This window comes from Callorhinus ursinus, unplaced genomic scaffold, assembly GCF_003265705.2.
Source record: "Callorhinus ursinus isolate GAN/ISIS: 27379988/994484 unplaced genomic scaffold, GSC_fseal_2.0 scaffold100, whole genome shotgun sequence".
NCBI lineage: Eukaryota > Metazoa > Chordata > Mammalia > Carnivora > Otariidae > Callorhinus > Callorhinus ursinus.
The window spans coordinates 64,335-127,826 of record NW_027397162.1 but is presented as its reverse complement, the minus strand read 5'-3'; the positions used below and the strand labels follow the sequence as shown (position 1 = coordinate 127,826).

Below are 63,492 nucleotides of genomic sequence, written 5' to 3'. Positions count from 1 at the left end.
TCCGCACCTGTGCTCCTGTGCCCTGTTGCACCTGCAGCCCTCTGCACCTGCAGCCCTCCGCACTTGCAACCCTCCACACCTGTGCTCCTGCGCCCCTCTGCACCTGCAGCCCTCTGAACCTGTGCTCCATTGCCCTATTGCACCTGCGCCCTCCTGCACCTGCACTCCTCTGCACCTCCGGCCCTCCGCACCTGATCCAGAGCCAGGCCGTGATGAGTACATGAGTGAATAAAGCTACTCTCCAAGCCTGCATTCTTTCTCCCATTGACTAGAATCCCCTCCCCTTTTAAACAAATATTTAGAATAATAGACATTCCTTGAGCACTGAGCATGTACGAGGCGCGGAGCTAATTTCTTTACCTATTTTCATCCACCTAATCCTCACAACTCCAGGACGTGGTACTGTATTATCCCCATTTTTAAGATAAGAGAATGAGGGCACAGAGTTCACGTCACTTGCCTAAGGTCACACAGATCCTAAGTAGCCAAGCCAAGATTCGAACCCAGGCAGTCTGGCCCTGGAGCCTATGCTCTTAACCATCATGGTATCGATGTATACCTCAGTGGAAACAGAGATCCCCAGGTGGCCACCCAACTGGCAAGTGAAAGGGCCGCTTCCAACATTCATAGCATCCCTTCGTTCATCCCTTCACATAACACACGAACACTCCGAGTGTGCTGTATGGCCACAAGAATGCTGTGTGAACACCACCACCACTCATGGACAGTCAGGAGCACACAGCCATAAGGGGCTGGCTGTGTGGCTCTCTGGTGTTGGGGCTCCTTCATGTGCTGGGTGGACTCTGGCTTGTCAGCTCGCCTGAGGTGGCTTTTCTCAGAGGACTGGGGTGACTCGGCACTGCTCTACTATCTTGCATCGTCCTGAGGCTAGCCTGGGCGTAGCCTCACTCGTGGGGGCGGGAGAGGCACGAGACAGAAGGCAGTGCTGATTGCACAAGCATTTCTGAAGCTTCTGCTTCTATCACACTTGGCCGACACCCCACTGGCCACAGCAAGTTCCATGGCCAAGCGAAGATTCGGAACAGGAGCGCACCGCGCAGCCACGTAGCAAAGGGTGTGGATATGGGGCAGGGTGAAGGAGCCCAGGCCTTATTTGCAAGCTGACACAACACAGGACTCTGAACACAGCCCAAACTTCTGTCGGCTTTCCACCTACTGTCCTGGGCCAAGTGAAGGACCAGGCCCTGGGTGAATACCAACGGGGCTTTGGGTTTCAGGAACCTGTGATCTTCAGGGATGTGGCCATGTACTTCACCCAGAAGGAGTGGCAGCTGCTGGAGCCTGCTCAGAAGGACCTGTACAGAGAGGTGATGCTGGAGAACTATGGGAACCTGGCCTCCTTGGGTAAGGACAGCGCCCCCACAGTTCAGAAGCCTTGGATGAGCTCTGCCCTAGGACTGGTCTCGGCGCACTAAGGTTTGGTGGTATTGGCTTCCCTCTAAACCTGCGTCTGCTTTTGCGGTCTCGGGACAGCCGCGAGCAGCCTCGGAGGCACCGGCGTTGTAATTCACTCGCAACCGAAATGGTCGCATGGTCGGCCCTGGGTGTTCCGTCCTAAAGTCTGACTTTTGCTCTGACTGGAGCTGGCTTCGGTCACGTGAGCACAGCTAAACCACTCGCAGTGGCCAATGCAACAGGAAGAGGCTGATGGGCTGTCGTGCTCTTTGAGGGTGGGCTCTGCTCTCTGGGGACCACGGGGCTACCCCCCCATAGAACTTTGTGCTGGTGTGATGGGGAGGGGGAGGCTGGCGAGGCAGTTGCCCGATGCTCCCTCTGGAGGTCCTTTGTATCATTGCGCTATTGTCATTTAGAATGAGAAATATATATTTGGTCTCCCTCCTGTTTCTAGCACAGAACTCCTAAAACCTTTTGAATTTCTGAACTGGTGAGAGGAATAAAGGTGTCTTTCGCTATGTTAATGAGGTGCCTTTGGGATAACGCCTCAGGATGAGGGCTGGTTACCAGGGAAGCCAACATTCAGTCTCACGCCCCTGACCTCCGGAGAGGGGAGAGGGACTGGAGGCTGAATCAGTCACCAATGGCCAATGATTTAATCAATTTGTCTCTGTAATTAAGCCTCCACAAAACCCCCGAAGGACAGAGCTTCCAGGATGGTGAGCAAGTGGAGATCTGTGTGGCGTCAGAGGGCATGGACGTCCCACACGCTTTCTCCACACCTGGCCCTACACATCTCTTCCATCTCCTGTTCCTGAGTTATATTCTTTTATAACAAACCGGTGATCTAGTGAATAAGGCGTTTCTCTGAGTTCCGTGAGGTGCTCTAGCAAATTCATCAAACCCAAGAAGGGGGTCGGTTGCAACCTCCAATCCATAGCCTGACAGTCAGAGGGACAGGTGACAACTTGGATTTGTGATTGGTGTCTGAATTTGGGGGGGGTGTCAGTCTTGTGGGAACCTGTGGGATGCAACCCTACCTCCAGGTAGTGTCAGAATTGAGTTGAATTGTAGGACCCCAGCTGTGTTGGAGAGAATTGCTTGGTGTGTGTGTGTGTGTGTGTGTGTGTGTGTGTGTGTGTGTGTAGGAAACCCACACTCTGGGATTGGGAACAGAACATAAACACACTTCTTCTTTCTGTGCAAACTCTTGGTCTGGAATGGGGGTCTGGGAGGCATCCAGCACTTCTTTCCTTCTCTGGAGCAGGGTATCGGCTCTTCAAACCCAAGCTGATCACCAGGTTAGAGCAAGGAGACGAGCCCTGTGTCAAGGAGAGAGATGTCCCTCGAGACCCCCAGCAAGGCGGTGCTGGGATCAGCGAGAGCTGCATCTCCACAGGTGAGTAGGAGGAGACGCCATGGCAGTCTCCACGAGAAATTCTCCCCAAAGGCGCAGCACGCTGAGGCGTGTAAGGAGAAGGGAGAAGCCTGCAGGGCATGTTTCCTTCCAGGAACACTTTTCCATTACTCTCGCCTCTTGGGATCTCATTCCTGCACTCCTTCCTTCACCACAGCCTCCGTATCAGACTCAGGCTGCCATCAACTGACACCCTAACTCAGGGCCTTTGCACTGGCTGCTGCCTCTGCCCTCAGTCCCCTCCCCAGGGTTTTTCCCTGATTGCTTCAGCGAGCATCTGTTCACTTTCCTCCTTGTATGCATGTGTCGATGTCTTTGTTGTTAAAAAGATGTTCACAGCAGTTCTTTGGTGCAGGCTGGTCAGCACTGGACATAAATCCTTAAGATTATCACCCCTGGGTAGCCCTCTGTTGACTTGGAAAAACAACAGCATGTTTCTGGGGCAGCAAAACTATCCCCCATCAGCATCTGAATCTCAAGAATATAGGAGAATAGAGAGAGAGTTTTTCCTTTAAGATAATACATGGAATTAAGGGGCCCCTGGGTGGCTCAGTCAGTTAAGCAACTGACTCTTGGTTTCACTCAGGTCATGATCTCCGGTCCTGGGATCAAGCCCCATGCTGAACGCAGAGTCTGCTTAGAGTTTCTCTCTCCTTCCCCCTCTGCCCCTCCCCACCGTGTGCTCTCGAGCACTCTCTCTCTCTAAAATAAATAAATAAAACTTTAAAAATAAAGATAATACATGGATTTAATAAGAATCCCAAATAGAGGGGCTCCTGGGTGGCTCAATTGGTTAAGCTTCTGCCTTCGGCTGGGGTCATGATCCCAGGGTCTTGGGATCGAGGCCCATATCTGGCTCCCTGCTCAGCCGGGAGTCTGCTTCTCCCTCTGCCACTCCCCCTGCTTGTGCTCTCTCTGTCAAATAAATAAATAAAATCTTAAAAAAAAAAACCACCCAAGGAGTAACCAGGTGTTTTCATTAAAATAACAATAATAGTAAGCCTCTTTCTCATTCCAGCTTTTATTTCCCCAGTTTCAATTTTTTTAAAGATTTTATTTATTCATTTGACAGAGAGAGAGCACAAGCAGGGGGGCGGCAGAGGGAGAGGGAGAAGCAGACTCCCCGCTGAGCAGGGGATGTTCATAGCAGCTCAATTACTAATGGTCCCAAAGAGGGAACTCCCTAAATGTGTATCAACAATAAAAAAGTTAAACACATTGTGGTATAGTCACACTATGGGACCCTATAAGCAATGCAAATGAATGACTTGCGACTGCATGCAACAATCCAGATGAATCTCATAGACAGAACAGTTTAGTGAAAGAAACCAGACACCAAAGGGTGCATGCTATAAGGTTGCATTTATATAATGTACAAAAGGGGCCAAAGCCAATCTATGCTACTGGATGTCAGGGTCTCAATTTCCAAGAGGAAGAGGGTCATTGGAGGGAATGGACTGAGGGCTGGGGTCGAGGAGGGTGGCTCTAGGGTTCTGTTTCTCGATCTTAATCTTTGCGCTGGACAGGTGAATGAGTTCACCTTGTGAATTCTCTCTTTTCCCCTAGCTAGACTCACAAAAATATGTTATTCCACTTATTTACAGAGAGAATCACATCATTTTAGTGATAAGGGAACATTAAGAACTAACCATGCTTCTGGGGTAACGCATGGCCGCTGACTCGCACGGGGTTCACGGACTATAAATGATAGCTTATAAAATAGTTACATTTAGTACAGAACATTCGGTATCACTTTTCCCTTCAATCTATAGATCAGCTCTTGATTTATTTCTGGAACATTTCATTACTCATCTCTAAGTAATTATTAATAGAGGATTTTTTTTTTCTATTTTCTGTGCCGACTCATTTCTGCATTGATTCTTTTTCCTACTTTATTTCCATTTCATTTGAACTGGCTGTCTTTTCTTTTTCCATCCTTATTAGGATAGAGTTGTGTGAGCTTATTGTGATATAATGCTGTGTAGGCTTAAGGTGCGTAACATGATAATTTGATCCATGTATATATAATGAAATGATTATGGCAATAAAGTTAGAGAACACCTTCATCCCCTCACATAATTACCTTTTTTTTTTTTTTTTGGTGGCATGATGTGAATTCTAATCACACCATGCACTTATGATTTGTATGCTTTTTTTGTATGTATTTTATACTGAGACAAAACATTTTCAACCAAAGATAAAGACAATGGCACTAAAAAAAAAGAGAGAGAGATTTACATTCTGAATCCCTTTCAGACAAGAAGACATGGCTTGTGCCGAAGACCACATTTCCAAAGCCAGGCACCTCTACGAGGCCATCCCTGGGGAAGGCAAAGGAAATGGCCCAAAGGGGCGCTAGGACGGAAAGGACTTTGGAAACCGAGGACAGGCCCCTGAGGAGCAAGCAAAAAGCTGGCCCCAGGCTGGCCGCGGACTCGTGCAAAAAAATCCTCCCTAGAAAGAAAAAGCATGAATCCACGGCCATGACGAGATGCCTGGGTCGTCCACCACCACCAACGACATCCCAGAGCACCCCTCGAGGAAAGAAGACCCTGAAAAGAGATATTAATGGAAAAACACAGGCGCCAGGCTTCCCAAGGCATGGTCGTCCAAGAATCCAAAGGGGGAAGGCACACTTTAAATGTAAAGAATGTGGGAAAACCTTCAACCAGACCCTCCACCTCATTGAGCATGAGCGGATCCACACGGGAGAGAAGCCCCACAAATGCGACGAGTGTGGGAAGTCCTTCCGGCACAGCTCCTACTTTTTCACTCACTATAGGATTCACACCGGAGAGCGGCCCTACAAGTGTAAGGAGTGTGGGAAAGCCTTCAACAGCAGCTCCACACTGAGCAGCCACCACAGGACCCACACGGGGGAGAAGCCCTTCAAATGTGAGGAGTGTGGGAAAACCTTCAAGCAGAGCACGAAGCTCACTCGTCACCGGAGGGTGCACACTGGGGAGAAGCCCTACCAGTGCAGTGAGTGTGAGAAATCCTTTGGCCGCAGCTCCTCCCTGACGGAGCACAAGAGAATTCACACAGGAGAGAAGCCGTACCACTGCAAAGTGTGTGGGAAAGCCTTCAGATGCAACTCTCACCTTTTCGAGCACCATCGGATTCATCAGGAGGAGAAGTCCTACCAGTGTGAGCAGTGTGGAAAGTACTTCCGGAATAGCTCCCACCTGTCGGAACACAGGAGGGTTCACCAGCTGGGGCCCCCGGAGCAATGCCGGGAGTGTGGGAGAACCTTCCGGCGCAGGGCGGCCCTTCTCAAGCATCAGAAAAGCCACACAGAGAATCATACTTACCAGTGTGAGGGATGCGGGAAGGCCTTGCGGTGTAAGTCAAGCATTCAGAGACACCAGAGGATGCATGCTGGTCAGAAGCCTTACGTGTGCTCTGAGTGTGGGAAAGCTTTCACCGACAGCTCTACCCTTACCAATCACCGCAAAATCCATGCCACAGGGAAACTGCACGCATGCCCCAAATGTGGGAGGGCCTTCAAGCAGCTCTCGTCCCTGGTGCTCCACCAGAAAGTGCATGCTAGAAAGGGACAGTGAGCTCCCTGTGTGAGGGAGCCCTCAGCCAGGACCCACGCCTTCGTAATCCCCAGAGAAGTCACAATGACAGATGCAAACTGTGTGAGTGGAGATTCCCTGCGCCTCTCATCAGAGGTTCCCTAGCCGACCAGGGGTCCTCATTCAGGGGACAGCTCTACGTGGCCCCCACCTGAGATGTTTGGGGAGTGGCTGGGGATATTTTCGGTTGTCCCAACCTGTTGGGGCCACTGGCAGTAATGGATAGAGGCCATTAATCCTCTGAACCCTATGATGCGCCAGACACCTCCATCTACAAGGACTGTTCCGGCCCCAAATATCAGTAGTGGCACTACGAGTAATTAAATTTGAGAAGGAATTCAGGAATAGTTTTCTGCGTGGTCCACTACAGTAACCACTAAACGGTGTGTGGCTATTAACATTTAAATGAACCAAACATAAATAAAAGGTATAATGTTTTCTCAGCTGCACCCAGCCACGATTCAGTGGCCAAACTCGCCGGCGGGTGCTGAATCGAACAGCACAGATAGAGAACATACCCATTGTTGCGGAAGGTTCTGGTTGGGCCCTGGCTTGGATCTTTTATCAAAATTATCATGCAGCATCGCCGCCAGGAAAGCGAGTGTGGGGTTCAACTATCCAGGAAGGAAGACAGCACAGCCAAATGTAGCGCTCCATGAATGGCTTTTGAGACTATGTTGGCCCCCACGGATGGTTCTGTGGGCACTCTGATGTCTCGGGACTGGCCAGCATCCTGCTCACAGGACATCTCCTTCTGTCTGGAGCAGAACAGCCAATAGATCGCTGAAAATGCTGCACCTCACCTGCCACGCGTGGTGTTGAGCACTTTACACAGCCTCCTGGAATTCTCTCTGGAGTCCTATAAAATAGGAACAGATATCATCCCATGTTGTAGCTGAGAAAATGAGGCTCAGGAGAGCTTTTTTTTTTTTTTTTAAAGATTATTTCATATTTTGCACATGAATCAAGATAGTCCTGCTATTTTTATATTCCATGCTTTCGAATTCATATCATTTGAATTTTCACAAAATGTATCTTTAAAAAAAAGTATAGGTGTTTACATTTCTGTTCAGACTGCCCTTTTGGGCAGAGAGCAGCTTGGCTTTACCTATGGCAGGAGCAGGCACAGAGGAGACTCTGGATCAGGGGTGGGCAAACGAGGACCAACCCAGCCTGTGGCCTGTTTTTGTAAATAAAGTGTTATTGGCATGCAGCCACGTATTGTCTATGACTGCTTCCATGCAAAGCCAAGTAATTACAACAGAGACCGGATGGTCCATAAAGCCTAAAATATTTGCTCTGAGACCCTTGGCAAAAAAGTTGACTGATCCCTGCTCTGAATAGCTGACAAATTGAAATGAATGAGGGTGAAGTGTGGGAGTGGTTAGCAAAGGAAGAGAGATAAACCCTCCAACTTTTGTGACTATGACTCGGAGTGTAAAAGATATTCTGTATTGCAGTACAGCCCATGTGTGTGTATTTTCTATGTGTGTGTGAACGTATGTTTGTGCATACGTGAAGGATAAGTTTAAAGCAACACTGTTTACCCTTATTGTATGCACACACCAATTCCCTTTCACTTAAAAAGTCCTGGTCACAACCTTCTAAATCGATTTCACCAACCAACATGGGGTGCAACCCCCAGCTTGAAAAGCCCTGACTTGGTGACGGGACAATGTAACATATTGCCTCCTTTTTGAGAGGTCAGATGTCTCAGGCCTCCAAGCGGGTCAGTGGTTGGCATCACTGTTGGAGAATTTATCAGAAAGCCGAAAGTAGAGAGTGCCACCATGTTCAGGGTGTGGCTTTGTGCTTGCTCCCAGAGCAACTTGGCAGATAGGCAGACCCAGGTTCTCTAGATTGCTTTCATGACCCCCAGAGCATTTCCTTCCGAGCACTAGGAGATAGACTAAGGGTGAGGATGGAGGATCTCCAAGAACTCTGCTGGGGCTTTAAGAGGGAGCCGTCTGGGGCACCTGGGTGGCTCAGTTGGTTAAGTGTCTGCCTTAAGCTCAGGTCCTGATCCCAGATCCCAGCATCTTGGGATTGAGCCCCAGGTTGGGCTCTCTGCTCAGTGGGGAATCTGCTTCTCCCACTTCCTCTGCCCCTCCCCCTGCTTGTGCTTACACACACACACACACACACACACACACACACACACTCTCAGATAAATAAATAAAATCTTAAAAAAAAAAAGAGGGACCCATCTTTGGCCGTGTGGCTGCATCCTCTTGGAAATTATCTCAGGAGTAGGGCTGGGTGGTTTGGGAAGGAGTACCTGTGGCAGATGCTCATTCTTGGGGTTCTTCTTGTCTGTGAGACATTTGTGGAGGTGGGAGGAGTTGAGGAGATCCCTCCAGGATGAGGGAAGAATGTGAACATACCCACTACATTCCTGGTTGCAAATAACAGGAACCCAACTCACACTAGCTTAAATGAAACCAACATCAATAAAAGGAATGTATTGGCTCACACACCAGGGAAGCTTCCTTGCTCGAAGTTATCTTTAACTTTAGGGATTGGAATGGAGAACTTGGTGCAGACAGGACCCCATGGCACATCCCTCATCTCTGGTCCTCTCTGCAAATCTTTGCCTTGTCCTTCTTTCAGCAAACAGGAGTATTCTCTACCAACCCGGAAGCACAGCTACCAGAGGTCCCAGAGGCCCACCCTAGGGGAGAGAGAGTGTGTCTTTCCCCCACAGACTCTGAATCAATATCAGTAAGGCTGCAATAGATTGGTGGAGGGATTAGGAGAACTATTCGATTTATCAGTTTTTTCTTGGGGTGATTATAGTAAGGATGTGTCACTTTTGAAGAGGACTTTAAAAAGGAAGAATAAACAATCCCTCTGGCTGGAGGGGGAGAGTGAATACAGGTATGGAGACACCTCACCAAAGCTAGAGGTAATGGTGACCTCTGTGTGTGTGTGTGTGTGTGTGTGTGTGTGTGTGTCCAGTATGTGGCTGAGCAGGTGGATGTGTTCCTGCACATTCCTGGATGTCTGTGGGTCTTCATTCTTACAAGTAGGCCCGAGGGCGTGATTCTGAACGTTTGATAGAGTGCTGTTGTGTTTGCGAATGCCTGAGAGGGTCGCCCTGTGCTGGGGTCACCGTGTGTGCAATGATAGTGCAGGGCCAGCCCTGCACGCAAGCACCCCTGGTCGGGTAGCAGCGGGACCCTCGCCAGAGCGCAGCTAGCAGGCATGAGGGCTGCGACCTTGGCATCCCCTCCCTGGGCAGGGATTGGTCTGTTTCTGGAAGGCCCATGCCAGGCCCCGGGGCTGGAGTCCTGGGGAAGGGTTGGGGGAAAGCCCCTCTATGTTGGTGCCCTAGAAGACCCCAGGCGCCCGGACAGGGCTCCAGGGAAAGTGGGGGCCAGAGAGGAGGTGGGGGAAGAAGCCTCCTGCCCCTCCACCTGTGAACACAGTCACATTGTCAGCAGCACCAGGACAGCCCATGTCCTTCTCTGGCCCTGCTTGAATCACTTGCCCTGGGAGCGCAAATGGGGGCGGTGGGGGTGGGGAGTGTCCCTGAGCTTTGTGAGAGCACGTTCTTTTCACACACTCTTTGTCTGGGGTTAGTCTCTGGGCCTGTGTGTGGTGAGGGGGCCCTAGGCAGGCAACCAGAGAGGCTCTGAGCCCGCCTGCCCCGCCCCTGCCCAGCGGGAAAGCAGGAGCCAAGTCAGACTGGGGACTGGGACCTGGAAAGACAGTCTGTGGTTGCTGCCCTGCTCTGAAGGGACCCACGCGCTGTGCTCTAGGGCTGGGGTGCTGATCTGGGGCTGGCCCGGTGGCAGCGAGTTCCGGATGAGGATCAGGATCCGGATAGGAATCAGGATTGATCAGGATCCCCAGCCTCTTCGGGAAGCACAGAGGGGTCTTGGTGGAAGAAGCGGAGGCCCCGCAGAGCAGGAATCCTGCTCTCGGGGTCGCAGGGGCTCCACCCAGCTGCCTAGGAGCACCTGCCATGGGTGTGGGCGGCATGGAGCCCCGCAGAGGACCACAGACTCATCCCGAGGATTGCTGGCACTTTCCAGGCCACTTCCCAGCTGCCGGCCACTCTGAATTGCGTGGATTCCTCCTGCCACCTGCAGGAGAGGAGACCGGAGGGGACACACAACACTGGGACCAGCCCAGAGCAGACGGCTGGGGGCACCCTGCATGCTACTGTGGCAGGGGAGGAAGGGCACACCGGGGGGGATTCAAGACACGGGACAGGTCACTTAGGAGTCAGGGCAACAAGTTATGGACTTGGCTGCTGGGGCACAGGAGGAGTTTAGGGGAGAGTCCCGAGGGAGGTTTGCGGGGGTGGGGGTGGGGGTTGGTGACTGGAGCGCCAGCCTGGGCGGGGGCGGGGGTGGAATGCTGCTCTTGGGGGCGTCCACGGAGGACACATGTGAAGACTCGAGGAGGAGCAAGTCACCAGCAAACCAGCCTTGGAACCTCCAGTGAGTGCGTGAGCGCGCCCTGCCTGGTGTGGGGGCTGGGAGACAGCGCAGGGTGCACAGCTAGAAGGGCGCACGGGGGTGCGGGGGTGCGGGGGGGGCGTGGTGGGGAGAGGCCCTGAGTGAGAGCCCATGGGCCCCGTCCCTGGAGAGAGAGCAGGGCGTCTGCGAGTCCTGGAGGGGGACCTGGAGATTCGGGATGGGCGTCCGCAGACGCGCGTGTCTCCATGTGTGTGAGCCTGTGTGCGCCAGAGGGCTGCCGAGCATGTGCATGTGTGACTGCACACGTGTGTGTGCACTTGCCCGAGGGTGTCTGTTTTCCCAGTAGGCTTCCCAGGCAGGAAGAGAGGGTCAGAGTTTTGGAAAGTAGGCCAATAGGAGGGTGCAGGTCTGTGCGTCTGCGCATGCGCCAGGCTCTTGGGACTCAGTTGGCGTCTGGGAGTCATGGTGCGTCTGGCGCTCCTGCCTGCGCCCGGCCCCCATAGCCCAGCCACCCGTGATCCACGGATCCAGGCGCCTGTGCCCCTGTTGCTCCAGAGCATGACGTCTGTGGCCCGCGGACCTCCCCTAGCAACTGAGCTTGGCCTTTCCCTGGAAGGCCCGGCCCAGGCCCAGCAGCTGGGCTTGTGGTGGAAGTTACTTGGGTGTTTGGGGGTATGCGGCGGGGACGGGTTGGGGGTGTGTGTGTGTGGGTGGGGGGGAGGGCGGAGGGGAGACCTCTCTGTGACCCCGGGGGCAGGGCCAGTGAGGCAGGGCAGCAGGGGGCCAGAGAGAAGGTGGAGGGGGAGGCCCCCCGACCCTCAGCCCCTAATAACAATAAAACTGTAGGCAGCGTTATCAACTGCCCAAACTCTGTCTCAGGCTGCTTTAATGAATGAACGCGAGCGTCCTGTGTCATTATATCCTGGGCTCACACTCGGTCTCCTGCACCATTTTCATCTCTTGGATGTGTGCCTGCACGTGTGGGGCGTGGGGGTGGGGGGAGAGGGGAGAGGTGTGCCTGGGGCCCCTTCGTTGGTGATGTCTTCATCCAGCCAGGTCTCCTGGGTGAGCCCTCCTGGGCCCTGAAATCCAGGGCGCAGAGCAGAGCGGAGCACACCCAGGGGCGGGGGCCTGGTACCTAAATCAGCCCCTGCCACTCCCAGAGGGCCGATGGCACTGCTAATGGGGGAGGGGGCTCTGCCGCAGGGAGCTGGGGCTGCAGGACCTTGGCAGAAGGGTCCCGGGAGATCGGCAGGGACGGTGTCCCCTTCCGGCTTGGGGACAAGAGGCAGTGCTGGGGTGAAGCTAAGACCAGTGTGCACGCGGGCCTCAGAGTCCAGCCCAGGGCCCAGGTGTCGCCTCTGCGGGTGGGCAGCCCTTCTCTGAACACCTGCGAACAGCTGAACGACTCCAGCTCCCGTGCTTTCTCGGGCCAAGTGCCGCAGAGCAGACCGCAGGGGACAGAGGACGATGGGGCCGGCCCGCAAGAGGACAGGCCTGAGGGTCTGGGGACCTGGGGACAGGTGCGGAGGCCTTGAAGAGGCGGGAGGGTCAGGCCACGGCTCACGGCCGTCTGATGGTTGGAGGTGGAGGGTCTTCGGGGGCCTCCGGGGCTGTGGAGAGGTCAACTGCGCATCAGGGGAGACAGTGGCCCACGCGGCCAGCTGGGACACAGGAGAACGAATCTGGAGGCTCCCGGAGTCAGAATGGGGCAGGGGGTGGGAAGGGGGGCGTCTCCGGGGCCGGGGGGGGGCCCCCAGGAACACCGCTCCCCAGGGGGCCTCGGACAGAGGGGGGGGGGGGGGGGGGGTAGGGGACTCCTGAGATGGACGCGTCTGAGCACTCGCCGTGGAGAAGGGCGCGTGCAGACCGGCTCTGGAGCCTCCAGCGATTGTGTGTGTGCGCATGCTCGGCTGGGGATGGGGGCTGGGAGCCTGTGGGGGTGTGTGCATCCTGGAAGGGACCCCTGGCGGGGGTGGGTCCACCCGTGGCGCTGAGCGTGAGCCCTGGGTGTCATCCAGAGGGCGTGTGCGTGTCCGCGGGGTGACTTGGAGTGTCCAAGCTGTGTTTCTGCAGATGTGCGCGTCCCCGGGTGTGTGCGCATGCGTGACTGTGCCTGCCTGTGCGAGGAGGGGTCCCGTGCTCCCAGAGAGACCTGCTGGCCTGAGTGTGTGTGCGCGTGTCTCGGAGTTCACTGCAGAGTGCGTCTGCAGACGTGTTTGTGGCTGATGTGTGGGTGTCTCACGGTTGAACTGATATATTTTTGCCTGGTGTGCAGAATGTGTGGGTGTATGTGGCCATTATCTCCATTTTTTTTTTTAAGGATTTTTATGTATTTGAGAGAGGGAGATAGCAACTGCGGGGGGGGGGGGGGGAGGACGAGGGAGAAGCAGGCTTCCGGCCTCTCTCAGCAGGATGAGGGGCTGCACGCCGAGATCTTGACCAGAGCTGAACTGAGATGCCCCAATGGACTAAACCACCCAGGTGCCCCCAGGTCTCCATTTTTAAAAGAGGCCTTTATGGCCAATGATTTGCTCCCACCCCAGGTTTGAGTTTGTGTGTGGGAGTTCCTAAAGGGGTGTCCTTGTTTGGCGGTGGGGTGGGTCAGGGTGTGGTAATGGTGGGTGTGGTACAAGTGGGCCTTTTTGTCTCCCCAAGCTAAAGCAAATTTAATTTATTTTCCGTCTTTTGAAGTGTCATTGGTGAATAAAATTCTACATTTTTAAAATGTACCATATGTTTTATGTAAGCATATTTCTTGAAATGATAATCCCTGTCAAGTTAATTCAGTATTCCTTCATCCTTTTTTTTTCAAAGATTTTATTTATTTATTTATTTGTCACACAGAGGGAGCACAAGCAGGGGGAGTGGGAGAGGGAGAAGCAGGCTTCCCGCCGAGCAGGGACCCAGTGCGGGGCTCGATCCCAGGACCCTGGGACCATGACCTGAGCACAAGGCAGTCAGCCGTTTAACCAACTAAGCCACCCAGGTGCCCCACTATTCCTTTAGCTTAGCAGTTACGTTATATTTTTCGTGATTTGAATTCTGCACATTGTGAGGAGGCTCTCTTGCAGTCTGAGGGCCATTAATTATATGAGTGATGACCATGTAGCATTCAGCTCCTACCACGAGCCACCCCAGACCAGGAAATTTGGGCCTCTGTGTCTCTGCTGCTCTGAAGTGTGATGTTCTCTGATCTTCTTATGTTCCCTTCAACCATAATATACCCGTTTTAATAAGTCCTGGCTGAGACCCAGGGGTTGGAATCGTGGGGGAGGGGCACGAAGCAAAGAGATCTGATATCTGAGGGTAGGTGAAGACCCAACCACAGGGCCAACGATCCGGGAGAGCTGGGGTCCAGGAAAGGAGGTGGAGAAAGAGCCTTCCTAATCCTTATCCACTACTAGCGGTGAAATTGTAGGTAGCACATAAAGTGCTTTAGTGGGGTAAGACACTAATCACTTGTTATGTGATGGGGTTCAGGATAACATACCCCTAAAGATGACATCTTGGCATATTGAAGCTCAAGGAGTGCGAGAAAACAGCAGAAGCAAGGTCGCTGTGACATCCCCCACCTTCTTCCCTGAAACAGGTTAGAAAACTCTGTGAGGGTTGCCCTCCATGTGCCAGGAAGAAAGGAGCATCTTTATCTCTGAAGACAAAGAGAATTCAAGAAGAATTCTAACAAGCAGGCCTTGCTATGGTTTACAATTGCATCCTACTTCCTAACCTGTCACGTTCTTCTACAGTAGCGTCCACTCTTCATCAAACCGAGCATAAAATACTCAGGTCTCTTTCAGAGTTTACTTTCCCATGAAGGCTCTCGGGTCGCGTCAAACTTAATTGAACTTGTAAGCTTTTCTCCTGTGAATCTGTCTTTGTCAGTTTAAATGTTTAGACCCAGTTGGGATCGTCAGAGGGTGGAGGAGAACTTTTAATCTATGTAATCCTTATATTTAATAACGTAGTGTCCTTTTACCAGCTGAGAGGGTCTTTCTTATTTGGGAATAGCAGAGAATAGCAATTCGGGACAAGCAAGCTGCTGCAAGAAGCCTAGGCTAGTCCAATAAACAAAAGAGAGGAACTTTTTTTATGGAGAAGAAGTTGGGAGGGATTGTTTAGAATGAAAGTCCATTGGAAAAAAGCAGGGGTTCAGGGTGGTGATGGTTTTTCACTGGCTGAGTTGCAGGGGTGGTCGATTGCTTGTAGGAGATGCAGCGTCTTTTTTTCCTGTTGGGGCCTGTAATTCATTCTTCCAGGTGCCTCCTTCTTCCCCTGGCTTCTGTAATTGACAAGCCTTGATTTAGACTGGTACTAAGATTATTGTATTGTATTAAGATACAAGCCTTGATTTAGACTGGTACGGAGTAAGAGCACCCCCTTGTGGTCTCCCAGCTCCATTTTAGTGAGGTTTCCCTGTATTAATTTTCTCACCAATAAAAAAACAGTTTGGGTTTTTTATTAATTTTTTTAAAATTTAAATTCAGTGAATTAACATATAATGTACCATTGGTCTCAGAGGTAGAGGTCAGTGATTCATCGGTCTTATGTAATACCTAGTGCTCATTACATCACCTGCTCTCCTTCATGCCCATCACCCAGTTACCGCATCTCTCCATCCCCCTCCCCTCCAGCAACCCTGTTTATTTCCTATGATTAAGAATCTCTTACTGTTTGTCCCCCTCTCCAGTTTCTTCTTGTTTTATTTTTTCCTCTCTTCCCATATGATCCTCTGTTTTGTTTCTTAAATTCCACATATCAGTGAGGTCATATAATTGTCTTTCTCTGATTGACTCATTTAGCTTAGCATAATACCCTCTAGTTCCATCCACGTCGCTGTAAATGGCAAGATTTCAAATTTTTTTTGATGGCTGAGTAGCATTCCATTGTACATATATATCACATCTTCTTTATCCATTCATCTGTTGGTGGACATCTGGGCTCTTTCCATAGTTTGGCTATTGTGGACATTGCTGCTATAAATTTTGGGATGCAGGTGTCCCTTCAGATCACTACATTCGTATCTTTGGGGTAAATACCCAGTAGTGCAGTTGCTGGGTCATAGTGTACCTCTATTTTCAACTTTTTGAGGAGCCTCCATTCTGTTTTCCAGAGTAGCTGCATTCCCACCAACAGTGTAGGAGGATTCCCCTTTCTCTGCATCCTCACCAACTACTGTCTTTTCCTGACTTGTTAATTTTAGCCATTCTGACTGGTGTGAGGTGGCATCTCATTGCGGATTTGATTTGTATTGCCCCGATGCCAAGTGATGTTGAACATTTTTTCACGTGTCTGTTGGCCATTTGGATGTCTTCTTTGGAGAAATATCTGGTCATGTCTTCTACCCATTTTTTGATTGGATTATTTGTTCCTTGGTTGTTGAGTTTGGTAAGTTCTTTTTTTTTTTTTTGAGTCAGCTAGTCACCCAGATTTTATTAAGTTTTTACATTTTAATTCCGGTATAGTTAATATACAGTGTTATATTAGTTTTAGTTGCAGTTTAGTGATTTAGTAATTCTTTTTTTATATAATTTTTATTACGTTATGTTATTCAGTAATTCTATACATTACTCAGTGCTCATCATGGTAAGTGTACTCTTTAATCCCCATCACCTATTTCACCCCCCACCTGAGTTTGAAACCTTCTTTATAGATTTTGGATACTAGCCCTTTATCTGATAAGACATTTGCCAATATTTTCTCCCATTCTGTCTGCTGTCTTTTGGTTTTGTTGACTGTTTCCTTTGCTGTGCAAAAGCTTTTTATCTTGTGAAGTCCCAATAATTCATTTTTGCTTTTGTATCCCTTGTCTTTGGAGACATGTCTACAAGAAGTTGCTGTGGCTGAGGTCACAGAGGTTGCTGCCTGTGTTCTCCTCTAGGATTTTGATGGATTCCTATCTCACATTTAGGTCTCTCAACCATTTTGAGTCTATTTTTGTGTGTGGTGTAAGGAAATGGTCCAGTTTCATTCTTCTGCACATGGCTGTCCAATTTTCACAGCACCATTTGGTGAAGAGACTGTCTTTTTTCCATTGGACATTCTTTCCTGCTTTGTCGAAGATTAGTTGACCATAGAGTTGAGGGTCCATTTCTGGGCTCTCTATTCTGTTCCATTGATCTATGTGTCTGTTTTTGTGCCAGTACCATACTGTCTTGGTGATTATAGCCTTGTAATAGAGCTTGAAGTCCGGAATTGTGATGCTGCCAGCTTTGCTTTTCTTTTTCAACATTCCCTTGGCTATTTGGGGTCTTTTCTGGTTCCATACAAATTTTAGGATTGTTTGTTCCATCTCTGTGAAAAAAGCTGATGGTATTTTGATAGGGACTGCATTAAATATATAGATTGCTCTAGGTAGCATAGTCATTTTAACAATATTTGTTCTTCCAATCCATGAGCATGGAATGTTTTTCCATTTCTTTGTGTCTTCCTCAATTTCTTTCATGAATGTTCTATAGTTTTCTGAGTACAAATCCTTTGCCTCTTTGGTTAAATTTATTCCTAGGTATTTTATGGTTTTGGGTGCAATTGTAAATGGGATCAACTCCTTATTTCTCTTTCTTCTGTCTCATTGTTAGTGTATAGGAATGCAACTGATTTCTGAGCATTGATTTTATATCCTGCCACTTTACTGAATTCCTGTATGAGTTGTAGCAGTTTTGGGGTAGAGTCTTTGGGTTTTCCACATAGAGTATCATGTCATCTGCAAAGAGTGACAATTTGACTTCTTCTTTGCTGATTAGGATGCCTTTTATTTCTGTTTGTTGTCTGATTGCTGAGGCTAGGACTTCTAGTACTATGTTGAACAGCAGAGGTGATAGTGGACATCCCTGTTGTGTTCCTGACCTTAGGGGGAAAGCTCTGTTTTTCCCATTGAGAATGATATTCGCTGTGGGCTTTTCATAGATGGCTTTTATGATATTGAGGTATGTACCCTCTAACCCTACACTGTGGAGAGTTTTAATCAAGAAAGGATGCTACTTTGTCAAATTGTTTTTCTGCACCTATTGAGAGGATCATATGGTTCTTGTTCTTTCTTTTATTAATGTAGTGTATCACATTGATTGATTTGCAGATGTTAAACCACCTTTGCAGCCCAGAAATAAATCCCACTTGGTCTTGGTGAATATCCTTTTAATGTACTGTTGGATTCTATTGGCTAGTATTTTGGTGACAATTTTGGCATCCATGTTCCTCAGGTAAATATTGGTCTGTAATTCTCAGTTTTGGTGGGGTCTTTGTCTGATTTTGGGATTAGGGTAATGAGGGCCTCATAGAGTTTGGAAGTTTTGCTTCCATTTTGATTTTTTTGAAACAGTTTCAGAAGAATAGGTATTAATTCTTCTTTAAATGTTTGGTGGAATTCCCCTGGGAAGCCATCCGGCCTGGGCTCTTGTTTGTTGGGAGATTTTTGATGACTGCTTCAATTTCCTTACTGGTTATGGATCTGTTCAGGTTTTTTATTTCTTCCTGGTTCAGTTTTGGTAGTTTATATGTCTCTAGGAATGCATCCATTTCCTCCAGATTATCTAATTTGCTGGCATATAGTTGCTCATAATATGTTCTTATAATTGTTCGTATTTCTTTGGTGTTGGTTGTGATCTCTCCTCTTTCATTCATGATTTTATTTATTTGGGTCCTTTCTCTTTTCTTTTTGATAAGTCTGGCCAGAGGTTTATCAATCTTATTAATTCTTTGAAAGAACCAGCTCCTAGTTTTGTTGATCTTTTCTACTGTTCTTTTGGTTTCTATTTCATTGATTTCTGCTCCAATCTTTTTTTATTTCACTTCTCCTTTTGGGTTTAGGCTTTATTTGCTGTTCTTTCTCTAACTCCGTTAGGTGTAAGGTTAGCTTGTGTATTTGAGAACTTTCTTGTTTCTTGAGAAAGGCTTGTGTTGCTATATACTTCCCTCTTAGGACCATGTTTGCTGCGTCACAAAGATCTTGAACAGTTGTGTTTTCATTTTCATTTGTTTCCATGAATTTTTTTAATTCTTCTTTAATTTCCTGGTTGACCCATTCATTCTTTAGTAGGATGCTCTTTAGCCTCCATGTATTTGAGTTCTTTCCAACTTTCCTCTTGTGACTGAATTCCAGTTTCAAAGCATTGTGGTCTGAAAATATGCAGGGAATGATCCCAATCTTTTGGTACCGGTTGAGACCTGATTTGTGACCCAAGATGTGATCTATTCTGGAGAATGTTCCATGTGCACTCAAGAAGAATCTGTATTCTCTTGCTTTAGGATGGAATGTTTTGAATATATCTGTGAAGTCCATCTGGTCCAGTGTGTCATTCAAAGCCCTTGTTTCCTTGTTGATCTTCTGTTTAGTTAATCTATCCATTGCAGTGAGTGGGGTGTTAAAGTCCCCTACTAATATTTTATTATTATTGATGTGTTTCTTTAATTTTGTTATTAATTGTCTTATATAATTGGCTGCTCCCATTTTAGGGGCATAAATATTCACAAATGTTAGATCTTGTTGGATAGACCTTTTAATTATGATATAGTGTCCTTCCTCATCTCTTATTACAGGTTTTGGTTTAAAATCTAATTTGTCTGATATAAGGATTGCCACCCCAGCTTTCTTTTGATGTCCATTATCATGATAAATGGTTTTCCACCCCCTAACTTTCAATCTGGGGGTGTTTTTGGGTCTAAAATTAGTCTCTTGCAGACAGCATGTTGATGGGTCTTGCTTTTTATCCAGTTTGATACCCTGTGTCTTTTGTTTAGCCCATTTACATTCACAATAACTACTGAACGATATGAATTTAGTGCCATTGTGTTACCTGTAAAGTCACTATTTTTGTATATTGTTTCCATTCCTTTCTGGTCCATGTTACTTTTGGGCTCTCTCTTCCCTTAAAGGATCCCTTTTAATATTTCTTGTAGGGCTGGTTTGGTTATCACAAATTCTTGTAGTTTCTGTTTGTCCTGGAAGCTTTTATCTCTCCTTCTATTTTGAATGACATCCTAGCTGGATAAAGTATTCTTGTGTGTATATTTTTTCATTTAGCACCCTAAATATATGGTGCCAGTCCTTTCTGGCCTGCCAGTCTCTGTGGATAGGTCTGTTGCCAGTCAATGTTTCTACCATTGTAGGTTACGGACCTCTTGTCCTGAGCTGCTTTCAGGATTTTCTCTTTGTCTCTGAGATTTGCAAGTTTCACTATTATATGTCAGGGTGTTGACCTATTTTTATTGATTTTGAGGGGAATGTTTCATGAATTTGTGTTTCATCCTTGCACAGGGACCATGCTAATCTTCTCTGTATTGTTCCAATTTTAGTATATGTGCTGCCGAAGTGAGCACTCACCAGTTAGGTTTTGAAAGTCAGGTAGTGTTAAGTCCCGAAGTCCTCTGACTTTGCTTTTCTTTCTTTCATTTTTTTAATTTTTAAGATTATTTATTTATTTGTGTGTGAGAGAGAGAGCATGAAATGGGGAAGGGACGGGGGGCGGGGGGAAAGCTCCCCACTGAGCAGGGATTCAGATGTGGGGCTTGATCCCTGGACCCTGAGATCATGACCTGAGCCGAAGGCAGATGCTTAACTGACTGAGCCACCCAGGTGCCCCTGTTTTTCTCTTTCAATATTGTATTGACTGTTCTGGATCTTTTGCCTCTCATATAAACTTTAGTATCAGTTTCTTGATATACACAAAGTCAATGAAGTATTTAAAATAATACCAGACTCATCAGTTCCTTGGTTCCTCTGGACCTGTGCTCCCATGTCTGTGAGATGCAGCCTGGTCACAACATTCTGGGCCTTCCTGGCCAAGGCAGAGCTCTGTCTCAGCCCTGGTTCAGTCAGGGCTTCCCTTTCTCACCTGAGCAGAGCCCCTGGACAGACATGCTCAACGTAGGGTGGTGGGGGTCTAAGATGCAATAGTGTTAATGAAAGGCAACTTAGAAATCTCTATCAAAATGACAACTGCCTGGGGCTGGCTCAGTGGGTAGAGCATGTGACTCTTGATCTCAGGGTTGTAAGTTTGAGTCCCATGTTGGGCCTTTACTTAAAAATAAAACCTTAGGGGGCACCTGGGTGGCTTAGTCGCTAAGCATCTGTCTTTGGCTCAGGTCATGATCTTGGGGTCCTGGGATCAAGCCCCGCATCGGGCTCACTGCTCAGCGGAAAGCCTGCTTCTCCCTCTCACACCTCTGCTTGTGTTTCTGCTCTTGCTGTCTCTCTATCAAATAAATAAATTAAAAATCTTAAAAAAAATAAAACCTTGGGGTGCCTCGGTCGCTCAGTTGATTAAGTATCCAACTCTCGATTTCAGCTCAGATCATGATCTTGGAGTTGTGAGATCAAGCCCTATATGGGGCTCCGTGCTGGGCAAGGACCCTGCTTGGGAGTCTCTCTCTCCCTCTCCCCCTCCTCTCTCTCTCTCCTTCTCTTAAAAATAAAATAAAATAAAATGAAACTAATAAAATAAAATAAAACTAAAAAAAGACACATATGTGTTTTGCTTCAGCAATTCTGTGTCAGGGATTTATCTCACCTGTAGATTTACATGCCAGCACAATTGTTGAGGGTCAAGGGTATGCGCTCAATACTCGTTGCAATGGAAAAGGACTGAAAACAACTCGACCACATTGCAGTCAGGAACTAGTTAAATAAGTGAGGTCACAACCATAGAAGATCATCCACACAGCTGTTCAAAAACTGAGCAAACTCTGTTTGTACTGATATGGAAATCTCTCCAAGATATACCGGTAAGGAAAAAGAAACCAGAGCATGGAACAGTGTGTAAAGTGTGCCACCTTTTGTCTAAAAATGGGAGCACATGAGAATATGAATATTTACACAGACCTAAAATTATGTCTTATATTTATACAAATATATAATTATGTACAATAGTGAAACTATGTATTATAACAATATATAATTATATATTTCCATTACATATTATATTGCATGTGTAAATATTGTATTATATTTAATTTTTATGTATTTATAAAAATAATTTTATATTTTCAAAAATTCGTTTATATTGGAGATATATACGCATGTATGGGAACATACATGTATAAAATACATATCAATAATGATCACACACGTATGTGCGTATACTATGCATGCGCGTATGTGTACTATATACGTACGTACACATACACAAGCATGAAGAAGCCGTGGAAGGGCACAAACTAATTGCAGTGCTTACCATGTGGCTTATGGGCATAAAAAATTGGTGGGTGGTGCACACACTGTGGAAGACTTTTCACTGCATACTGTTTATTTGAACGAGAATAATGCGAATTTGAATGAGAACATGCTCTCAGCGAACGCGAGCATTTTGGGGAGGAAGGCCACCCTGGCACCGGGCCCTTCCTCCCTCTCTGCCCCCCCGCCCCGTGCAGCCGCGGCCTCGAGCGCCCCCAGTGGAACCAGCGAGGAGCGGCCCGGACGGCGACGCGCGGGCTCCAGCAGCCCCGCAGAACGCACGCGCAGACGCAGCACGGCACATGCGCCGTGGCTTGGGCGCGAAGGCCGGGCGTGAGCGGTTCAGTCAGGCGAGGCGCTCGGCGGGCGCGGTGAGCGGGGGCGGGCGCGGTGAGCGGGGGCGGGCGCGCGGGCGTGGGGGCGGGCGCGCGGGCGGCGCGCGGGCATTCCGGGGCCGAACGTGGTCGGAAGAGAGGTGAGGGCGGGGGGCGGTACGCCTGAGGGCGCGAGAAGCCCAGGGCGGCGGCGCGGGCCTCCCCGAGGGGCGACGCCATGGCGGGCTCGAGGCTGCGGCGCGCGGTAGCCCGGCAGCTGTGCCGGCGGTGGGGGGTTAGGGAGGCGCCTTCGTGTGGAGGCGACGGGAAGGAGTGGCCCTCCAGGGAAGGGGCCCGGGTCGGACGTGGGGTCTGCGGACACCGGGAGCTGAGGATCACCGGTGCGCGGGAGTGGCCTCCCCCTCCTCAACTGCTCGGCCTCCCTTGCCTGTCCTAGGCCTCAGGCCCGCTCCTGCCCGGGCCGCTGGCCTCGGCCCCGCCCCCAGGCCAGGCCCCGCCCCTCCTGGCGCCGGAGTCTCCGACACCCCCAGGCCCCTCCTGAGCCTAAGCCCCACCCCTACCTGCCCCAGGCCCCGCCCCTCCTGGCCCCGGAGTCTCCGACACCCCCAGGCCCCTCCTGAGCCTAAGCCCCACCCCTACCTGCCTCAGGCCCCGCCCCTCCTGGCCCCGGAGTCTCCGACACCCCCGGGCCCCTCCTGAGCCTAAGCCCCCCCCCCCCCCGCCCCCCGCCCCCCCCCCCCCCGGAGTCTCCGACCCCCCCCGCCCCCCCCTGCCCCTAAGCCCCACCCCTACCTGCCCCAGGCGTTGGCCCCAGGCCCCGCCCCTCCCGCCCCAGACCCACCGTTACCCCAGGTCCCGCCCTGAGCTTCAGCCCCGCCCCCCGGGCCCAGGCCCCACCCTCAGCCCCACCCACCAAGGCTCCTGCTCCGACTTTCTTCTCCCCGCGCCGGCCCCTGGGCCCCGCCTCTGCCCCGCCCCTCTGCGCTGCTCCTGCCCCTCCTCTCTCGGTCCTCCCCACTGCCTCAGTTCCACCGCTGCTGTCAGTCTCTCCTCCCTGCCCCGGCCCCTCCGGTCCGCTCTTCCTCTTGATCTTGCCCCAGTCCCCCTTCAGCTCTGCCCCCGCTCTTTGCCTTACCTTGTTTTGCTCCGTTCCTCTTGCCTTGGCACCACTCTTCCCGTTGTCCCCTTCAGCCCCTGCTTCCTCCTTCCACCATCACCTCTGCCCACCCAGGATGAAACGAAATGTTTAAATACAGCAATAATAAAATGTAATCGGATATTTAACTTCTTTCTGGATCGACAGTGATAGATTGCACGTTAATATACTAAAATTCTACAAAGACCAAAGAGAAGGTGTGGCGTGGCTAGAATTTTTTTTAATCAAGTAGGACAAGGAATATCCTTCATTTGTATATAGTCTTTACCAATCAGCAACAGAAACACCCTACTGGAAAGGAGACAAAAGATAGGTGCAATTGATAAAGGGCCAATAAGTCTGAAAAAAAAATAGTAAGCTTTATTACTAATTTAAGGAAATGCAAAATTAAAGAATAAGAAATATATTTTTCATCTGTTTAATTGACAACAGATTTTGAGAAATAATATTCTTGCTGGGCAGACTAGTTACATAATTTGCAGGGCCTGATGCAAAATGAAATATGAAGCCCCTTCTTTAAAATATGAAAAATCTCAAGATAGCAACAGCAGAGCATTAAACTAAACTTGAGGCCTTTCTGAGCGTGGAGCCTTGTATGACTGCACTGGTTGCATGCCCATGAAGCTGGCCCTATCGACTTGCAAGATGGCTGTGTAATCTTATATGTTGAGATGGGAAGAGGAAATTAGTGGAAGCCTTGTATGAATGTACTATTCTACCATGGTTCTTTCTCCTCTCAAACACTTACTATTGTCTGATTCTTTTCAATTAGAATGTTCTGGAGGGTGTGTAGTGATAGCTCATTATGGTTTTAATTCCTGTTTCTCTGATAACTAATGCAGTTGAGCCCCATTTCATGTCTGTCGGCCGTTTAGCTCTGTTTTGTGCAATACCGGCTCAAATCTTCTAAGTATTTGCTGTTGTTTATATCCCTTTTTCTTACTGATTTGTATGAGTTCTTTAAATATTTTGCATAAGAATCTAGTTCTTTGTAGGATGTATGTGTTATAAAGCTCTTTCCTTATTCTGTATAGTATAAAGTCCCCTTAATTCATTTATTTTTTGAAGTGAAATTCTTCTGTGGTTCATCAAATTAATTCAGTTCATTGTGTTTGGGGTTCAAGTCTCTTTTCCCTTCAGTGCCATTTCTGAAATATTTCAAGCCTGTGCCTGTGCATTTTCCAGATCTGGCGTTGGGGCTAAAGTAGCATCTTATCTGGAGATGTGCAAATTTCTGTGAATGTGTATTTAGGCATTTGTGTGAAATGAAGTAAATCCTTTTGCTTCAAATCTCCTCCACCCCATTGTCCAGTGCTAACTGTGCAGGCCATTTGTAAGTCTCTCTACATAATTTCTACAGGTCCTGGGTTTCTGTCTTTTTTTCATACGATACAACTCTGCCTACCATCTTCCACAAAATATGTTCTGAAGCAGCCTCCCTTTTAAAGTATCTCCATCCTGTGAAGGGCCAAGCTGTAAAGATGCTGCACATGACAGATGTTCTGGATATCTTGAAGAATCCCCCGCTCTTCCGTCTACATGATCAAGAAGAGAATCCAGAAACCATCCCCATAAGAAATCCAGGGGCTCTGAAAGTTTCTCATCAAAAGTTTAGGGATTTTCGATATCTTTCAGTGACCGGGCCTCATCAAGCTGTGAGCCAAATCCAGGAGCTCTGCTGGCAATGGCTGCAGCCGGAGACCCACACCAAGGAGCAGATGATGGAGCAACTGGTGCTGGAACAGTTTCTGAACACCCTACCAGAGGAGGTTCGGACCTGGGTGAGGTCAAAAAAGCCTAAGAACAGCAAGGAGGCAGGAACGCTGGTGGCCAGTTTGATCCAAGCATGTGAGGAGAAAGGTGAGAGAGAAAGGAAGCAACTAACCATTTCCGTTTACTGAACATCCTCTGTATGCCTGGCATGCAGTAGGAGATGTCAAATGAATAAATGAAAGAATAAATTTTATAATCCAGTCTAATCTGCCTCATATGAGATGGACAAAATTTTGGGTTTGGCTTTCGCTTTTAATATTTACTATTTCTCTGAGAGTACCCCTTTTCTCCAGCTTTGTTCTTCCCGGCTCCGTTTCTTAGCTCACCTAAACTTTAGTATCAACACAAAACAAGACAACACACAGGAGGTTATAAAGTGTGGGAGCTACGAGGCCTGGAAGTTTAACCTTTACCAAAATTTGGTCTCTTGGAAACTCAAGTTACCAGATTGGAACTAAGGGTATTTTAATAATGAAAGAAGAAAGCCATTTACTCCTCATCGTCCTTTGAATAAAAGTGATACTAAAAACAAAGTATTGTTTAGGGGTATTTATATACATGTATATATATGTATATATATATAGAGAGAGGGGTAGACAGAGGCAGGCAAGGGGAAAAAAGTATGAATATAAGACCACAGTTATCTCTGGAGAGAAGGCTGGGGGTGGACAGGAAAAAGCACATGGGTAGATAAAAGTTACTGGGAATGTTCTAGATTGGGGGTTGGGTAGTGAATTCACAGGCATTAATTATACTTAAGCATGTAAATGAATAAATTTAAACAAGGTCATGCATGGTTTAATACTGAGACCATGAATTAAGGATTATGATTAATCCAATTATGTGTACCTGCATTTCTTAAAAGGATTTTGAAGATGATAATAGTGAACATGTTGAATATTTTTTTTTTAAAGATTTTATTTATTTGACACAGAGAGAGCACAGCAGGGGGGAGCAGTAGGCAGAGGCAGAAGGAGAGGGAGAAGCAGGGTCCCTGGTGAGCAAGGAGCCCGATGCAGGACTCGATCCCAGGACCCTGGGATTGTGACCTGAGCCAAAGGCAGATGCTTAGCTGACAGCCACCCAGGTGCCCCATGTTGAATACTTTCAATGTACTATATTCTAGGTGTTTTATATATACGAATTTATTTAGTTCTCTTAATAGCTCTTAAAATAGTGTTACCCTTATTCTATAGATGAGGAGACAGAGGCATACAGAGGTTGAGTAACTTGCCCATGACCCCACAATTCGTCAGGATTCAGACCTGGGCAGCTGGCTCCAGCATCTGTACTTTATAATCATGGTGTTATACTGCCTCAGGTGGACATAGAGGGTATTGTCCCAGAGGTTAAAAACTTAGCCAGGGGCACCTAGGTGGCTTGGTCTTTAAGTGTTCGCCTTCAGTCATGGTCCCAGAGTCCTGGAATCGAGCCCCGCATCGGGCTCCGCGGGAAGCCTGCTTCTCCCTCTCCCACTCCCCCTGCTTGCGTTCCCTCTCTTGTTGTGTCTCTCTGTGTCAAATAAATAAATATCTTTAAAAAAATAAAAATGAAAACTTGGCCAAAGGCCCAGAGCTATTGATGGAGCTGGAATTCAGGGGAAAGGAAAGAGAGCTCCCTAGGACATGAGAAAGAAACAACAGATGAATAAAGGGTGCACTTGGGAAGAGACTACAGGCAGGGAAGGCCTTCAAGGTTCTGGTTACTGTAGGGAATGTGGCCGTCTTCTAGATCGGTGAATGAAAAAGATTTAGGAAAATCTTTAAGAGCTGCACTTTTTAAAATGCTTGTATCCTTTATATATGTAATGTTTAATCCTTATAAGATCACTTAGAAGTATTGGGCGCCTGGGTGGCTCAGTTGGTTGGGCGACTGCCTTTGGCTCGGGTCATGGTCCTGGAGTCCTGGGATTAAGTCCTGCATCGGGCTCCCTGCTCGGCGGGGCGTCTGCTTCTCCCTCCGACCCTCCCCCCTCTCGTGCTCTCTGTCTCGCATTCTCTCTCTCAAATAAATACATAAATTTAAAAAAGTATAAGTATTATTTCCATTTTGCAGTTGAGAAACTGAGGTTTCCTCGTGATTAGGAGTGGACAGTGAGGTTGGGAACCACTGATAAAGAAGGAATTTCCACTTTATTTGGAAGGCAGTAGGGAGTCATTGAAGTGTTTAAAGCTGGGAAATGCCCAGAGCTCTTTTTTGCAACTTGCTATACTGAGAAGAGAAAAGATGTCTATGGTTTTTCTCTTATAGGAAGTCCAGGACTGCTGCTGTCTTCCATGGCAGGAAGGATGGTATTGGGTGGCGAGCCACTCTCTGTGTCTCTGGGTACTGCCAGACTGGACTCAGTTCCATGGTCATTCCTTCTCTCTTCTAGGTTGCCCTCCTCAGGACTTTGTCATTGCAGAAGAGAGGAACACCAACAAACTCCAAAGGGACACAGAGATGTCTGACAATCCCTCATCTGCCGAATCCCAGGTAAGTGACACTTTCTTCTGATTTTGTTCTCCAATATGGGGATCTCACTTTCCTGATTTCTAGACCTTCCCTATTTAATTAAATCACATTCTCATTTCCTTTAAGTCTTTATATAAATATCACCTAACTGAGCCTTTCCCTGGCTATCTTATTTAAATTTTTTTTTCTGACTTGGGGGGCCTGGGTGGCTCAGTCAGTTGAGCTGCTGACTCTTAGCTTCAGCTCAGGTCATGATCTCAGGGTCGTGGGATTGAGGCCCACGTCAGGCTCCGCGCTCAGTGCAGAGTCTGCTTGTCCCTCTCCCTCTGCTGCTCCCCTGCTTAATGTGCGTGCGCTCGCTCGCTCTCTCTCTCAAATAAAATCTTAAAAAAATTTTTTTCTAACTCTTTATATCCTCTTTCCCTGCTTCATTTTTCTCTGTTGGACTAATCACCATCCCACATACTACACGTTTAACATTTTTCTGCTTTTTCTATCTCTTGAATTAATTGTTTTGTTTGTTTTTTTAGTATTCCATTTTATGCCCAGTGTTGGCTCATTTAAAACAACGCTTATGTGGTTTGCACTGTTATGCTCCTTTTTGTGTGTGAAGTAAATGGCAGCTATTATAGGGACATGATACTGTTGTGAGGTTTTATTTTTTTTTCAAAAATGTTCTCCTTAATGTTCTTGTTAAACCATTTCTTTAAAGATTTATTTATTTACTTTAGAGTGGGGGAAGGGCAGAGAAAGAGGGAGAGAGAATCCTGAGCAGACTCCATGCTGATCATGGAGCTTGATTTCTGATTTTAAAACTCCAGTAATAGTACTAATCTATAAATTTTTTGGTGTTGGCAGTTAATATGAATTTTGAATAAAATAATAAAAAAATCCATAATAAAAACCAAATAAACTCCTTGGTAGGAGCTGGTCAGCCAGTGTATGACTTCTACTTTAAATCACTTGTTCATAGATCTGCATAATGTTTTCCTGAAAACACAAAAGATATATATTAATAAAATGTGTATCATATTCTTATGTAGTCTTCTAATATCTACTTTTTAAATTCAACCTTAGGGGTACCTGGGTAGCACAGTTGGTTGAGCGTACAACTCTTGGTTTTGGCTCGGGTCATGATCTGGGGGTTGTGGGGTTAAGTCCTGTGTTGGGCTCTGCGCTCAGTGTGGGGTCTGCTTAGGTTTCTTTCTGCCCCTCCCCCACCGGGCACATGTGCACGCACATGCACTCACATGCTCTCTCTCTCAAATAAATAAATCTTTAATTAATTAATTGATTGACTCAACCTTAGGTTATCAAGACTGTTGTAACTGTAGTTAATTGGTTTGCATTGCTGCAATATTATTCCATTGTGTGACTATTACCGTAATATATTTCTCTCTTTTACTCTAAACAGACATGTGGATTGTTTCTAGGTTTTGGATGTTACAAACAGCACTGCTAAGAATATAAATGTCAGGGGGTGCCTGGCTGGCGTAGTCAGTTAAGCATCTGATTCTTGATTTCGGCTCAGGTTATGATCTTGGGGTTGTGAGATCAAGCCCCACGTCAGCCTCCATGCTGGATGTGGAGCCTGCTTAAGATTCTCTCACCCTGTCCCTCTGCCCCTCCCCCTATTTCACGCATTTGTGCACGCTTTCTTTCTCTGGCTCGCTAAAAAAAAAAAAAAAGAATATAAATGTCTCCCAAGTACACATGATCAAATATACCTAGGAATATAATTTCTGGGTCCAAAGTGGTTTACCAATTTACATTTCCCCTAGCATCTAATAAGAGGTCTCATGGGTCCACATTCTAGACAACATTTGGTATTGTCAGACTTACTAATTTTTGTCAGTTGAATGAGTGTAAATGGTACTGTGTCATTTTGCTTTGCATTTGTCTGTTTATTAATAAGATTGAATATCTCTTTATGAGCTCTTTGGGTTTTACAGATGAGTCACTGAGGCTTAACCTACCCACATTCACAAAGATTGTAAGAACCAGAGCCAGGACTTAAACCTAACTCTGATTCCTGAGGCTGAGGTATACTGCTTAGCTTTTAATTATGCACATTCATTATTTCTTTATAAAGTGGCTTAAAAGGATCTTTTTTTTAAAAGATTTTATTTATTTGTTAGAGAGAGAGAGTGTGAGTGCACAAGCAGGGAGTGCAGCAGGCAGAAGGAGAAGGAGGCTCCCTGCTGAGCAAGGGCCCGATGCGGGTCTCGACCTCAGGACCCTGGGATCACAACTTGAGCCAAAGGTAGACGCCTAACCAACTGAGCCACCTAGGGAATCCCTTAAAAGGATCTTTTGCCTTCAATCCAAATTTGTAGTAATTAGCAGCAGGCACTATCTCAGACATATTCCCCCTTCTTGCATACTACAAGACAAAGGTACATTACTAGGTCCCTATACCCTCTGGATTAGAACACTTGGATTAGAAACTTTCTGCCAGGGGCACCTGGGTGGCTCAGTCAGTCAAATGTCTGCCTTCAGCTCAGGTCATGATCCCAGGGTCCTAGGATCAAGCCCAGCTTCAGGCTACCTGCTCGGCAGGGAGCCTGCTTCTCCCTCTGCCCCTCCCCCGCTTGTGTTTTCTCTCTGTCAAATAAATCTTTGAAAAAAAAAAAAAGCTTTCTGCCAGTCTGAATGCTTTATGTTCAGTCCTCTCTCATCAGGCTCCTTCCCCCTCTTTGGGATAATTTCTGGATTTTGACCATTTGGAAGTGTTTCTGGTATTTTAGGAGTTGGTGACTTTCAAGGATGTGGTTGTGGACTTCAGTCCGGAGGAATTAACCTATCTTAGTGCTGCTCAGAGGAACCTCTACCGGGAGGTGATGCTGGAAAATTACAGGAATCTGGTCTCCTTAGGTAAGGCTGCCTTCTCCATGCAACTTGGTTTCCGCCCACCAGGGCAGTGGTTCTCAACTCTTTTCTGTCCTCACATCAGGAACATCAGTAATAGTGGTTCACCATGGCAGTGAATTTCAACTCAGATCAAAGATAGTATTTTAATATCAAATTCACTGTTACTCATAATAGGGCCAACATTGAGTACTTAATATGTGTCAGGCATTAGTCTAAGCACTGTACATGTCTTAATTCCTTTAATCCTTACACTAGTCCTGTGAGGGAGAGGTATATTTCCTGTTATTTTTATTATTATTGCCATTTTACAGATGAGGAAACAGAGCCATGGGAAAGTTAAATTATCTAAAACCACATGGCTACAAAGTGGCAGGTTGAGATTTGACCCTTAGTGGTTCAGCTGCAGAATCTGCTCCCTTAAATTAAATGGCTGTACTGTCCGATGGGGGTGGGGTTCATCAGGTCTTGGCACAGTAGAAGGCTGGCAGTGAGGTTTTTTGAATGTGTGAAGGAATTGATGAAAACTTCAGGCGCTCCAAAGGCTTCTATTAGACTTAAAGTTTAAGAGTAAGAGATTGCCAGTCTCTCTTCATATCCAGAGGCAAGATTGTTTACCTCTCCCCACAAGCTAAATATTTTTAGTACCAGTGGCAGGGTCTTCATTTCAGTGCCTTTTTGGGGGTCTGAGGTCTGAAACACACAATCAAACCAAACACCATTCCAATGGCAATAAGCTGGCGCTATTGTCCTTGTGAAGTCAGAGACCTGTGTGAGGAGATGGAAGTGCCTTACCTCACAAGAGTGTGTGATTTGAGGGATGCCTGGGTGGTACAGTTGGTTAAGGGTCGGACTCTAGTTTTGGCTCAGGTCGTGATCTTAGGGTCCTGGGATCTGTACTCAGCATGGAGTCTGCTTGAGATTCTCTCTCCTTCTCCCTCTGCCCCTCCTGCTCATGCATGTGCACTCTCTCTCAAATAAATAAATAAATATTAAAAAGAAGAGTGTGTAATTTGAACTGTGACTTCTGTTGTTTACAAAGAAGGCAAAAAGGAGTGCCTTTTCCAATATAACTCTTCCCTCAGTTACCACATTTATGACTTAAAATAGAGGGAGTAAGTCAGTTTTACCTTTTTAGCCCTCATGCAGTAACCTGGAGGCATTTCTGTCTTCTTGTGAGGCCTTGGCTTCTTCTATCCCTGAAGGTTTTGGGTTAATAGAGATTTTACATATCACCCAGGACATTGTCTTCCCAAGTGTGGAATAAATACAGTGGATTATAGAGAAGGTTATTTTAGGTAGTACCTCTTGTTGGCCTTCCATTTTAGTAAAGAGAGAGCAGACCTCAGGCCCTGAGTCTTAGGGAACCAAAACTAGGTAGCACTCAATTACATTAATTTTGGTTGGATCTATTGCTGTATTATCTTTGGGGCTTTTTTTCTTTTTTTGCAAATGACTGTGGTTTCTGTTTTTAAGTTTGATATAAAGCTTCCATTTAAATAAGTGTATTTAAGTGAAAAAGAGATGATCTAAAGAAGTGTATTAAATGCTAAATATTACAACAGGTGGCACATAGATAGGGCCAGAATGTGAAGGTCATTAATAAATTTGTCAGTGAAATTGTCAGTATGGCGGGTTCTGGAATAGGCATTGGTGTTACAAAATTGATGAGGATTCCTGTTTTCATGGATGTTACTAATTCTAGTGGGGTGAGACAGACAATATGGAAATAATGAGGTAGTGTCTTAGTTCGTTTGGTCTGTTATAACAATATCACAGAATGGGTAGTTTCTAAACAACAGACATTTATTTCTCATAGTTCTGGAGTCTGGAAGTCTAAGATCAGGGTGCCAGCACAGTCATCTGAGGGCTCTCTTCTAGGTCACAGGCTTCCTGTTGTCTCCTCACTGGGTCAGAAGGGCTAGGGAATCTCATTGAAGCCTTTTTTTTATAAGGGCACTAATCCCATTCATGCGGGCTCCACCCTATGACCTAAGCACCTCTCAAAGGCCTACTTTCTAATAACACTACAGTGGGTTTTAGGATTTTAACATATGAATTTTGGGGGGGTACAAACATTCAGACCACGGCAGGTGGCCTGCAAAAGACTGAAGTTTGGGAAACACAGAACTAGGGGAGGGAGAAGGAGCCGTTTAAGACAAAGGGAATGAAGGTATCATGAGGAAAAAAACTTGTTGAGCAGCTATGACATCAGATCCCCCCAAGCTGAAGTAGAGAGCCCAGCACAGTGTTCTCAAGCCCCCTCTTCAATTTTTACTCCAGAGCACAGTTTTTCAACCTTGGCACAGTTGACGTTTGAGCCAGATCATTCCTTGCTGTGGAGGAATGTCCTGGGCATTACAGGATGTTTAGTGACCTGGCCTCTATGTACTAGATATCAATAGCCTTTCCTCTCCCTGAACTTGTGACAACCAAAAATGTCTCCGTTTGGGCCATAATCATTAGAAACAGGCTTCATGGGGCTCCTGGGTGGTTCAGTCATTAAGCGTCTGCCTTTGGCTCAGGTCATGATCCCAGGGTCCTGGGATCGAGCCCCGCATCGGGCTCCCTGCTCGGCGGGAAGCCTGCTTCTCCCTCTCCTACTCCCCCTGCTTGTGTTCCTGTTCTCACTCTCTCTCTCTCTGTCAAATAAATAAAATCTTAAAAAAAAAAACCCAGGCTTCACTTTTATTTTGTGTGAATTTGCATCTTCCTTATTATCTCTGAGTCTTTAGAGCCTAGGCTGGGAGTTGCTGTGGGTGCAAGGTAGAACCCCCAAGTTATGAGTCTCCTTCTTCAACAGGGTACCAGTTCTCTAAACCCGACATTATCTCACAGCTGGAGGAGGAAGAGTCACGTGTGAGGGAGGAAGACAGCAATACAGAGATATGTCAAGGTAAGTAGTGAGGGGGAGGCCCATGGAGACTGGAATTATGGGAAGACAATCCCCCCAGTCGGGATGGGGGCTGGGAGCTGTTGTTCTGAGAGCATCCCTCAAAGTCCACTCAGGCCAGGGAAATAGAGGGCTGGTAGATGTTCTCATCTCAGGGCTCACAAGGTTTCAACACTTAGTGTGCACTTAGTTCTTTCATCTGCTCTGCCTGTAGTCAGAGTGACTCTCTTGCCTGGTGCCAGGAAGGCCCGTTTCCCTTTTCTCTAGTGTTCCAAACCCTCTACTTATTCGTGCCTTTCCCCTTGCAGCTAGAAAGCCTTGGTCTTTCCTCTTTAATTGAGACAAGATAAAACCTTGGCCTTGATACCACTCTCTTTCCACTTGCGTCGCATTTTCCCTCATGGCAGCTCTTCAGACTTGATGACACCCAAAGGCTCCCTTTCCCTTCCCTCTTTAACCCCCACAATCTGGTTTCCATCCCCTACCTCTGCCAACACACACACACACACACACACACACACACACACACACACACAGTCTCGCTGTATCTCTCTGTCTTTCCCTCTCCCTCTGTTTTACAGCCCCCCAAATGTCCCTACCAACATCCTTATGGCTCAAGGACAAGAACCTTCTAAACTTAACCTTCTTCAAACTCTATGGCTACAATATGGTAACATTTGTCATCTTTATGAAATCCTCTCCTTCTCTGAACTGGGTCACTATGTGTATCAGCCAGGATCATTGTTGCCCTTCAGCTCCTGTTAACAGAAAACCACACCCAAACTGGTATAAGCCATAAGGGGATTGTATTAGCTTACAGTACTGCTCATCTGGGCTTCAGGGATGGCTGGATTCAGGGGCTCAGTGATGTTATCAAGGGCCTACTTTCATTTTTTTTTTTTCACTCTGCCAGCAAATCCTGGGTGTGCTTTCTTGTTCCAGTCCGGGGGTGGGGTCGGTGGGGGGAGAGAGCAAGCAAGCAGGTGTGTCCAAGAAGCATTCTCAAGAGTGAGGACGCTTCTTTCTTAGAAGCCCTTGACACACCTCTCCTCATTTTTCAGTGTTCCATTTGGGTCATATCCCATTCCTGAACCAGTAGCTATGCCCAGTCTAGTGGTAATACAGCTTTCCCTGTGTAGGCAGAGAAGATGTCCAAACAAAATTCAAGGACCTACCAAGGGGATTCCTCTACCTGCCTCTGTGTTGCCTTCAGTGTCTCCTTTACATTCACTCCTTGACTCATTCAGTCATTCCACAGATATGTATTGAGCCTTCGTGGTGGGCCAGCCCTGTTCTAGGTTCTGTGGCTACAGTAATGATCAAGTCAGACAAAATCCCTTCCTTTATAGTCCTTGCATTCTAATGGTGGTGATAGTTGATACACAGACAAATAATGGAGTCTGAGTGTAAAGCAGACAGTGACAAATGGGAAGCGACTTAAGACAGATAGTGAGACGGAGGAGGAGCACATAGAAATCTTGAGGAAGAGTGTTGCAGGCAGAGGGAATAGCAAATAGGCCGCAAGTTTGGAATGAGCTTGGGTGTTCCAGAAAAAGGAAGAAAAGCAATATGGTCTGAGTAAACTGGAGGGGGATAGGAGTTAACATTGAGAAGATAGACATAGGCCAACTCACATAGGAATATGTTAAGGAATGTGGATTTCATTACAAGTGAGATGTGAAAAAGGTACTAGAGGGTTTTGGGCCCAGGGAATGAGGTAGTATTATTGACTCCTTAGAACTGTGCTGTCTGATATGGCAGCCACTAGACACACATAGTTGAATTTACATGAATTAAAATTGCATAAATTTAAACTCAGTCACACCAGCAACATTTCAAGTGTTCTTTACCTACATGTGGCTAGTGGCCATGTATCAGACAGCAAAACTATACGTCATTTACCTCATTGCAGGGCATTCCACTGGGCAGCAGTGTCTAGAAAGATCCCTCTGGCTGTTCTATGGAAAGTGGGCTTTAGGAAGACCAGCAGAGAAACCAGTTGGGAGCTTGGTATTATAGGCTAAAGCTGATGGAGGTTGGTGCTGTGATTGTGGAGTACAGGTTTGAGGTATTCTCTGTGAGGAGAATGGGCAGAACAGCTGTCTCTTAGTCCTCTATGTGAGTCTTCTCTTCAAAGACCATTTCCTAGAAGATCTAATCCATTGTGGGTCCAGTTTTCCCTTTCCTGATGATTTCCTAATCTGTATTCTGGCTCTACTATTTAATCTGTACTTTGCTCACCCAGCCTGCTATCTGCCAGGATGCGACTATTGTGTTCATCCTTGTCTCTTGTCAGTTTCTTTGCCACACAGAGAGTTGCCTTTGTAAAGCACAAACTTTTGACTACTACTACTCTCAAAAGAAAATCCAAACTTTTAGCAAAACATTCAAATCCCTCCTAATCTGCATAAGATCTGTTGTTATTTTTGGTCCATTTCTTACGTTTCTACTATAATGATGTGTCTCTGTGAGGAAAGAATAGAGGAACTTTTACATTTCTTTTAGATGGGGAGAAAAGACCTAAAACCAAAAATCTAACTCCAGAGCAAAGCCTGCCTATGGAAAAGTCATCCTTGGGGGCAGGAATGGAGGATCTGATGGTAGGTAACTTCTGCAGTGTCTATGTAGGAGAATCTTCTCCTGATGATCCATCAGATTTGTACCAGGTCAACCAGGAGAAACCTTTGAGTCCGGTAACAATGACTGAGCCCAAGACCCCCACTCAAGAAAGAAGCCATGACAGTGATGATTTTGAGAGGAGCTCATACCTTACTAAACAATCGGAAGGGCCTCCAGGAAAGGATCCCCAGGAATGTGCTACTCCTGGAATTTGCACCCGTCCCCAGTCAGTGGATGATGAGCCTTTCCTCCAAGAGAACAGATGTGGATTTTGTGAAAGAACTTTTATTTCCCAGACAGCTCGTGAGAGACATGAGCAGATCCATACTGGGAAGAAACCCTTTGAATGTAAACGATGTGGAAAAGCCTTCTACCTCATGCCACACCTCACCAGACATCAGAGGACTCATTCTGGTGAGAAGTCCTCTGGATGCAATGAAGGTGGAAAGTCTTTCATCCAGCGTGCAAATATCTGTGGCCGTGTAAGAATTCATAGTCAGGAAGACTACTATGAATGTTTCCAGTGTGGCAGAGCCTTTATCCAGGATGTGCATCTTTTTCAACATCTGAAAGCCCACGAGGCAGCAAAAGCCCTTCCACCTGGGTTGCCCCGCATTAAGACGTATTTAATTCGATATCAGCGGAAACATGACTATGTTGGAGAGAGAGCCTGTCAGTGTTGTGACTGTGGCAAAGCCTTCAGTCGGAGTTCACATCTTATTCAACACTATCGAATTCATGCTCAAGAGAGGCCTTACCAGTGTCAGCTGTGTGGGAAGTGTTTCAGCCGACCCTCATATCTCACTCAACATTATCAACTCCATTCTCAAGAGAAACCTGATGAGTGCAATTATTACTAAAAACCTCCAGAGAATATTCTCAACATCTTTGGCTCCATCCTGGAGAGAGACCCTCTGAGTGCTCTGAATGTGAGAATACCTTCCTCCAGCTCTCACAACTTAATAACTTGAAAACTCGTCATGATGTGATAAAAAAAATGGCCAATGGTTGCAAGGGTATAGAAAAATCTTTTTGCAAAAGAAGATTCAGCACATGTGTCTGTAGTCACACAGGTGAAAATCCTTAGAATATTTTTGTTGCATAGGAAAGAAGTTAATAGATTTTGCCTTTCTTTTGGTGGTATCCATGGAATGGAAAACTTTCATTTTGACACCCTGACAAAAATTTTGTGACTGGCAGTTGGACTCCAGACAGGCAATCTGTTCCCAAGTTTTTCTAGGAGTGTTTACATATAGTATCTTCACCACGTGGGATGTGTCAACACAGAGCGTGGTAGAAAGATTTTCAAGGTGTGCTTATATTGATTCATCCACAAGGCTGATATAATTGGTAATGCATTTACATCGTACCTCATAATTTACAAAACATTGTCATGTATATTATTTTATTTGATCTTTTAAGGAATGCTGCAGTGTACCTAGTGAGCATATTATTCTATTCTTACAGACAAAGCAAACTTGAAACTCCCAAGTTGTCAGTTGATCTGACCTAGGTTGTAAGTGATGAAGTAGGAAATGAACCCAGGTTTTGTTTTATTTTGAGATTTCATGAGATATTTATTTCATATCTTGATGTTTGACCCTGGTTTTCTTTATTCCTGCCACTTCCTCTCTGAAGAAAAGGTGCGGTGGTCTACTGCCTTCAGCCATCTTCTTCTGTAGTAGTCCCAGTACTGTTTCATGTGAAGTTCAGAAAGTTTTCTTAGGGTGAAGTATGATAGCCACTTCTCTCGAGATTTAGGATTAGAGGATGACTTTCTGAGACTAATTCAGGGAAGTGTATTTTTGCTAAACACTTTCTTGTAAGTGTTCTTGTAGATCGTAAAACTACTCAAGGAGAATTTTTTTGTAGTTTCCTGTGGTTGTCTGAGGGATTGGGGTTTCTTATTTCCCTTTTCCTTCCTTTAAAAAAATCCTGTTTGAGAACTTTCTTGGGCTGTGGCATCATTAGCACAGCCAACTTCACCTAAAATCCTAATTTTATGCAGAACACACTTCGCTCTTTAAAGGTATGAGCCCAGAGTTGCATAAAAATCTCTTGAATACCATAATGCTATAATGTTAAAAGCTCTCCATCACTGCCTTGACTGGTGGTCAAATACAAAGACACAAGGTAACCAGTTGGACCTGGAGTCCCAGAACCTGATTCCTTGCCTGGTAGGGTGAGTTGTTGCTGTTGTTATTCACTGCCCTGCTTTTTCTCATCAGCCCTTTTTGAGGTTGATGTACAATGCATGGCCCAGAGTCATGAAATTAAAAGCAAACATGACTCGTCAGAACCTGATGAGCCAAACGAATGTTAGCCGCACAACCTCTCTTCATTTTCAAAGTTCTTGATGAAATAGCCCTCCTTGGCAGGCCCTATTTTTTCATGACAGTTTACTCTTCAACCCACTGTAAATTGGTTTCTGATCCTGCCACCACTCCCACAAAGGAACAGGATGTCATTGCATCTTATTGATGGTGATATTGATTAGTCTTGATGCCTTGATTTAAAGTGCTGTCCACTGGGTTGTTCTTTAAAGTTACTATTTATTTCTCTTTTGTAATTAATAAATATCTTACAGGAGAAATTTTGAGACTATGCAAGTACAGATCTTCCTTGACTTATGATGAGGTTTTGTCCTGATAAACCTATCGTAAATTGAAAATATTGTAAGCTGAAAGTGCATTTAATATTCCTCACCTACTGAACATCAGAGCTTAGCATATTCTACCTTAAAAGTGCTCAGAATACTTACACTTGCCTACAGTTGGGCAAAATTATCTAATACAAAGCCTGTTTTATAATTGTGTTGAATATCTCATGTAATTTATTGAATACTGTACTGAAAGTGAAAAACAGAATGACTATATGGGTACATAAGGGTTCTAAGTGTATTGGTTGTTTTATCTTGTGATTGCAGGGCTGATAGGGAGCTGGGGCTCGCTACCACTCGCTGCCACTTCCCAGTATTATGAGAGAGTTTTGTACCATATATCATTAGCTGGGGAAAAGATAAAAATTCAAAATTTGAAGTACAGTTTCTACTGAATGCATTTGCTTTTGTAAAGTCAAAATATCGTAAGTTGAACCATCAGAAGTTGGGAACCATCTATCCAATTTCTCCTCAAACTTTCACCCACTAAGTTTTAGCATCTTGCAAACAGATCTTGCCTACAGCCATTGTGACTCTGTGGTATTGTAATGGCGAATTTCTATTTCCCGCATTCTTTCTACATTTAGTAATTAGATTTCTCCTGTGAGGAAGTTACCCACCCTATTTATTTATTCAGTAATTTATTTATATCAGTATGAATTCATGGATATTTATTTTATTCTATGGGCTGTAATTAAATACTATTTATTTTGTTCACATTCTTCCAGTTTTGGCCATTGGGAACCCTTTCAGGTTGGCTCCTGGGCCTTCTTAACAAGCTGCCAACCTTTTCTGAACACTTTTAACTTGCCACACCCTCCGTAATTTCTCTCCCTTCCCCTCCAGGAATACCCTGTATGACTTTTTGGTGGATTCTGCCTCCCATCTTGTGAAATCAGCTTCTTTCCCCAGGGCCATCAGTTTACTCAGGCACCTGTCAATCTCAGTCATTTCATTTCTCCCCTCGCCATTTTTGCTAAATCTACATTGTGATTCACTTAATACATTTTTTCAATTGTCTTCTCTCTGTTTTTTAAATTTTAATACACCTTTATTTTTTAAAAGGTTTTATTTATTTATTTGAGAGAGAGCATGAGCCAGGGGGAGAGGCAAAGGGAAAGGAAGAAGCAGGCTCTCTGCCAAGCAAGAAGCCTGACGTGGGGCTCCATCCCAGGACCCTGGGATCATGACCTGAGCTGAAGGCAGACGCTTAACCGACTGAGCCACACAGGCGTCCCTTAATACATCTACTTTAGAAGGAAAATTTTAAATCACCTCAAACAAAGGGTTTTACCCGGGGCCATAATCAGATTTCCCTGATAGCTGCTAAGATGCCTTTTTACAGTTAGCTCATTTGAATCCAGATTCAAACACGGTCTACACATTGCATTTGGTTGTCTGATCTCTTGAGTCTTAATCTAAAGCAGTCTCCTCTTACTTTTTTTAATGCCTTGTGTGACCCCAAGGATAATGTAGAGAGATACCTCCCTCCTCTCCCCACCCAATTCCTAATATATCTAACAGTTTTAGTACTCTTATATTCTGGTTTAATTTTTAATTTGAAGGCATTACTTTTAAAACTTTATTTACATTGTGGTAAAAAGCCCCACATACCATAATATTTGCCATCTCAAACATTTTTAAGTTGTGCAGTTCAGTAGTATTAATTACACTCACATTATTGTTCAGCAGATCCCCAGGACTTTATCATCTTGCAAAACCAAAACTCTATACTCATTAAGTAGTAACTTCATATTTCTCCCTTTCCCCAGCCCTGGTGACCATCATTCTATCACCCTTTTCTCTGTTAAAGCTTTGTGTGGTTATGCAAATAATACTGGCAGAAACTGTGCCATTGTCCTGTGTGATGTTCCCCATTCTAAATCTGTCTGCTTCCTGTGGTGTCTTAAGCTTGTTCCTCTCTCTGTATTTTCTGTAAATAGAAGTTAGTATATCAGAGACTTAGATTCATCTTCAACTTCTTTGGCAAGAATACCTTTTAGGTAGTTTTGTGTGCTTTACCAGCATGATATGGTGTTGGCTTTTCCCAGGAGTCCAGCCTTTTAAAATCACCCTCCAAGCCACTGCCCCAGTCACAGACGATGAGGTTTCCAAGCGTTCACCATCTTTGGATTATACATAGACCAGCTGCTTTAGTTCCTTCTTCATTACCTCTTCTAGATTTCTCTACATTCCTCCATCACTCCAGTTTGGTCTTCAGACACTTGAATTAAGAGGTGGTGGAGACTTCTTGAGGGGTCTGGGTGTGGGCCATTTGTTGAGAATTCTGGGCCAGGGCTTCAGACTTCTTGAGAAGCCTTAACTAGAGAAAGTCAAGGAGCACTACTTGACTAATTTTGTTGTGATGCTTCTTTCATGCCAAAACTGGAATTGGTGACAACATGGGATAGTTGACTTTGCCTGTCACCCCTGAACTGTTTGGAACATACGGAAGACGTACAAGCCACTGCCTCCATATTTTACAAACTTGACCTGACCGAGATGCTACATACCTCAGCCTGTTATTTTGGCTTTCAGCTTGCTGTCCTAGTCGGCTCCCAAGGATAATGCTTCTGCTGCTTCCCTGCTTTTCCCACCCAATTCCTAACAACTGCTCTTTTATTCAGGTTAAATTTTTTTAAATTTAGAAATACTCATGTTTTAAGCATTTTTTTGTGATTATGCTGATAATATATATTCTTTGAAGATTAGAAGATAACATGTTTTTCTTTGAATATTTGTATTACCCTCTCCCAGATACACTTGCTGCTAAAAGGGATATAAAATTGTCCAGATATTTTTCCTTTGCATAGATCTATATAGATTTTTATATAAAAATAATTTTATGAAATAGAATTGTACCATTGGCACTGTTTTGAAGGGTGTAATTTTTATTCTAATATATCATGAGTATCTTTCCATATCCATATTTATGTCCCTAACTTTTGTTTTTCAGGACTACCTAGTACTTGGTTACATAGATGTGTCCTGATTTATTTTCTAGCACTAGCTTTCTAAGGTCGTATACTGAGGTTGCTTTTAATTTATCTTTTATTTGTACATGAGGCTGCTATCATTACACTTCCCTGTTACTTCTTAGGCCTTAGCATTTCCCTTATCAGTTTGCTCTAATGTCTTTGCATATAGTCATGTTTCCTAAGAGGAAATTCCCAGCAGCAGAATTTCTGGGCCAAGAGGTATGTGTATCTCAAAGGTTTTAGAAACCTTCCTGGCCTCATCCCAGCAAAGTCTAAAAGTTGTGATTTTTTTTCTAGGGAACAACTAAACTACTCAACTCTCTCCTACTTTTCTCCTTGAAGAATTTGCTCTATGAACCCATCTAATAACAGGACTGAAGTCAGAAAGAATCACAGGCAAAGTTTGTTAGAACCCTAATTTTAACATAGTTTTTTTAGGTTTACTTTTTTCACTAAACAAATAATAGTAAGCATATTAAGGAAAATTTTGGAAAGCAAAGAAGGCTAATAAATTTCCTAATAGTCCCAGAATCTCAACAAGTACAAGCCCAGGAATGTAGTTTTGTTTACAGGTAGAAGAGCTCTTGGCAGAGAAGGGAAAGTGTGGGCTTCGGAGCCAGGCTGACCTGAGGTCAAATCTTAGTCCCTTCTTGGAGCCTGACTGATTAAACTTTGTTTCCTCAGGAAATGGGATAACAGTGCTTCCCCCAGAACTGTCGAAAGGCTTGGAGCTCATCTGCATAAAAGAGCCTAACAGTGCCTGGTACATAGTATGCACTCAGTTACCTGTAGCTGCTATTATGGAATATTTTGTTTTCATGTATTTTTCATTTACTTTTTAAGACTTTCTTAGTGACAGCAAACTACAGAATTGTAAACCAGATTTTATCATACTTTAGTATTCTCTATACAAGCAAGTTTTTCAGTGTGTTAGGGTTTCTCATATACATTTTGCAAATTTGAAGTTCTTTTTCTCATTTTGTAATCACATTTTTAAATGACTAATTATATAAAGGTTTGATTAACAGAGCATAAAGCATTGTATTTATAGTTTTTTTAGGATAGATTTCCAAAAAGGGATATTATTAGATGAGATGTGGTATAAACATTTCTATGGCTCTTGAAAGATGCTGATGAATTTCTTTCTGGAGGGGCCATGCCATTTGTAGCAAAGGGAGGTCCAGGGTTATGAAACAGGTGACAAACCATCTTCCCTCCTGAGTCAATAACAAGTGTTGGGAATCACTTATGTTCTCTGGGTCCACTGCACTGGAAAAATCTTTCACAACACAGCATTCCGGGCAGACAAAACAAACTGAGCGAGGTTGGTACATACAAAGAAATGTCTTTGTCATGCCTGGTATAAATAAGCATTTGAACAACTTTACCAGCAATGGGTGGGTAGCTCATTTAAAACAAACCAACAAAAACGTTTGCCTATTTGATAAGCCAAAAAAGTGATTCTTTGCTAACTAATGAATTTTCCATATATGCTTTTAAATTTCTTTGTGAACAATCTAGGCCCTTTGCCTATTTAGGTAGTGTGTCTTCGTGCCTTTTCATATTGATTTGCCCGAACTCACTTTCCTTTCTTTAAAAAATTTTTTTATTTAAATTCAATTTAGTTAACATACAGTATATTGTAAGTTTCAGGGGTAGAACTTCGTGATTCATCAGTTGCATATAACACCCAGTGCTCATTCCATCAAGTGCCCTCCTTAATGCCCATCGCCCAGTTACCCCATCCCCCCGCCCACCTCCCCTCCTGCAACCCTCAGTTTGTTTCCTGTAGTTAAGTGTCTCTTGTGGTTTGCCTCCTTCTCTCTCTCATTTATCTTCCCTTCCCCTATGTTCATCTTTTTGTTTCTTAAATTCCACATATGAGTGAAATCATACAGTATTTGTCTTTCTCTGACTGACTTATTTCACTTAGCATAATACCCTCCAGTTCTATCTATGTTGTTGCAAATGGCAAGATTTCATTCTTTTTGATGGCTGAGTAACATTCCATTGTGTGTATATATATATATATATACCACATCTTCTTTCTCCATTATCTGTTGACGGACATCTGGGCTCTTTCCATAGTTTTTAATGTATGCATTTCTGAAGGATTGTTTCTCATTTTAAAGTAAACAACTCCTATTTTATAGAAAGGTAGAGCTCTCTTCCCTTTGCCCCCACAATGCCCCATACACCATGAACACCATTTTCTTATCATTTAAAAATAATTACTAGATTCATGAAAGTGGTTGCCTCTGGGGAGTAGTGGGGAAAAGTCTAGTTTTCACAGTACCTCTGCCTTTTCACTTTTCTACCCATGTGACTATATTACCTATTATAAGGTGTTTATAGTTTTCATAGAGCTGTGATCATTCTGTACGTGCAATAGCGTAGATCTTATTTTTCCACCCAGTCTTACGCCCTACACCCTGCCGTCTCACCTCTTTGTCTGTTAGCACCTTGTTAAGAGCTGCGCCAAGAGTTTTCCATGTCCGGCTCTCCTCTGTTGTTTGAATGTTTGACTTGTTCTGATTTTTCATAGTTGTAAATGACACTGCAGTGAGCATGTTGGTGCTTAAATGTTTTTCCAAATTGAGGATCCTTGCCCTCAGATAGGTTTTGCCAAACGGGAGTCTCTGGGCCAGGATGGGTGTGATTGTTTTAAGGTTCTTGAGACATACACCCAAGCTCCTTTGAAAACATTACACCAGTTTGCACTGCTGCCTGTAATGTGATGGCGTGTGTTCCACACATCCTTGTTGGCGTTATGTATTAACAGCGTTTTTCTCCTTTGCTAATTTAATAGGGGAAAGGGCATCTAATTTTAATTGAATTTATTTAGTTCTTAAGGAGGTTGAACATTTCCCTCTAAGTTTGTTAAGCAATTATATTCTTCCTCTCTTTGCAGGATCTTTGTGGCTTTAATACCTTTCTATCAATTTAAGTAATCTCTATATAATAAATATATTAATTCTTTCTCTTCATTTTGGCCATGTTTTGCCCAAACTGGCATTTTCTTTGAATTATTTTTTGACAAGGTTTCAATTTTTATATAGTTCAATCCTTCTGTGTTCCAAGCCTACAAAACCTAAACTTCTCTGAACAGAGGGTTTTCATTATTTTATTTTCAAATCTATTTTAACTACTCTTTAATTGACTTTGATGTATTGTGTGAAGTCATCAAAATTACCCATTCTTAATTGCTCCAACATCAATTATTAGTAAATGATTCAGTCATGTTACTGTATAGTGTAGGATCTATTATCTGGACCATCTACTTTGTTTCATTGACTTGTCCTATTTTGTCTTAGATCTATAGTCTTCTTAATTTCTGTAGCCTTATATTTGAGTTTTCTATCATTGTACCTTTAAAAAGTGAATTTATGGGGCACCTGGGAGGCTCAGTCGTTAAGCATCTGCCTTCGGCTCAGGTCATGATCTCAGGGTCCTGGGATCGAGCCCTGCATCAGGCTCCCTGCTCCGCGGGAGGCCTGCTTCTCCCTCTCCCCCTGCTTGTGTTCCCTCTCAGTGTCTCTCTGCCAAATAAATAAAATCTTTAAAAAAATAAAGTGTATTTATATGTATGCATATTTGTATGAAAAATATATAATTGCTATTCTTCTGGATGAAAATTTATGTTTATTAATGTCTTTTGATGATTAGTGACATGAACTTATAAATAAATTAGAGAAAAAAAACATTGTTACATTTAATCTTAGCATCCAGGAACATATTGTCCTTTCAATCAAAGTTTATAGTTTACTTCTCATCAGGTCACAAGTTTTCCTTAGTCATTCCTACATACTGTTGCAGTTCTAGGTTTCCTTCTGTAGGGTTTTTCTTTTTTCTGTTAGAGTTCTCATAAAAAAAAGCCAGCATTCCAGGAATGGGGTTACTTCAGTGTTGCCCCACAGCATGCATTCAAGCCAACCAAACCCCTGACTTCCAGAAGCAGTTGGGGGCCAGAGATGCTCCTGAAATACTGATGTAAGCTGGGGACCCTTTCTCCAGGAAATCAGAGAAGCCTAGCAGTGTGCATGGGTATGTGTGTGTGTACTCACACACATACTTAGGAATATGACCAATGTGGGTCAGCCATGCCCCCACCTTAGCTTCAAATCTCTCCTCCCACTGACACTTCCAGTTGGGAAGCTCTGGGTTCAGTGCTGGTGCCCAGGCCATCAGGTCTCCTACAGGTGGGGTCTTGAAGGAGGAAAGAAGTACAGGACCCACTGCCATGGCACCTGGCCCACTTCAGCCTCTCGGGTAAAATGTTAGGCTTGGAATAAAGAGAAGGGACCTGAGCTGCAAAGAATCTCCACTATGATGTGTACCTGAGGGAGCCAGGTGGGCAGGATCGGGGAAAGTCATGAAGAGGAAGGGAGATAATCCTCAACAAAAGACCTCCCATTATGAGATCTTTGATTTTTCAAGAGATGCTGGAATGCTCAGTTTTTATGTGATGTCTCCCAATATTTTAATGGAGGCAACTCATTAAAAAAAAAAAACCCACTCAGGACCATAAAACATTTGTGGGCTATGTCTGGTCCATAGGTCCTATTTTGAGGCATCTGAATCACTATGGGCCAGATCTCCTGCTGCTTTCTAATCCTTTTGCCTTGACTAGGCAGGGCTTTAGAGTGAACAGATTGACAGCACACAGAGGTCAGGTCTTAATTCCTGGAACTTTTAAATGTTACCTTATTTGGAAAAGGGGGCTTTTCAGATGTGATCAAGGAGTTTGAGATGAAGAGATTATCTGGGTGGGCCCTAAATGCCACTAACATATCCTTCTAAGGAAGCAGAATGAGATCGAGATCTCTCTCTTCTCTCACACACACGATTTTAAGACTAGAATGATTCAGCCACAAAACAACAACCCCAGCAGCTGAAGAGGCAAGGAAGGATCGTTCCCTGGAGCCTCCAAATTATGGCCTTGCTGACATCTTGATTTTGACCCAGTGATACTGATTTCAGGTTTCTGACCTCCAGAACTGTGAAAGATGAAATTTCTATTTTAAGCCACCAGGTTTGTGGCAATTTGTTAAAGCAGTCACAGTTAACAATACATCTAGGAACATCTTAGAAATTCTGAGGCTCCATCCCAGACCTACTGAACCAGATTCTGGGAGTGGAGCCCAGCACCCTGTTTTAACAAGCCCTACAGGGGATTCTATTGAAAGCTAAAGTTCCAAAAACACTGGGTTGAAAAAGAGGTACCAGGCATTTTGTGCAAATGTGTTAATGGGGCCTGTGGCAGAACTGGAGGTAAGCTTGACCTAAAAGCATTCATGCATTTGCATGAAGTGCTTGAACCCCATAGGCATATGAGCTTTTCAACCTTATCCTGAACCAGTATTTCTCAAACTTCAGTGTACAATGAAGAGAAAGGTAATAAGCAAAACAAGGTGGTATGTGCTACAAAGAAAAAGATGGTAAATAGAGAGAGTGCCGATTGAGAGGGCTAATTTTAGACTGGGTGGTCCAAGAAAAGCTTTCTGAAGAGGTGGCCTTATGAAGTCAGCTAAGGAACAACTGGGGAAGACAGGGTTCTGGGCAGAGGGAACAGCATGTGCAAAGGTCCTGAGGTCAGAAAATAGCTTAACGTTGGGAGGTAGTGGTGGGAGACCAGTGTTGTCACAACCCGCTGGAGGAACTACATGTGTGCTGTGTGACTGTGCTTGGAGAGGAATCCTGAAATCTTGTGCCTGGTTTCCTCCAGACTTCACCCCATGCACCTCTTTGCTGGTTTTGCTTTGTATCCTTTTGCAATGATAACTCTTAGCCATGAGTATGACTATATGCTGAGTTCTTTGAGTCCTCTTACTGAGTCACCAAAATGGGGTGGTTTTGGGGACCCCTGAGACATGTCCCCATGACTGATGTATAATGTGATGTTTCAGACCTCTTGGGGTGAATGAAATCTGAAGGTTTCACGTGCATAGTATGTTTTACTAAGAACTGCTGGAAGTTAATTGCCACAAAGGTCTTCCTCACCCTCGCTGTATGCAGAGGATTTCTCCCTTGTATGGATCCTCTGATGTACTTTAAGGGATGAATCACAACTACTAAAGCTTTTAGACATTCCTTACACTCACAGGGTGTCTTGACGCTGTGGGTCCACTGGTGCTTGGTCAGGGAGGAGCGGTACCTGAAGGTGTCCCCGCATTCCTTACACATACAGGGACTCTCCCCATTGTGAGTTCTCTGATGGAGGCTGAGGGATGAACTGTAGCTGAGAGTCTTCTCACAGTCGTTGCATTTGTAGGGTTTCTCTCCTGTGTGGGTTTTCCGGTGCTCGATGAGGGAGGACCTGTACCAGAAGGGTTTCCTACAGTCGGGGCACTTCTAGGGTTCTCACCTGTATGAGTTCTCTGGTGGAGATGAAGGCATGCGGCCCAGCTGAAGACCTTTCCACGTTCATTGCATGCATGAGGTTTCCCCCCAGCGTGGATCCTCCGGTGTTGGCTGAAGACTGATCACTGAAGGCCTTCGCACACTCGTTACATCGATAGGGTTTCTCGCCGGTGTGAATTCTCTGATGGGAGATGAGGGCTGAGCGTTTGCTCATTTTGCTAAAGCCTTTCCTACATTCATTACAGAGAAATGGTTTCTTGCCGCTGTGGATAATGTGGTGCTCCCCGAGGGAGGAGCTCCGCCTGAAAGCTTTGTCACCCACGCTTGGGTGGTTTCTTTGCAGAATGAAGCCTTTGATGCTGAATGAGGTCTGCCCTCTGCCTGAGGCCTTTGCACTCACGGGGGCTCTCCCCTGTGTGGATCCGCCAGTGTCGAGCAAGGAAGGACTTGGAGCTGACGGCTCTCCCACATTCGACCCCTGTGGGGTTGGAGGAGTGGCTTGAGTGGCCACTGTTTCCTGCGGCCTAATCCAAGCTGAGGACTCAAGGTCTGGAAACAAGTCACCTGGGTTCGAGTCCCATCTATGACCCACGAACTGTATGGCCTTGGACAGGGGCTAGGACCGCTCTCTGCGGCTCAGTTTCCCTCTCTGAGAAATGGGGTGAGAACAGGACCTACCTGTGGAGCGCGGCGAGCACGGGCTCAGCACTGCGGCGGGGGGCGCACTGCCCCGTGCCTCACGCTCCCTACGGCGAGCGCCCCCACCACGTGTCTTGGCGCTGCCCTTCCCCCACCCCGGCGTCAGGTCGGGCCTCGTGACTTGTGTCGACCAGTGGGGGCCCGCGGCTGCGCGCCGCCTCACTGCCCTGCGGTTCCGCCAGCACATCCCGGGCTCGTTCCCACCTCGGGGCCTTCGCCCTCACCACCACCCCCCCCCGACTCACAGCACCCTTCCCCCCACTGCCCGGGGCTGAGCGTGGACCTCCGTCCGCGGGACGGCCCTTCTAGCTGCCCGACCGCCGGGAGTGGCCCCGGGCCCCGAGTCGCGCCTCCAGTGCGGTCTCCCCTCCAGAGCACCTGCCGGTGGCCGCCCCGCTTTTACTGCCGTTCCTCGCTGGAGCGTAAGCGCCATCGCCACCCACGCCGTCCGGGCGTCCTCTCGGAATCGCGTGCGCAAGGGACAGTGGCACCTGCCGACGGACACGGCCCCACAGCTCGCCACGGGGCGGCCGCCTCGTCAGGCCGGGGCACGCGCACGCGGCCACGCGCACCGTTCGCTCCCCCAGGAAGCGCCCGCCCCGCGCCGCGGCACGAGCCACGACAGCCGCCCGGCCCCGCCCACCGCGTCCGCCGCTCCCGCGCGACACCGCCGACAAACCAGACCCCGTTCGGCCGTCACAGGGTCACGCAGGACTACGTCCCCATGGCGCTCGGTCACAGGCAAACCCGTAAAATGACAACCTACGACCTCCCCTCGCCCCACGCGGACGTGCGCTGTCGCACGGGCCCAGGCAGGAGAGCAAACCCCCCTCGCCCACCGAGCCCTGTCAGCGCCGCACAGGCCCCCCGCAGGCAGCGGCGCTCAGACAAAGTCACACACACACACGGCCCTGGGCGGACAACTCCAGGCACGAAACCCCACCCCCACTCCCACAGACCTCCCCGGGCGACGCCCGCGCCGCACTCCGGGGCACCAGCCGCCCGCCGCAGGCGCCCCACAGACGCCTCACCACGCAGGCTTGGCTGGATCACAGACGCCCCCGACACCACATGGCCCGTCACGCACACACTCGCCCCGCGACACGGATCACAAAGTCACGCTCAGGAAAGGACACTGCCCCGCCCGCCGCTCGCATGCCACCCGCGACTAGGGGCGCCTCGACGCAGCCCGGCCGGAAGCGGAAGCGTTCCCGGCGCCCGGGCGCAGAGCGCTCTGGGAGTTGTGGTCCAGAGGCCGGCGCGCAGGCGTTACGTCCCTGTGGCGCCGGGGCTTCATCCTCCGTAGGATCAGCTACCGCGGTCTGAGAGGTAGGAGCCAGCCCTGCCCAAAGCTGCCACTGCCCGGCTCAGAAGTGAGAGGTGGTACTCCGCGAAGGATAAGGGACCGGAAGGCAATGAGGGAGGAGAGGACGGTGCTGCCGAAAGAGGCGGCTTGGAAAGGTCGCTTCACCGTCAAAGAGACGACGTTTGAAGCGCGCGTCCAGCGGGAGCAGCGGCAGCAACGCTCCAATTTGGGGAAGGAGCGAGTGCAAAGGCCCTGAGGCAGGGAGAAGATTGATGTGTCTGAAGAACTGAGGTAACGCCCGCATAGCTCGGGATGAAAGGTGCAGGGGAAGGTGCAGGGGAGGAGGCTGGAGAGCCCGCCCGAGGCGGTGAAGGGCGCCGAAGGGCTGCAGCAGGGGGGTGGCGCGTCCTGGTTTATACTTTCTCAGGAGCCCTCGGCTTCCTTCCTTACGTTCCTTTGGGAAGGTAAGCGTGACGGCTTCCGGGTGGAGGGTGAGTTTGGGAAGGTAAGCGTGACGGCTTCCGGGTGGAGGGTGACTTTGGGAAGGTAAGCGTGAAGGCCCGGAGATCAGAGAGGAGGCCGCTGCGGTAGTCCGGGCAGGGATGATGGTGTGCTGGGTGAGGGTGGTGGCCACGGGCGTGGTGTGAGCTGCGTGGGGTAGACATGCGCGTTGGATGTGCAGTGTGATGCGAAGAGGTTAGGGGTAAGAGACACATCAGCGTGCCTGCCAGGTTTCTGCCCCCAGCGCCCCAAGGTTTCTAAAGTCATAGAGAACTACAGCCTAATTTCTATCATTCAGAAAGAGAACGCTGAGTGCTTCTGGAGTAAAAATATCGACCCTTTCTCCACTCTCGTAACTTTGGGTAAATTGCCTAATCTATCTGAATTTTACATTCCTTATCTGCAAAATGAAGATAAGGAAGAAACTGGGGAAGGCGCAGGTATGGAGGAGGAATAGCGAGCTGCGTGTAGATTTGTTGAGTCTGAAGTACTTGCTATATATTCACTCAAAGTGGTTTAACATCAATGTATTCATTCACTAACCAATCATTTATTGAGTTTCTATTAAGCACAGCAACCGTCTTTTTTTAAATTTTTTTATTGTTATGTTAATCACCATATATTACATCATTAGTTTTTGATGTAGTGTTCCATGATTCATTGTTTGTGCATAACACCCAGTGCTCCATGCAGAACGTGCCCTCTTGAATACCCATCACCAGGCTAACCCATCCCCCCACCCCCTCCCCTCTAGAACCCTCAGTTTGTTTTTCAGAGTCCATTCTCTCTCATGGTTCATCTCCCCCTCCGACTTACTCCCCTTCATTCTTCCTCTCCTGCTATCTTCTTCTTTTTCTTTTTTCTTAAAATATGTTGCGTTATTTGTTTCAGAAGTACAGATCTGTGATTCATCAGTCTTGCACAATTCACAGCGCTCACCATAGCACATACCCTCCCCAATGTCTGTCACCCAGCCACCCCATCCCTCCCACCCCCCACCACTCCAGCAACCCTCAGTTTGTTTCCTGAGATTAAGAATTCCTCATATCAGTGAGGTCATGTGATACATGTCTTTCTCTGATTGACTTATTTCACTCAGCATAACACCCTCCAGTTCCATCCACGTCGTTGCAAATGGCAAGATCTCATTCCTTTTGATGGCTGCATAATATGCCATTGTGTATATATACCACATCTTCTTTATCCATTCATCTGTCGATGGACATCTTGGCTCTTTCCACAGTTTGGCTATTGTGGACATTGCTGCTATAAACATTGGGGTGCACGTACCCCTTCGGGTCCCTACGTTTGTATCTTTGTGGTAAATACCCAGTAGTGCAATTGCTGGATCGAATGGTAGCTCTAATTTCAACTGTCTGAGGAACCTCCATACTGTTTTCCAGAGGGGTTGCACCAGCTTGCATTCCCACCAACAGTGTAAGAGGGTTCCCCTTTCTCCGCATCCCCACCAACATCTGTCGTTTCCTGACTTGTTAATTTTAGCCATTCTGACGGGTGTGAGGTGGTATCTCATTGAGGTTTTGATTTGGATTTCCCTGATGCCGAGCGATGTTGAGCACTTTTTCATGTGCCTGTTGGCCATTTGGATGTCTTCTTTGGAGAAATGTCTGTTCATGTCTTCTGCCCATTTCTTGATTGGATTATTTGTTCTTTGGGTGTTGAGTTTGATAAGTTCTTTATAGATTTTGGATACTAGCCCTTTATCTGATATGTCATTTGCAAATATTTTCTCCCATTCTGTCAGTTGTCTTTTGGTTTTGTGGACTGTTTCTTTTGCTGTGCAAAAGCTTTTTATCTTGATGAAATCCCAATAGTTCATTTTTGCCCTGGCTTCCCGTGCCTTTGGCGATGTTTCTAGGAAGAAGTTGCTGCGGCTGAGGTCGAAGAGGTTGCTACCTGTGTTCTCCTTTAGGATTTGGATGGACTCCTGTCTCACGTTTAGGTCTTTCAACCATTTGGAGTCTATTTTTGTGTGTGGTGTAAGGAAATGGTCCAGTTTCATTCTTCTGCATGTGGCTGTCCAATTTTCCCAACACCATTTGTTGAAGAGACTGTCTTTTTTCCATTGGACATTCTTTCCTGCTTTGTCAAAGATAAGTTGACCATAGAGTTGAGGGTCCATTTCTGGGCTCTCGATTCTGTTCCATTGATCTATGTGTCTGTTTTTGTGCCAGTACCATACTGTCTTGATGATGACAGCTTTGTAATAGAGCTGGAAGTCCGGAATTGTGATGCCGCCAGCTTTGCTTTTCTTTTTCAATATTCCTCTGGCTATTCGGGGTCTCTTCTGGTTCCATACAAATTTTAGGATTATTTGTTCCATTTCTTTGAAAAAAGTGGATAGTATTTTGATGGGGATTGCATTGAATGTGTAGATTGCTCTAGGTAGCATTGACATCTTCACAATGTTGGTTCTCCCAATCCATGAGCATGGAACGTTTTTCCATTTTTTTGTGTCTTCAATTTCTTTCATGAGTATTTTATAGTTTTCTGAGTACAGATCCTTTGCCTCTTTGGTTAAATTTATTCCTAGGTAGGCACAGCAACCGTCTTCTAAAACGTGCCCACAAAATGTCTTAACAAAGTAAACTTTTGGTTTTTTTTAAGGTTTATTTATTTATTTTTAGAGAGGTGGGGGTAGAGGGAGAAGGAGAGAGAATCTTAAGCAGGCTACACGCCCAGCATAGAGCCTGATGCAGGATTTGTGGTAGGTGGTCCTGGGCCAACTGTGTGCTGGAGCAGGCTCCACATCTCACAAGAGTTCATTTCAAATGTTCAGAAATGTTGCAAATCGGTTGTTAGGTTGTGGACTCCTAGTTTGACCTCAGCTGTGGTGAGACTATTTACGGGAGGGCAGCTGGCAAATGCTACAGTATTTTTTTTTTCAGAGAGCTGGCTTTCCAGCACACCATTGGATAATAGGAAACAAACACATGTAATCTCTACCTTCATTCAGCTTTCATTCTAGTGTGTGGGGGATGGATCTGTAAACAAATAACTAAACAATTCATTGAAACTGCAATGCGTATTTTGGAGAAACAGGAGTTCTGAGAGTATAGAAGGAAGATGACCTAGGTTGGCCAGCAGGGGTGATCAGGAAGTGATATTTGAGCTGTGATCTGAAGGCTGAGCAGCAGCTTTAACATGGGAAATTAAGATGTGTTTTATTGACAAGGTGTCATAGTTTGGTTGGCATTGTCTTTTTCTTTCTTAGTGGAATGTAAAATAAGAGACTATTTTCCAGTCAGTGGTTTGGATTCAACTGCATTTAGTAATCTGATTAGGGAAGGGTTGTCTGAACTGGATTTGTGGAGCCCGAAGAGGCCATGCAGGTGTGGCACAAGGAAGTGTGGAGAGGGGGATAAGAAACCGTTAAGTGCTCAGAGGTGCCGCCTCCGACTCCCACTAACACCACAGCAGCTGTGACTTTCGTTTTTTTGTTGTTCTGCGTCACATTTGTTTGTTTAGAGAAATACATACTGAACACCTAGTGTGTGCCAAACAGTATGTGACACACAGGGGACACAGCATTGAAGAAAACAGCTCCACTCTCGTGGAGGTTGTATTTGGAAGGAGGGGATGGGGATTTGAGACAGAACAAACAAACAATACTCTAGGTAATCACAGACGGTGATAAATGCACGTAGATAATAAAAATGAGGGCATTGAGAGTGACCAGGAGGTGACCTGCTTTGGATAGGAGGGCTGTGGAGGGTCCTTCTGAGGGGATGACATTGGAGCTGAGGCCTACAGGACTGTGGGGGAGCCGGCTGCCCCGGGGTCCAGGGAACATACCAGTGCCTGGATGTGTCCTGTCTCGCTGAGTAGATCTCAGGTGATTATGGGAGTGAATCCTATCACCTTTGCTATATTCTTTTGGCTAAAAATACAACACAAGTTTCTTCCACACTCAGGGAAGTGGATTATACAAGGATGTGATTCATTAGTGATCACTTTAGGGTGTGTCTGCCACACCAAAGTGGTCTCTAAAGATTTGTCTAATCTGAATGGCTCATCACATGCTCCTTTTCTCTTTTTGGACAATTTATGTCTCTCCCAAGGGTTATGCATTTGGTCAAGAGCTTGGTATTCTCAAGTAAAAGAGGACTCTTCAATCCTCCAGGATATGTTGGTAGCACAGCCACCGTCTCCTAAAACCTCCCCATAAAATGTCTTAACAAAGTAAGGGTTTTTTTTTTTTAAGATTTATTTATTTATTAAAGATTTTTATTTATTTATTTATTGAGAGAGAGAGAGAATGGTAGAGAGAGAGCATGAGAGGGAGAAGCAGACTCCCCGCCGAGCAGGGAGCCCGATGCGGGACTCGATCCCGGGACTCCAGGATCATGACCTGAGCCGAAGGCAGTTGCTTAACCAACTGAGCCACCCAGGCGCCCTATATATTTATTTTTAGAGGGGTCAGGGCAGAGGGAGGAGAGAGAATTTTTTTTTTTTGAAGATTTTATTTATTTGAAAGAGAGAAAGATAGCGAGAGCAGGAACACAAGCAGGGGGACTGGGAGAGGGAGAAGCAGGCTCCCCGCCGAGCAGGGAGCCCGATGCGGGGCTCAATCCCAGGACCCTGGGATCATGACCTGAGCCGAAGGCAGACGCTTAACGACTGAGCCACCCAGGCGCCCCTCTATCTGAATTTTATATTCCTTATCTGCAAAATGAAGAGAATGACAACCACATCACAGAGGCGTTTCGAATGTTAGAGATATTGTATATAAAAGTGACTAGTAAAGATGGTCTGGGAACAAAAGAATTGGAAGCATGATGATAGGATGGAATAAAAAGATAGACGGTCGCTCATCAAAAGAGTGGATGTGGAGGAAGGGTTAGAAATTAGGAACTGTCCTAAAAAATAAATTTAAAAAACTAAAAAAAACAACAACAGGAACTGTTCTTCCCTTCTTTCTAGAGTTTTATGTAAGTGCATGGCAACCCAGCTGGAGACGGTTCCCAGCCTCCTTTGTAGGTCAGCATGGCCATGTGACTAAGCACTAGCCAATGGGGTATTAGCAGAAGTGACGGGTACAACGTCCAGTTTACATCTTTTTTTATATAATTTTTTTTATTATGTTATGTTAGTCACCATACATTACATCATTAGTCTTTGATGCAGTGTTCTATGATTCATTGTTTGTGCATAACACCCAGTGCTCCATGCAGTACGTGCCTCCTTAATACCCATCACCAGGCTAACCCCTCCCCCCTCCCCCCTCCCCTCTAGAACCTCAGTTTGTTTCTCAGAGTCCATCGTCTCTCATGGTTCATCTCTCCCTCCGATTCCCCCCCTTCATTTTTCCCTTCCTTCTCCTAATGTCCTCCATGCTGTTCCTTATGTTCCACAAATAAGTGAAACCATATGATAATTGACTTTCTCTGCTTGACTTATTTCACTTAGCATCATCTCCTCCAGTCCCATCCATGTTGATGCAAAAGTTGGGTATTCATCCTTTCTGATGGCTGAGTAATATTCCATTGTATATGTGGACCACATCTTTATCCATTCATCTGTTGAAGTGCATCTCGGCTCTTTCCACAGTTTGGCTATTGCGGACATTGCTGCTATGAACATTGGGGTGCATATGGCCCTTCTTTTCACTACATCTGTGTCTTTGGGGTCAATACCCAGGAAAGCAGTTGCTGGGTCATAGGGTAGCTCTATTTTTAAATTTTTGAGGAACCTCCACACTGTCTTCCAAAGTGGCTGTACCAACTTGCATTCCCACCAACAGTGTAAGAGGGTTCCCCTTTCTCCACAAACTCTCCAACACTTGTTGTTTCTTACCCTGTCCATTTTTGCCATTCTAACGGGGGTAAGGTGGTATCTCCATGTGGTTTTGATTTGAATTTCCCTGATGGCTAATGATGATGAACATCTTGAAAACATGTTTCTTGCACCCTATTTCCTCTATGTCCCTTCCGGAAGCTGGATTGTGAATGAAGTGCTGGTGAGCCATTTCCCACCCTGTGGATGAGGAGAACTTAGGAAATGGTAGAGCAACGAGATAGGAGAAAGCTGGTCTCAGGATGACTTTGTGGCACAGAGACACCAGGGTCACCGTCAAGCACAGATGTTTACATGAAAGAGAACTAAGTCTTCTGTATCATTTAAGCTATGGGTCATTGTTTTCTGTGAAAGCAACTGAACAAAAAAGTCAGACGTGGTAGAAAGACAAAAATGCCTTTGACATTCCCTTAGGAAGGAGTCACATGAAGACTACGCAGTATATATGGGCAAGTCTGAGATGACCTGTTTTTCTTCTGGAATAGTTGCTGCTTCTTCTGACAAAGTCATTGGCTTGCATTCAGGACAGATTAGATGAAAAATGTCTACCGCTAACTGTGAGAAGCATGTTGAGTAGGCCGAGGTGCGCCCACCCGTGGAAGGCCCATGGAAACTGAAAGGAAAGTCTCCAATTGGACCCACACTCCGGGACATAGTCACTGAAAGGGCTCTTGGACGGAATGATCCCCACTTTTTAAATTATTCACTCCCTGTTGCTCCGTCTTCCCTCGTGCACATATAGTACCTTTTACCTAAATTAACCCCATCAGACATATCTTTGTCTTACCTGGACATCTACTAGGGCCTCCTGCATAGCTCATTGTCATCCAACTTTGTTGCCACATATTTGGCTACAGGTGTGTTCCTGGTGGTCTCTGAAGGCACTAACACCTCTGCCGTTACTACAGGGAAGTCCTGGGAGGGTGGATTTCTGGGTCCCTCCCATGTCCAGATGCCAAGTCCTAAAACAGCCCCCAAGGATAAAGCTTCTGCAGGGCTCCCTTCATGTTCTTATCCCTCAGGCTGTAGATAAGTGGATTCAGGGTGGGCGTGAGGACGGAGTAGAAGACAGCAGCCATGCGCCCTTGCATCAGGGAGTAGCTGGTGCTGGGCTGCATGTAGGCAGAGCTCCCAGTGCCATAAAACAGGAGCATGGTGGCCAGGTGGGAAGAGCATGTGGAAAAGGCTTCCAGCGGCCGGCGGTGGAGTGGATCTGAAACACAGCGGCCAAGATGCGGACATAGGACTAGACAGTAAGGCCAGAGCAGCTCATGATGACACAGCCGCTCACTGCAAATCCTGCAGCCTCATGGGCATCTGTGTTGGCACAGGCTAGACACATGAGTGGGGGGATGTCACAGAAGTGGTCGATCATGTTGAGGTCACAAAAGGGCAGGGAGAAGGTGTTGGCTGTGTGGAAGATGAGCCCGCTGCCACAGGCCACCGACACCAGGGAGACGCAGGTCTCGGGGCTCATGGCTGCTCCGTACACCAGGGGCCTGTAGATGGCCAGGCAACGATTGGAAGCCATGGAGGTGATGAGAAAACACTGTGGACCCCAGGCAGACGAAGGCAAAGAGCTGGGATGCACACGCACGGAGGGAAATCTCCCCGGAGCCCAGCATGGTGACCCCCAGGGCCCGGGGCAGGATGGTGGACACCGAGCAGATATCCACCAAGGAGAGGTGCTTGAGGAAGAAGTACCTGGGCGTGTGTCCCGGCGGCCACGATCGCGATGTTTCCCAGAACCGCAGCCAGGTAAGTGAGAAGGAAGGTGGCAGCGCTGAGCAGCCGTAACTCCGGGACAGCTGAGAAGCCCCGGAGGAGGCAGGCAGAGACCGCCGTGAGATGGGTCACGAACTGCCGAGGGCGCTCGGGGAGCAGCGTGAGTGGGGTATGAGAAGACAACAGCAAAGACCCGGGAGGAAAAGAAGGGGGGTGAGCTGCGTCTGGATTAAACACATAGGCACTGTCTTCCCTAGAGGTCTCGGATTCCAAATACTCACGGAGGCCTGGCAGATGCGTACATCCATGAATCTGGCGCAGTGTCCTGGTGGGGGCGTATGGAATATTCTGTTCAAGTGAGACAACTGCTCTAAGCTCCCACCAGCTGTTGCTGGGGGACCAAGCGCTGCCAGAGCCTCTGATATTTGTCAAGAAAAGCCAAAATTCCAGGTTGTTTTTTACATGTGAAATTTTCTGGGGCACCTGGCTGGCTCAGTCGGTTGAGCGTCTGACTCTTGATTTAGGCTCAGGTTGGGTGATCTCAGGGTCGTGGGATCGAGCCCCATGTTGGGCTCCCTGCTCAGCGCAGTTTGCCTTTCCCTCTCCCTCCCCCGCACCCCTCATGCTTGCGTGCTCTCTCTCTCTGTCTCTCTCAAATAAATAAAATCTTTTAAAAAATGTGAAATTTCCTGACTTCTGTATGTTGGCAGGAAGTTCAAATTTAAAACACTGCGCATATCAGATGGGACCTCCAGTTTAAGACTTTTGGTCTTGTCATGCATATTTGCTTCATAACTCCATAGCATCTTAATTATGATACCCAACCCAAGGCCTTCTAATGATCTGTCTCCCCCATGAGACTTTGAGCACCCCCCACCTGAGTGCAGGGCCCACTTCTTACTTGTGTCTTTGTTTCCCGGCATCCAGCATAGGAGGTGGTGTAGAGTAGGGAAGTAGTGCTTAGGCTTCTGTGTGACCTTGGACAAATACCTTAATCTCCTGGAGCCTCAATTTCCTCCTCTGTAGAATGGGACGGTATGTGCTGTGAGGGTCACATGAGGTACTGCAAGAAACATACTTAAAGCAAGACCTGGCAAGTGGCGAGCCATCACTAAAGGGTGGCTGTTACTATTATCAGTTTTTTGTAAGTGTGTGTTCCTTATTTTCCTTTCCATTATGGTCCTTGAACTGCTGGGATTGCATAATAAAATAGACATGAAAATATATTTTTAAACTTCTTCATGGAAAGTATTACTTTTCTCACACTCCATCAGCCCCCCCGCTGTTGTCACTTCCAGTGCTGTGGAACAGGGGCCCCAGAGAGCTGGCTGTGGGCCTGACACTCCCAGCTGAGTCTCCGTGGTCTCCCTGGGGGCATAAATCACCTCACTTACTATCTGCCTCTTATAGGCAGAATAATGCCTGCCGCCCGAAGTGGTCTGTGTCCCAGGCCTCGAACCCTGGGGTATGTGACCTTACATGGCAAGAGGAACTTTGCACGTGTGATTAAGTTGAGGCTTTTCAGATGCGGAGATTATCCTGGATTATCCAGGTGTTACGGATGAATTGTGCCCCCCCCCCGGCCCCGCTCCCAGCAAAAGACATGTTGCAGTCCTAACCCCCAGTACCTCAGAATGGAACCTCATCTGGAAAGAGGTCGCTGCAGATGTAATTAGTTAGGATGAGGTTCTTAAAGGAAGATGGTCATGTGAAGACAGAGACACACGGGAACGCCATGTGATGACAAAGACAGATATTGAGACGATTCATCTACAGCCAAGGAATGCCAGAGATGGCTGGCAAACTGCCAGATGCTAAGCTAGGCAGAGGTGGGGGAGGGGGCCCCTGCAGGGGTCAGGAGGAGTGTGGTCCTGTGGACAACCTGACCTCAGACTCCTGGCCTCCAGAACTACGAGAGAACACATTGCTGTTGCTCGAAGCCTCCCAGCCTGTGGCACTTGGCTGTGGCGGCCCCAGCAGACTAATGAGCCAGCGGAAACCACCGTAGCCGCTGGGCTCCTTCACGAGATGGGAGAGAGAGTCAGAGAGGACAGAAGCACAGACTGGTGTGATGTGGGTCGCCTGCCAAAGGAGGTGGGCGGCCAGGCAAGGACTTGGACTCTCCCCATGAGCCTCCGGAAGAGAAGGCAGCCCCACCAACACCTTGATCTTGACGTCCAGTTCCCCATACTGCGAGATAGTACGTGTGTGTTGCTCCAGGAGACTGTGTCTGCAGTGAGCTGCTACAGCAGCGCCAGAAAGTTACACCCCCTCCCTCCGTCCTCTGCCCTCTTTTTCCTGTTCTGAGATCCGCCCTCCATCATGGAGAAGTGGAGACTCCCCACATCCAAGCAGGAGAGAAAAAGCAATACGGTTACATACCCAATGCCACGTCTCCTTTTTCTCTCCTCCACGAGATTCTCCAGAGAACAAACATCGCCCCCATGTTTCCCTCGGCAGGACACAGTGGATGGACACGACGGGGTGTCTCGCTGATTGGTTTCAGTGTGTCTGGAGAGAACATGTCAGGCTCCCAGCTTTTCAGATATTCTGCTCAGGGAGGGGCTGCAATGTACACTGAAGTTCCAAAAAGGGCTGATAAATGAAAAGAACCATGGCAGCAGTGCCTGCCATCACAGAGAACCGGGCTTCGCATAGAACACACCGGCCAATCGGGGACTGCTTCACCCATTCAGATTCCTTACACCTTGACAATTCGTCTTGCCGTCTCTAGGCATACCGTTATCATCTCATATCTTTTTTCAAAATTCACTAGGAACAAAAATGTGGCATATCTGCATGCTGTCACTTGGAGAGGAAGTGAGGTTATGTGACGGGGTGTGTGCCACGGGGCCTGGTATGCAACATATGAATGATAACCCGCAGCCCTTGGGGTTGTTCATTATTACTCATGTTTCAGCTTTTCTCTCCTGAAAACAGAGGGACTTGCAAAGGCATTTCCAATGGTTCCACAGAGCCCTGGGGGGGTCACCAAGGCACGGGGAGCTTTTCTGTTGGGACCCGACCCTTTCCTCCAGCTGGAGACAGTTACATGTTTACCTGTTATATTGTTATGGATTATCAGCACACTTTTCATTTGATGACAGGTTTCTGCCATGAAAAAATTAGTTTGAAAGTCGCCAGAATTGGTACTCACAACCAAGAGGCAGGTTGTCATGGTTTACAGAACAGACTCAAGAGAGAATGCCTGGCTCTGCCACTTGCCAGCTGTGTGACCTTAGGTAAATGACTTAACCTCTCTGTGCTTTGGTTCCTTTATCTGTAACACCTAGGAATAACAATGGCCATCCCTTCCCCACTCCATGGGATTGTTGGTATGTGCAGAGTAGTGTGGAGCTCTTAGAGCACCGCCTGGTACATAAAACTGTGAGTCTTTAGGAAGTCTCCAAATGGAAGAGTCTATATTTCTCAGAACTGTGTAGTATTACCTCGTCATGGATGTAAATTAGAATCCCACCAACATCCTAATCTGAAGCGGTGGAGAGGAGCAGAGCGCCTGGATTTGAGCCATCAGCCTCTGGGAGAAATGAGCCTGGCTGAGGAGAGACACAGAAGCATCGATTCTGGGAGTAGCATGAGATTTTAGGAACTGCCTCTTCACCAGAGCCTGTTTCCCCTAGCGTTCCCACCTTGCCGGCTCACAGCCTTGGCTTACATGCCTCCACTCACAGGGAGCTCACTCAGAGCAGTAGTTCTCAACTGGGGACGATTGTGTCCCCCCAGGGCACATGTGGCAAAATCCGGAGACATTTTTGGTTGTCGCGACTGGGGAAGGTGCTAGTGGCATCTAGTGGGTAGAGACCCGGGATGCTCCTGAGCATACTACAGTGCACAGGACAGCTCCCCCTCCCCCCACAACAAGAATGGTCTGGCCCCAAAATGTCAGTAGCCTTGAGGTGGCCTCTCTGGACAGCTCCCCCCTCCCCCCACAACAAGAATGGTCTGGCCCCAAAATGTCAGTAGCCTTGAGGTGGCCTCTCTGACCGAGTCTTGAGTCCCTTGTACTACATCAGCAGGATAACCGGCGTTTAAATATCCCTTCCTGAGAGCCAGACGCGGAACTGAGTGCTTTCCATTCAAACCACTTAATCCTGCCCACCCCCCTAGAAGGAAGCCACTGTTTTATGATCCCTATTCACAGATAGAAAAGCTGAGGCACAGAGGTGCCTGGGTGGCTCAGTCAGTTAGGCGTCTGCCTTCAGCTCAGGTCGTGATCCCGGGGTCCTGGGATCGATCCCTGCTTCGGGCTCCCTGCTCAGCCAGGAGTCGGCTTCGCCCTCTCCCATTCCCCCTGCTTGTGCTCTCTCTCTCTCTTTTAGTCTCCCTCTCTCTAAAATAAATAAAATCTTTAAAAAAAAAAAAAGAAAGAAAGAAAAACTGAGGCCCAGAGAAGTTAGGCACTTTGCCCAAGACCTCAGAGTTAGTAAGTGGTAGAGCTATGGTTCAAACCTGGCTGATGAGCCTCGTAACCACAGGCTTTAATCACCGGTTGTGTTGCCTCCCGTAATCCCAGGTATGAGATGGAAGCCATTCAGAAATCTAGAGCAGCCCGACCTACCTGGCTGAGTGTCCTGACCACCCCCCAGCCCCCCAAGCGGCGGTGAAGCCAGACTTCTTCAAGGGGCTGAACTGGGCTTGTGGGAGGCCAGTTCCTCCAAGGGGATGAGGTGATGAAGATCCAAGCTGGGATTCCTGCCTCTGGGATGGATCCCCACTGAGAAGCTGCAGGAAGGGAAGGCATTAGGGCAAACATTGCTTTTACTGCGCTGTGGTCGGCTCTGAGCCACGCAATCTCTGCTTGGCTGTCTCTCTCTCTCCTCGACTTGGGAATTCGTCCAAAGTCACCTCTGGGGACTTTCTGTCCCACGGTGGCTCCAAACTCTGAGAACGTGACTCTTTGACAAGCAGGGTGTCAGCCATGCCACCTGCTTACAACCTTTCTAGAGTGGTAATATCAGAAGCTGTAACAGTCCATGTTATTGGACATAGTTAATATGATTTACTGTTGAGAACACTCTCCTGCAATGTGTTTTGTTGTTGTTGTTGTTGTTTACCATGTCTTGGAGATATAGCTGTTGAATAAATAGGGATTACACGTAGAATTACATTGGTCTTTTTGACTACTGCAGAGTACCTCACACTATGGATAAAAACATTCGTGTAGCCATCCCCATGTTGGTGGACTTTTAGGTTTTCAACATTCTTTTGCCGAGACAAATAATCCTGCAGTGAGCATCCTTTTTTTTTTTTTTTTTTTTTCTATTTCCTTTAATATGGACTGTTACAGCTTCTGATATTACCACTCTAGAAAGGTTGTAAG

At 46.6% G+C, this 63,492-nt stretch overlaps 2 protein-coding genes and 1 non-coding gene across 6 annotated transcripts in view; 2 read left to right on the top strand and 1 right to left on the bottom strand.

Moving 5' to 3' along the window:
• LOC112806455 (uncharacterized) overlaps positions 1 to 8,171 on the top strand; it is a 16,944-nt gene extending 8,773 nt beyond the window's left edge. The window contains exons 4-6 of the mRNA XM_073889003.1: positions 1,239 to 1,365; positions 2,684 to 2,815; positions 5,090 to 8,171. Of these exons, the coding sequence (XP_073745104.1) occupies positions 1,239 to 1,365; positions 2,684 to 2,815; positions 5,090 to 6,396 (1,566 nt within the window). The 3' untranslated portion in view covers positions 6,397 to 8,171. The remainder of the gene's footprint in view (positions 1 to 1,238; positions 1,366 to 2,683; positions 2,816 to 5,089) is intronic.
• Positions 8,172 to 20,049: 11,878 nt separating this feature from the next.
• LOC112806650 (U6 spliceosomal RNA) lies at positions 20,050 to 20,156 on the bottom strand. Its single transcript, XR_003203915.1, has one exon. It is a non-coding gene; the product is annotated as a U6 spliceosomal RNA (small nuclear RNA).
• Positions 20,157 to 22,351: 2,195 nt separating this feature from the next.
• ZIM2 (zinc finger imprinted 2) lies at positions 22,352 to 45,161 on the top strand. Of its 4 annotated transcripts, XM_073888933.1 has the most exons (7): positions 22,352 to 22,379; positions 24,860 to 25,359; positions 27,647 to 27,747; positions 30,474 to 30,600; positions 33,398 to 33,490; positions 35,993 to 36,087; positions 42,428 to 42,531. In XM_073888933.1, exons 2-7 carry the CDS (start codon positions 24,981 to 24,983, stop codon positions 42,437 to 42,439), a joined length of 807 nt encoding a protein of 268 aa, XP_073745034.1. In that variant the 5' UTR covers positions 22,352 to 22,379; positions 24,860 to 24,980; the 3' UTR covers positions 42,440 to 42,531. The 4 variants fall into 4 exon arrangements, with proteins under 4 accessions (XP_073745034.1, XP_073745033.1, XP_073745035.1 ...); XM_073888932.1 differs by lacking the exon at positions 35,993 to 36,087 and having other exon boundaries at positions 42,428 to 45,161; XM_073888934.1 differs by lacking the exons at positions 35,993 to 36,087; positions 42,428 to 42,531 and adding an exon at positions 41,177 to 41,386.
• Positions 45,162 to 63,492: the final 18,331 nt, after the last annotated feature.

Bases quoted from the DNA above. Each gene is read 5' to 3' on its own strand.
- ZIM2 (XM_025849092.2), top strand. From the start codon at position 24,981: ATGCTGCACATGACAGATGTTCTGGATATCTTGAAGAATCCCCCGCTC. The intron at 27,748-30,473 runs GTAAGTGACACT...CTGGTATTTTAG, and splicing joins CCTCATCTGCCGAATCCCAG to GAGTTGGTGACTTTCAAGGA. The intron at 30,601-33,397 runs GTAAGGCTGCCT...CTTCTTCAACAG, and splicing joins CAGGAATCTGGTCTCCTTAG to GGTACCAGTTCTCTAAACCC.